This window comes from Anser brachyrhynchus, assembly GCF_964034855.1.
Source record: "Anser brachyrhynchus genome assembly, chromosome: W".
In the NCBI taxonomy this organism is placed as follows: Eukaryota; Metazoa; Chordata; class Aves; order Anseriformes; family Anatidae; genus Anser; species Anser brachyrhynchus.
This window is the reverse complement of record NC_137704.1, coordinates 6331282-6403370: the sequence shown is the minus strand read 5'-3', so window position 1 is coordinate 6403370 and position 72089 is coordinate 6331282.

The window sequence follows — 72089 nt, the reverse complement described above, 5'->3', positions numbered from 1 at the left end:
AACAGAAATTATGAAGGCGCGATTAACAGAAATTAAGAAAGCAAGAGTAACACAAATTAAGAAAGCACTATTAACACAAACTAAAATACAGAGAAAAACTGCCAGGCATACTAATTCCATCTTTAACAAACTTTGTAACCCCATCCCTGGGAGAGCCAGGCACTGAGAGCTGCCCAGCTGGGGGGCTCTGGCTGCCCCTCCAACTCCTGGAGTCCTTGTTTGTGGGTCCTGCCTATGCCAGCGAGACCCTCCAATACGCTGTTTTTTGTTTGTCCCTGTACTGATAGCATGTCCCTATTCATTCCTTTTTTGTTTTGTCCCTGTTCTGTTAGCCTGTCCCTGTTCCTGTTCTTCATGTCCCTGCTTAAGGTGTCTCCTGAATCACCCTTCTTTGTTCCCTCTCAAGGCTTTACTTTCCTGATGGTCTCTACTTTAAGAGTCCGATGTTATCACCAACCATGGGGCTTGTCGACCCCCATGGCCACACTCCCACATCTTCCCCTTCTTTATTAACATAAGAAAGCACAATTAACACAAATTAAGAAGGCAGGATGAACACAAACTAAAACACAGAGAAAAGCTGCCAGGCATACTAAGACTATCTTTAACAAACTTTGCAACCCCATCCCTGGGAGTGGCAGGCACTGAGTGCTGCCCAGCCGGGGGGCTCTGGCTGCCCCTCCAACTCCTGGAGTCCTTGTTTGTGGGTCCTGCATAAGCCAGCGTGACCCTCCCATAAGCTCTTTTTGTTCGTCCCTGTTCTGTTAGCAGTACCTATTCATTCCTTTTCTGTTTTTGTCCCTGTTCCGTTTGCCTGTCCCTATTCATTCCTTTTTTGTTTTTGTCCCTGTTCTGTTAGCCTGTCCCTGTTCCTGTTCTTCATGTCCCTGTTTGTTTTCTTCTCGTCCCTGTTCGTTTTCATGTCCCTGTTGGGGGGCGATTTGTGGCGTAAAGACCGCACGGACAACGGGGTTCTTTCAGGATCTTTAACTGCCACGTCTTTATTGACGACATATCCTGAACTCTCTCTTACTGAAGGCATAACTTCATCTCTCAGAGTGAGGGCACAACTTCATTCTATCCCTTATTCAGGAAAGGCTCCCTTCCTATAATTTCCGCCTCACAGCAGTACCTTTCCACTAACTAGTCATTGCTCAACAACTTTGCCCGGCAACACCAAACACACAGCAACTTCCATGCTTTAATGGCTGGAGAACTAGCCACCCCAGACAAGAAGGTGTCACCTGAATCACCCTTCTTTGTTCCCTCTCAACTCTTTAAATTCCTGATGGTCTCATCCTTAAGAGTCGGATGTTATTACCAACCATGGGGCTTGTCGACCCCCATGGCCACATTCCCACATCTCCTCCTTCTTTATTAACATAAGAAAGCGCGATTATCACAAATTAAGAAGGCAGGATCAACACAAACTAAAACACAGAGAAAAACTGCCAGGCATACTAAGTCTATCTTTAACAACCTTTGCAAAACCATCCCTGGGAGAGGCAGGCACTGAGTGCTGCCCAGCCGGGGGGCTCTGGCTGCCCCTCCAACTCCTGGAGTCCTTTTGTGAGGGTCCTGCGTATGCCAGCGAGACCCTCCCATACGCTGTTTTTTGTTTGTCCCTGTTCTGATAGCCTGTCCCTATTCATTCCCTCTTTGTTTTCCTCCCTGTTCTGTTAGACTATCCCTGTTCCTGTTCTTCATGTCCCTGCTTAAGGTGTCTCCTGAATCACCCTTCTTTGTTCCCTCTCAAGGTTTTACTTTCCTGATGGTCTCTACTTTAACAGTCGGATGTTATCACCAACCATGGGGCTTGTCGACCCCCATGGCCACACTCCCACATCTCCCCCTTCTTTAATAAAATAAGAAAGCACGATTAACACAAATTAAGAAGGCAGGATCAACACAAACTAAAACACAGAGAAAAACTGCCAGGCATACTAAGTCTATCTTTAACAATCTTTGTAAAACCATCCCTGTGAGAGGCAGGCACTGAGTGCTGCCCAGCCGGGGGGCTCTGGCTGCCCCTCCAACTCCTGGAGTCCTTGTTTGTGGGTCCAGCATACGCCAGTGGGACCCTCCCATATGCTGTTTTTTGTTTCTCCCTGCTCTGTGAGCCTGCCCCTGTTCCTGTTCTTCATGTCCCTGCTTAAGGTGTCTCCTGAATCACCCTTCTTTATTCCCTCTCAAGGCTTTACTTTCCTGATGGTCTCATCCTTAAGAGTCCGATGTTATCACCAACCATGGGACTTGTCGACCCCCATGGCCATGCTCCCAGAACTCCCCCTTCTTTATTAACATAAAAGAGCTCGATTAACACAAATTAAGAAAGCAGGTTTAACACAAATTAAGAAGGCGCGATTAACAGAAAATAAGAAAGGAAAATTAACACAAATTAAGAAAGAACTATTAACACAAACTAAAATACAGAGAAAAACGGCCAGGCATACTAATTCCATCTTTAACAAACTTTGTAACCCCATCCCTGGGAGAGGCAGGCACTGAGTACTGCCCAGCCGGGGGGCTCTGGCTGCCCTTCCAACTCCTGGAGTCCTTGTTTGGGGGTCCTGCCTATGCCAGCGAGACCTTCCCATACGCTGTTTTTTGTTTGTCGCTGTTCTGATAGCCTGTCCCTATTCATTCCTTTTTTGTTTTTGTCCCTGTTCTGTTAGACTATCCCTGTTCCTGTTCTTCATGTCCCTGCTTAAGGTGTCTCCTGAATCACCCTTCTTTGTTCCCTCTCAGCTCTTTAAATTCCTGATGGTCTCATCCTTAAGAGTCGGATGTTATCACCAACCATGGGGCTTGCCGACCCCCATGGCCACACTCCCACATCTTCCCCTTCTTCATTAACTTAAGAAAGCGCGATTAACACAAATTAAGAAGGCAGGATCAACACAAACTAAAACACAGAGAAAAACTGCCAGGCATACTAATTCCATCTTTTACAAACTTTGTAACCCCATCCCTGGGAGAGGCAGGCACTGAGTGCTGCCCAGCAGGGGGGCTCTGGCTGCCCCTCCAACTCCTGGAGTCCTTGTTTGTGGGTCCTGCCAATGCCAGCGAGACCCTCCCATACGCTGTTTTTTGTTTGCCCCTGTTCTGATAGCATGTCCCTATTCATTCCTTTTTTATTTTGTCCCTGTTCTGTTAGCCTGTCCCTGTTCCTGTTCTTCAGGTCCCTGCTTAAGGTGTCTCCTGAATCACCCTTCTTTGTTCCCTCGCAAGGCTTTACTTTCCTGGTGGTCTCTACTTTAAGAGTCCGATGTTATCACAAACCAAGGGGCTTGTCGACCCCCATGGCCACACTCCCACATCTTCCCCTTCTTTATTAACATATGAAAGCGCAATTAACACAAATTAAGAAGGCAGGATCAACACAAACTAAAACACAGAGAAAAACTGCCAGGCATACTAAGTCTATCTCTAACAATCTTTGTAAAACCAGCCGTGGGAGAGGCAGGCACTGAGTGCTGCCCAGCCGGGGTGCTCTGGCTGCCCCTCCAACTCCTGGAGTCCTTGTTTGTGGGTCCTGCCTATGCCAGCGAGACCCTCCCATACGCTGTTTTTTGTTTGTCCCTGTTCTGATAACCTGTCCCTATTCATTCCCTTTTTGTTTTCGTCCCTGTTCTGTTAGACTATCCCTGTTCCTGTTCTTCATGTCCCTGCTTAAGGTGTCACCTGAATCACCCTTCTTTGTTCCCTCTCAGCTCTTTAAATTCCTGATGGTCTCATCCTTAAGAGTCGGATGTTATCACCAACCATGGGGCTTGCCGACCCCCATGGCCACACTCCCACATCTTCCCCTTCTTCATTAACTTAAGAAAGCGCGAGTAACACAAATTAAGAAGGCAGGATCAACACAAACTAAAACACAGAGAAAAACTGCCAGGAATACTAAGTCTATCTTTAACAATCTTTGTAAAACCGTCCCTGGGAGAGGCAGGCACTGAGTGCTGCCCAGCCGGGGGGCTCTGACTGCCCCTCCAACTCCTGGAGTCCTTGTTTGTGGGTCCAGCATATGCCAACGAGACCCTCCCATATGCTCTTTTTTGTTTCTCCCTGCTCTGTTAGCCTGTCCCTGTTCCTGTTCTTCATGTCCCTGTTTAAGGTGTCTCCTGAATCACCCTTCTTTGCTACCTCTCAACTCTTTACTTTCCTGATGGCCTCATCTTTAAGAGTCGGATGTTATCACCAACCATGGGACTTGTCGACCCCCATGGCCATGCTCCCACAACTCCCCCTTCTTTATTAACATAAAAGAGCTCGATTAACACAAATTAAGAAAGCAGGTTTAACACAAATTATGAAGGCGCGATTAACAGAAATTAAGAAAGCAAGAGTAACACAAATTAAGAAAGCACTATTAACACAAAATAAAATACAGAGAAAAACTGTCAGGCATACTAATTCCATCTTTAACAAACTTTGTACCCCATCCCTGGGAGAGGCAGGCACTGAGTGCTTCCCAGCTGGGGGGCTCTGGCTGCCCCTCCAACTCCTGGAGTCCTTGTTTGTGGGTCCTGCCTATGCCAGCGAGACCCTCCCATACGCTGTTTTTTGTTTGCCCCTGTTCTGATAGCATGTCCCTATTCATTCCTTTTTTGTTTTGTCCCTGTTCTGTTAGCCTGTCCCAGTTCCTGTTCTTCATGTCCCTGCTTAAGGTGTCTCCTGAATCACCCTTCTTTGTTCCCTCGCAAGGCTTTACTTTCCTGGTGGTCTCTACTTTACGAGTCCGATGTTATCACAAACCAAGGGGCTTGTCGACCCCCATGGCCACACTCCCACATCTTCCCCTTCTTTATTAACATAAGAAAGCACAATTAACACAAATTAAGAAGGCAGGATCAACACAAACTAAAACACAGAGAAAAACTGCCAGGCATACTAAGTCTATCTTTAACAACCTTTGTAAAACCATCCCTGGGAGAGGCAGGCACTGAGTACTGCCCAGCCGGGGGGCTCTGGCTGCCCCTCCAACTCCTGGAGTCCTTGTTTGTGGGTCCAGCATATGCCAGTGGGACCCTCCCATATGCTCTTTTTTGTTTCTCCCTGCTCTGTTAGCCTGTCCCTGTTCCTGTTCTTCATGTCCCTGTTTGTTTTCTTCTCGTCCCTGTTCGTTTTCTTGTCCCTGTTGGGGGGCGATTTGTGGCGTAAAGACCGCACGGACAACGGGGTTCTTTCAGGATCTGTAACTGCTACCTCTTTATTGATGACATAACTTGAACTCTCTCTTACTGAGGGCATAACTTCATCTCTCAGAGTGAGGGCACAACTTCATTCTATCCCTTATTCAGGAAAGGCTCCCTTCCTATAACTTCCGCCTCACAGCAGTACCTTTCCACTAACTAGTCATTGGTCAACAACTTTGCCCGGCAACAGCAAACACCCAGCCACTTCCATGCATTAATGGCTGGAGAACTAGCCACCCCACACAAGAGGGTGTCACCTGAATCACCCTTCTTTGTTCCCTCTCAGCTCTTTAAATTCCTGATGGTCTCATCCTTAAGAGTCGGATGTTATCACCAACCATGGGGCTTGCCGACCCCCATGGCCACACTCCCACATCTTCCCCTTCTTCATTAACTTAAGAAAGCGCGAGTAACACAAATTAAGAAGGCAGGATCAACACAAACTAAAACACAGAGAAAAACTGCCAGGCATACTAATTCCATCTTTTACAAACTTTGTAACCCCAACCCTGGGAGAGGCAGGCACTGAGTGCTGCCCAGCCGGGGGGCTCTGGCTGCCCCTCCAACTCCTGGAGTCCTTGTTTGTGGGTCCTGCCTATGCCAGCGAGACCCTCCCATACGCTGTTTTTTGTTTGTCCCTGTTCTGATAGCCTTTCCCTATTCATTCCTTTTTTGTTTTTGTCCCTGTTCTGTTAGACTATCCCTGTTCCTGTTCTTCATGTCCCTGGTTAAGGTGTCTTTTGAATAACCCTTCTTTGTTCCCTCTCAAGGGTGTACTTTCCTGATGGTCTCTACTTTAATAGTCGGATGTTATCACCAACCATGGGGCTTGTCGACCCCCATGGCCACACTCCCACATCTTCCCCTTCTTCATTAACTTAAGAAAGCGCGATTAACACAAATTAAGAAGGCAGGATCAACACAAACTAAAACACAGAGAAAAACTGCCAGGCATACTAATTCCATCTTTTAAAAACTTTGTAACCCCATCCCTGGGAGAGGCAGGCACTGAGTGCTGCCCAGCCGGGGGGCTCTGGCTGCCCCTCCAACTCCTGGAGTCCTTGTTTGTGGGTCTAGCATATGCCAGTGGGACCCTCCCATATGCTGTTTTTTGTTTCTCCCTGCTCTGTTAGCCTGTCCCTGTTCTTCATGTCCCTGTTTAAGGTGTCTCCTGAATCACCCTTCTTTGTTCCCTCTCAACTCTTTACTTTCCTGATGGCCTCATCTTTAAGAGTCCGATGTTATCACCAACCATGGGACTTGTCGACCCCCATGGCCACACTCCTACAACTCCCCCTTCTTTATTAACATAAAAGAGCTCGATTAACACAAATTAAGAAAGCAGGTTTAACACAAATTATGAAGGCGCGATTAACAGAAATTAAGAAAGCAAGAGTAACACAAATTAAGAAAGCACTATTAACACAAACTAAAATACAGAGAAAAACTGCCAGGCATACTAATTCCATCTTTAACAAACTTTGTAACCCCGTCCCTGGGAGAGGCAGGCACTGAGTGCTGCCCAGCCGGGGAGCTCTGGCTGCCCCTCCAACTCCTGGAGTCCTTGTTTGTGGGTCCTGCCTATGCCAGCGAGACCCTCCCATATGCTGTTTTTTGTTTGTCCCTGTTCTGATAGCCTGTCCCTATTCATTCCTTTTTTGTTTTTGTCCCTGTTCTGTTAGACTATCCCTGTTCCTGTTCTTCATGTCCCTGTTTATGGTGTCTCCTGAATCACCCTTCTTTGTTCCCTCTCAACTCTTTACTTTCCTGATGGTCTCATCATTAAGAGTCCAATGTTATCACCAACCATGGGGCTTGTCGACCCCCATGGCCACACTCCCACATCTTCCCCTTCTTTATTAACATAAGAAAGCACAATTAACACAAATTTAGAAGGCAGGATCAACACAAACTAAAACACAGAGAAAAACTGCCAGGCATACTAAGTCTATCTTTAACAACCTTTGTAAAACCATCCCTGGGAGAGGCAGGAACTGAGTGCTGCCCAGACGGGGGGCTCTGGCTGCCCCTCCAACTCCTGGAGTCCTTGTTTGTGGGTCCTGCGTAAGCCAGCGTGACCCTCCCATAAGCTCTTTTTGTTCGTCCCTGTTCTGTTAGCCTGTACCTATTAATTCCTTTTTTTTTTTTCCTGTTCCGTTTGCCTGTCCCTATTCATTCCTTTTTTGTTTTTGTCCTTGTTCTGTTTGCCTGTCTCTGTTCCTGTTCTTCATTTCCCTGTTTGTTTTCTTCTCGTCCCTGTTCGTTTTCATGTCCCTGTTGGGGGGCGATTTGTGGCGTAAAGACCGCACGGACAACGGGGTCCTTTCAGGATCTGTAACTGCTACCTCTTTATTGATGACATAACTTGAACTCTCTCTTACTGAGGGCATAACTTCATCTCTCAGAGTGAGGGCACAACTTCATTCTATCCCTTATTCAGGAAAGGCTCCCTTCCTATAACTTCCGCCTCACAGCAGTACCTTTCCACTAAGTAGTCATTGGTCAACAACTTTGCCCGGCAACAGCAAACACCCAGCCACTTCCATGCATTAATGGCTGGACAACTAGCCACCCCACACAAGAGGGTGTCACCTGAATCACCCTTCTTTGTTCCCTCTCAGCTCTTTAAATTCCTGATGGTCTCATCCTTAAGAGTCGGATGTTATCACCAACCATGGGGCTTGCCGACCCCCATGGCCACACTCCCACATCTTCCCCTTCTTCATTAACTTAAGAAAGCGCGAGTAACACAAATTAAGAAGGCAGGATCAACACAAACTAAAACACAGAGAAAAACTCCCAGGAATACTAAGTCTATCTTTAACAATCTTTGTAAAACCGTCCCTGGGAGAGGCAGGCACTGAGTGCTGCCCAGCCGGGGGGCTCTGGCTGCCCCTCCAACTCCTGGAGTCCTTGTTTGTGGGTCCAGCATATGCCAACGAGACCCTCCCATATGCTGTTTTTTGTTTCTCCCTGCTCTGTTAGCCTGTCCCTGTTCCTGTTCTTCATGTCCCTGTTTAAGGTGTCTCCTGAATCACCCTTCTTTGCTCCCTCTCAACTCTTTACTTTCCTGATGGTCTCATCTTTAAGAGTCGGATGTTATCACCAACCATGGGACTTGTCGACCCCCATGGCCATGCTCCCACAACTCCCCCTTCTTTATTAACATAAAAGAGCTCGATTAACACAAATTAAGAAAGCAGGTTTAACACAAATTATGAAGGCGCGATTAACAGAAATTAAGAAAGCAAGAGTAACACAAATTAAGAAAGCACTATTAACACAAAATAAAATACAGAGAAAAACTGCCAGGCATACTAATTCCATCTTTAACAAACTTTGTACCCCATCCCTGGGAGAGGCAGGCACTGAGTGCTTCCCAGCTGGGGGGCTCTGGCTGCCCCTCCAACTCCTGGAGTCCTTGTTTGTGGGTCCTGCCTATGCCAGCGAGACCCTCCCATACGCTGTTTTTTGTTTGCCCCTGTTCTGATAGCATGTCCCTATTCATTCCTTTTTTGTTTTGTCCCTGTTCTGTTAGCCTGTCCCTGTTCCTGTTCTTCATGTCCCTGCTTAAGGTGTCTCCTGAATCACCCTTCTTTGTTCCCTCGCAAGGCTTTACTTTCCTGGTGGTCTCTACTTTACGAGTCCGATGTTATCACAAACCAAGGGGCTTGTCGACCCCCATGGCCACACTCCCACATCTTCCCCTTCTTTATTAACATAAGAAAGCACAATTAACACAAATTAAGAAGGCAGGATCAACACAAACTAAAACACAGAGAAAAACTGCCAGGCATACTAAGTCTATCTTTAACAACCTTTGTAAAACCATCCCTGGGAGAGGCAGGCAGTGAGTACTGCCCAGCCGGGGGGCTCTGGCTGCCCCTCCAACTCCTGGAGTCCTTGTTTGTGGGTCCAGCATATGCCAGTGGGACCCTCCCATATGCTCTTTTTTGTTTCTCCCTGCTCTGTTAGCCTGTCCCTGTTCCTGTTCTTCATGTCCCTGTTTGTTTTCTTCTCGTCCCTGTTCGTTTTCTTGTCCCTGTTGGGGGGCGATTTGTGGCGTAAAGACCGCACGGACAACGGGGTTCTTTCAGGATCTGTAACTGCTACCTCTTTATTGATGACATAACTTGAACTCTCTCTTACTGAGGGCATAACTTCATCTCTCAGAGTGAGGGCACAACTTCATTCTATCCCTTATTCAGGAAAGGTTCCCTTCCTATAACTTCCGCCTCACAGCAGTACCTTTCCACTAACTAGTCATTGGTCAACAACTTTGCCCGGCAACAGCAAACACCCAGCCACTTCCATGCATTAATGGCTGGAGAACTAGCCACACCACACAAGAGGGTGTCACCTGAATCACCCTTCTTTGTTCCCTCTCAGCTCTTTAAATTCCTGATGGTCTCATCCTTAAGAGTCGGATGTTATCACCAACCATGGGGCTTGCCGACCCCCATGGCCACACTCCCACATCTTCCCCTTCTTCATTAACTTAAGAAAGCGCGAGTAACACAAATTAAGAAGGCAGGATCAACACAAACTAAAACACAGAGAAAATCTGCCAGGCATACTAATTCCATCTTTTACAAACTTTGTAACCCCAACCCTGGGAGAGGCAGGCACTGAGTGCTGCCCAGCCGGGGGGCTCTGGCTGCCCCTCCAACTCCTGGAGTCCTTGTTTGTGGGTCCTGCCTATGCCAGCGAGACCCTCCCATACGCTGTTTTTTGTTTGTCCCTGTTCTGATAGCCTTTCCCTATTCATTCCTTTTTTGTTTTTGTCCCTGTTCTGTTAGACTATCCCTGTTCCTGTTCTTCATGTCCCTGGTTAAGGTGTCTTTTGAATAACCCTTCTTTGTTCCCTCTCAAGGGTGTACTTTCCTGATGGTCTCTACTTTAATAGTCGGATGTTATCACCAACCATGGGGCTTGTCGACCCCCATGGCCACACTCCCATATCTTCCCCTTCTTCATTAACTTAAGAAAGCGCGATTAACACAAATTAAGAAGGCAGGATCAACACAAACTAAAACACAGAGAAAAACTGCCAGGCATACTAATTCCATCTTTTAAAAACTTTGTAACCCCATCCCTGGGAGAGGCAGGCACTGAGTGCTGCCCAGCCGGGGGGCTCTGGCTGCCCCTCCAACTCCTGGAGTCCTTGTTTGTGGGTCTAGCATATGCCAGTGGGACCCTCCCATATGCTGTTTTTTGTTTCTCCCTGCTCTGTTAGCCTGTCCCTGTTCTTCATGTCCCTGTTTAAGGTGTCTCCTGAATCACCCTTCTTTGTTCCCTCTCAACTCTTTACTTTCCTGATGGCCTCATCTTTAAGAGTCCGATGTTATCACCAACCATGGGACTTGTCGACCCCCATGGCCACACTCCTACAACTCCCCCTTCTTTATTAACATAAAAGAGCTCGATTAACACAAATTAAGAAAGCAGGTTTAACACAAATTATGAAGGCGCGATTAACAGAAATTAAGAAAGCAAGAGTAACACAAATTAAGAAAGCACTATTAACACAAACTAAAATACAGAGAAAAACTGCCAGGCATACTAATTCCATCTTTAACAAACTTTGTAACCCCATCCCTGGGAGAGGCAGGCACTGAGTGCTGCCCAGCCGGGGAGCTTTGTCTGCCCCTCCAACTCCTGGAGTCCTTGTTTGTGGGTCCTGCCTATGCCAGCGAGACCCTCCCATATGCTGTTTTTTGTTTGTCCCTGTTCTGATAGCCTGTCCCTATTCATTCCTTTTTTGTTTTTGTCCCTGTTCTGTTAGACTATCCCTGTTCCTGTTCTTCATGTCCCTGTTTAAGGTGTCTCCTGAATCACCCTTCTTTGTTCCCTCTCAACTCTTTACTTTCCTGATGGCCTCATCTTTAAGAGTCCAATGTTATCACCAACCATGGGGCTTGTCGACCCCCATGGCCACACTCCCACATCTTCCCCTTCTTTATTAACATAAGAAAGCACAATTAACACAAATTTAGAAGGCAGGATCAACACAAACTAAAACACAGAGAAAAACTGCCAGGCATACTAAGTCTATCTTTAACAACCTTTGTAAAACCATCCCTGGGAGAGGCAGGCACTGAGTGCTGCCCAGCCGGGGGGCTCTGGCTGCCCCTCCAACTCCTGGAGTCCTTGTTTGGGGGTCCTGCGTAAGCCAGCGTGACCCTCCGATAAGCTCTTTTTGTTCGTCCCTGTTCTGTTAGCCTGTACCGATTCATTCCTTTTTTTTTTTTTTCCTGTTCCGTTTGCCTGTCCCTATTCATTCCTTTTTTGTTTTTATCCCTGTTCTGTTAGCCTGTCCCTGTTCCTGTTCTTCATGTCCCTGTTTGTTTTCTTCTCGTCCCTGTTCGTTTTCTTGTCCCTGTTGGGGGGCGATTTGTGGCGTAAAGACCGCACGGACAACGGGGTTCTTTCAGGATCTGTAACTGCTACCTCTTTATTGATGACATAACTTGAACTCTCTCTTACTGAGGGCATAACTTCATCTCTCAGAGTGAGCGCACAACTTCATTCTATCCCTTATTCAGGAAAGGCTCCCTTCCTATAACTTCCGCCTCACAGCAGTACCTTTCCACTAACTAGTCATTGGTCAACAACTTTGCCCGGCAACAGCAAACACCCAGCCACTTCCATGCATTAATGGCTGGAGAACTAGCCACCCCAGACAAGAAGGTGTCACCTGAATCACCCTTCTTTGTTCCCTCTCAACTCTTTAAATTCCTGATGGTCTCATCCTTAAGAGTCCGATGTTATCACCAACCATGGGGCTTGTCGACCCCCATGGCCAAACTCCCACATCTTCCCCTTCTTTATTAACATAAGAAAGCGCAATTAACACAAATTAAGAAGGCAGGATCAACACAAACTAAAACACAGAGAAAAACTGCCAGGCATACTAAGTCTATCTTTAACAATCTTTGTAAAACCATCCCTGGGAGAGGCAGGCACTGAGTGCTGCCCAGCCGGGGGGCTCTGGCTGCCCCTCCAACTCCTGGAGTCCTTGTTTGTGGGTCCAGCATATGCCAGTGGGACCCTCCCATATGCTGTTTTTTGTTTCTCCCTGCTCTGTTAGCCTGTCCCTGTTCCTGTTCTTCATGTCCCTGCTTAAGGTGTCTCCTGAATCACCCTTCTTTGTTCCCTGTCAAGGCTTTACTTTCCTGGTGGTCTCTACTTTAAGAGTCCGATGTTATCACAAACCAAGGGGCTTGTCGACCCCCATGGCCACACTCCCACATCTTCCCCTTCTTTATTAACATAAGAAAGCGCGATTAACACAAATTAAGAAGGCAGGATCAACACAAACTAAAACACAGAGAGAAACTGCCAGGCATACTAATTTCATCTTTAACAAACTTTGTAACCCCGTCCCTGGGAGAGGCAGGACCTGAGTGCTGCCCAGCTGGGGGGCTCTGGCTGCCCCTCCAACTCCTGGAGTCCTTGTTTGTGGGTTCAGCATATGCCAGTGGGACTCTCCCATATGCTGTTTTTTGTTTCTCCCTGCTCCGTTAGCCTGTCCCTGTTCCTGTTCTTCATGTCCCTGTTTAAGGTGTCTCCTGAATCACCCTTCTTTGTTCCCTCTCAACTCTTTACTTTCCTGATGGCCTCATCTTTAAGAGTTGGATGTTATCACCAACCATGGGACTTGTGGACCCCCATGGCCATGCTCCCACATCTCCCCCTGCTTTATTAACATAAAAGAGCTCGATTAACACAAATTAAGAAAGCAGGTTTAACACAAATTAAGAAGGCGCGATTAACAGAAATTATGAAAGCAAGAGTAACACAAATTAAGAAAGCACTATTAACACAAACTAAAACACAGAGAAAAACTGCCAGGCATACTAATTCCATCTTTTACAAACTTTGTAACCCCATCCCTGGGAGAGGCAGGCACTGAGTGCTGCCCAGCTGGGGGGCTCTGGCTGCCCCTCCAACTCCTGGAGTCCTTGTTTGGGGGTCCTGCGTAAGCCAGCGTGACCCTCCCTTACCCTCTTTTTTTCGTCCCTGTTCTGTTAGCCTGTACCTATTCATTCCTTTTCTGTTTTTGTCCCTGTTCCGTTTGCCTGTCCCTATTCATTTTTTTTTGTTTTTGTCCTTGTTCTGTTAGCCTGTCCCTCTTCCTGTTCTTCATGCCCCTGTTTGTTTTCTTCTCGTCCCTGTTCGTTTTCTTGTCCCTGTTGGGGGGCGATTTGTGGCGTAAAGACCGCACGGACAACGGGGTTCTTTCAGGATCTGTAACTGCTACCTCTTTATTGATGACATAACTTGAACTCTCTCTTACTGAGGGCATAACTTCATCTCTCAGAGTGAGGGCACAACTTCATTCTATCCCTTATTCAGGAAAGGCTCCCTTCCTATAACTTCCGCCTCACAGCAGTACCTTTCCACTAACTAGTCATTGGTCAACAACGTTGCCCGGCAACAGCAAACACCCAGCCACTTCCATGCATTAATGGCTGGAGAACTAGCCACCCCAGACAAGAAGGTGTCACCTGAATCACCCTTCTTTGTTCCCTCTCAACTCTTTAAATTCCTGATGGTCTCATCCTTAAGAGTCCGATGTTATCACCAACCATGGGGCTTGTCTACCCCCATTGCCACACTCCCACATCTTCCCCTTCTTTATTAACATAAGAAAGCGCAATTAACACAAATTAAGAAGGCAGGATCAAAACAAACTAAAACACAGAGAAAACCTGCCAGGCATACTAAGTCTATCTGTAACAATCTTTGTAAAACCATCCCTGGGAGAGGCAGGCACTGAGTGCTGCCCAGCCGGGGGGCTCTGGCTGCCCCTCCAACTCCTGGAGTCCTTGTTTTTGGGTCCAGCATATGCCAGTGAGACCCTCCCCTATGCTGTTTTTTGTTTCTCCCTGCTCCGTTAGCCTGTCCCTGTTCCTGTTCTTCATGTCCTTTTTTAAGGTGTCTCCTGAATCACCCTTCTTTGTTCCCTCTCAACTCTTTACTTTCCTGATGGTCTCATCATTAAGAGTCTGATGTTACCACCAACCATGGGGCTTGTCGACCCCCATGGCCACACTCCCACATCTTCACCTTCTTTATTAACATAAGAAAGCGCGATTAACACAAATTAAGAAGGCAGGATCAACACAAACTAAAACACAGAGAAAAACTGCCAGGCATACTAATTCCATCTTTAACAAACTTTGTAACCCCATCCCTGGGAGAGGCAGGCACTGAGTGCTGCCCAGCTGGGGGGCTCTGGCTGCCCCTCCAACTCCTGGAGTCCTTGTTTGTGGGTCCTGCCTATGCCAGCGAGACCCTCCCATACGCTGTTTTTTGTTTGTCCCTGTTCTGATAGCCTGTCCCTATTCATTCCTTTTTTGTTTTCGTCCCTGTTCTGTTAGACTATCCCTGTTCCTGTTCTTCATGTCCCTGTTTAAGGTGTCTCCTGAATCACCCTTCTTTGTTCCCTCGCAAGGCTTTACTTTCCTGGTGGTCTCTACTTTATTAGTCAGATCTTATCACCAACCATGGGGCTTGTCTAACCCCATGGCCACACTCCCACATCTTCCCCTTCTTTATTAACATAAGAAAGCACAATTAAAACAAATTAAGAAGGCAGGATCAACACAAACTAAAACACAGAGAAAAACTGCCAGGCATACTAAGTCTATCTTTAACAACCTTTGTAAAACCATCCCTGGGAGAGGCAGGCACTGAGTACTGCCCAGCCGGGGGGCTCTGGCTGCCCCTCCAACTCCTGGAGTCCTTGTTTGTGGGTCCAGCATATGCCAGTGGGACCCTCCCATATGCTCTTTTTTGTTTCTCCCTGCTCTGTTAGCCTGTCCCTGTTCCTGTTCTTCATGTCCCTGTTTGTTTTCTTCTCGTCCCTGTTCGTTTTCTTGTCCCTGTTGGGGGGCGATTTGTGGCGTAAAGACCGCACGGACAACGGGGTTCTTTCAGGATCTGTAACTGCTACCTCTTTATTGATGACATAACTTGAACTCTCTCTTACTGAGGGCATAAGTTCATCTCTCAGAGTGAGGGCACAACTTCATTCTATCCCTTATTCAGGAAAGGTTCCCTTCCTATAACTTCCGCCTCACAGCAGTACCTTTCCACTAACTAGTCATTGGTCAACAACTTTGCCCGGCAACAGCAAACACCCAGCCACTTCCATGCATTAATGGCTGGAGAACTAGCCACCCCACACAAGAGGGTGTCACCTGAATCACCCTTCTTTGTTCCCTCTCAGCTCTTTAAATTCCTGATGGTCTCATCCTTAAGAGTCGGATGTTATCACCAACCATGGGGCTTGCCGACCCCCATGGCCACACTCCCACATCTTCCCCTTCTTCATTAACTTAAGAAAGCGCGAGTAACACAAATTAAGAAGGCAGGATCAACACAAACTAAAACACAGAGAAAAACTGCCAGGCATACTAATTCCATCTTTTACAAACTTTGTAACCCCAACCCTGGGAGAGGCAGGCACTGAGTGCTGCCCAGCCGGGGGGCTCTGGCTGCCCCTCCAACTCCTGGAGTCCTTGTTTGTGGGTCCTGCCTATGCCAGCGAGACCCTCCCATACGCTGTTTTTTGTTTGTCCCTGTTCTGATAGCATGTCCCTATTCATTCCTTTTTTGTTTTTGTCCCTGTTCTGTTAGACTATCCCTGTTCCTGTTCTTCATGTCCCTGGTTAAGGTGTCTTTTGAATAACCCTTCTTTGTTCCCTCTCAAGGGTGTACTTTCCTGATGGTCTCTACTTTAATAGTCGGATGTTATCACCAACCATGGGGCTTGTCGACCCCCATGGCCACACTCCCACATCTTCCCCTTCTTCATTAACTTAAGAAAGCGCGATTAACACAAATTAAGAAGGCAGGATCAACACAAACTAAAACACAGAGAAAAACTGCCAGGCATACTAATTCCATCTTTTAAAAACTTTGTAACCCCATCCCTGGGAGAGGCAGGCACTGAGTGCTGCCCAGCCGGGGGGCTCTGGCTGCCCCTCCAAATCCTGGAGTCCTTGTTTGTGGGTCTAGCATATGCCAGTGGGACCCTCCCATATGCTGTTTTTTGTTTCTCCCTGCTCTGTTAGCCTGTCCCTGTTCTTCATGTCCCTGTTTAAGGTGTCTCCTGAATCACCCTTCTTTGTTCCCTCTCAACTCTTTACTTTCCTGATGGCCTCATCTTTAAGAGTCAGATGTTATCACCAACCATGGGACTTGTCGACCCCCATGGCCACACTCCTACAACTCCCCCTTCTTTATTAACATAAAAGAGCTCGATTAACACAAATTAAGAAAGCAGGTTTAACACAAATTATGAAGGCGCGATTAACACAAATTAAGAAAGCAAGAGTAACACAAATTAAGAAAGCACTATTAACACAAACTAAAATACAGAGAAAAACTGCCAGGCATACTAATTCCATCTTTAACAAACTTTGTAACCCCGTCCCTGGGAGAGGCAGGCACTGAGTGCTGCCCAGCCGGGGAGCTCTGGCTGCCCCTCCAACTCCTGGAGTCCTTGTTTGTGGGTCCTGCCTATGCCAGCGAGACCCTCCCATATGCTGTTTTTTGTTTGTCCCTGTTCTGATAGCCTGTCCCTATTCATTCCTTTTTTGTTTTTGTCCCTGTTCTGTTAGACTATCCCTGTTCCTGTTCTTCATGTCCCTGTTTATGGTGTCTCCTGAATCACCCTTCTTTGTTCCCTCTCAACTCTTTACTTTCCTGATGGTCTCATCATTAAGAGTCCAACGTTATCACCAACCATGGGGCTTGTCGACCCCCATGGCCACACTCCCACATCTTCCCCTTCTTTATTAACATAAGAAAGCACAATTAACACAAATTAAGAAGGCAGGATCAGCACAAACTAAAACACAGAGAAAAACTGCCAGGCATACTAAGTCTATCTTTAACAACCTTTGTAAAACCATCCCTGGGAGAGGCAGGCACTGAGTGCTGCCCAGCCGGGGGGCTCTGGCTGCCCCTCCAACTCCTGGAGTCCTTGTTTGGGGGTCCTGCGTAAGCCAGCGTGACCCTCCCATAAGCTCTTTTTGTTCGTCCCTGTTCTGTTAGCCTGTACCGATTCATTCCTTTTTTTTTTTTTTCCTGTTCCGTTTGCCTGTCCCTATTCATTCCTTTTTTGTTTTTATCCCTGTTCTGTTAGCCTGTCCCTGTTCCTGTTCTTCATGTCCCTGTTTGTTTTCTTCTCGTCCCTGTTCGTTTTCTTGTCCCTGTTGGGGGGCGATTTGTGGCGTAAAGACCGCACGGACAACGGGGTTCTTTCAGGATCTGTAACTGCTACCTCTTTATTGATGACATAACTTGAACTCTCTCTTACTGAGGGCATAACTTCATCTCTCAGAGTGAGCGCACAACTTCATTCTATCCCTTATTCAGGAAAGGCTCCCTTCCTATAACTTCCGCCTCACAGCAGTACCTTTCCACTAACTAGTCATTGGTCAACAACTTTGCCCGGCAACAGCAAACACCCAGCCACTTCCATGCATTAATGGCTGGAGAACTAGCCACCCCAGACAAGAAGGTGTCACCTGAATCACCCTTCTTTGTTCCCTCTCAACTCTTTAAATTCCTGATGGTCTCATCCTTAAGAGTCCGATGTTATCACCAACCATGGGGCTTGTCGACCCCCATGGCCAAACTCCCACATCTTCCCCTTCTTTATTAACATAAGAAAGTGCAATTAACACAAATTAAGAAAGCACTATTAACACAAACTAAAATACAGAGAAAAACTGCCAGGCATACTAATTCCATCTTTTACAAACTTTGTAACCCCATCCCTGGGAGAGGCAGGCACTGAGTGCTGCCCAGCTGGAAGGCTCTGGCTGCCCCTCCAACTCCTGGAGTCCTTGTTTGGGGGTCCTGCGTAAGCCAACGTGACCCTCCCTTACCCTCTTTTTGTTCGTCCCTGTTCTGTTAGCCTGTACCTATTCATTCCTTTTCTGTTTTTGTCCCTGTTCCGTTTGCCTGTCCCTATTCATTCCTTTTTTGTTTTTGTCCTTGTTCTGTTTGCCTGTCTCTGTTCCTGTTCTTCATTCCCCTGTTTGTTTTCTTCTCGTCCCTGTTCGTTTTCATGTCCCTGTTGGGGGGCGATTTGTGGCGTAAAGACCGCACGGACAACGGGGTTCTTTCAGGATCTGTAACTGCTACCTCTTTATTGATGACATATCTTGAACTCTCTCTTACTGAAGGCATAACTTCATCTCTCAGAGTGAGGGCACAACTTCATTCTATCCCTTATTCAGGAAAGGCTCCCTTCCTATAACTTCCGCCTCACAGCAGTAACTTTCCACTAACTAGTCATGGGTCAACAACTTTGCCCGACAACACCAAAGACCCAGCAACTTCCATGCTTTAATGGCTGGAGAACAAGCCACCCCAGACAACAAGGTGTCACCTGAATCACCCTTCTTTGTTCCCTCTCAACTCTTTAAATTCCTGATGGTCTCATCCTTAAGAGTCCTATGTTATTACCAACCATGGGGCTTGACGACCCCCATGGCCACACTCCCACATCTCCTCCTTTTTTATTAACATAAGAAAGCGCGATTAACACAAATTAAGAAGGCAGGATCAACACAAACTAAAAAACAGAGAAAAACTGCCAGGCATACTAAGTCTATCTTTAACAATCTTTGTAAAACTGTCCCTGGGAGAGGCAGGCACTGAGTGCTGCCCAGCCGGGGGGCTCTGGCTGCCCCTCCAACTCCTGGAGTCCTTGTTTGTGGGTCCTGCCTATGTCAGCGAGACCCTCCCATACGCTGTTTTTTGTTTGTCGCTGTTCTGATAGCATGTCCCTATTCATTCCTTTTTTGTTTTGTCCCTGTTCTGTTAGGCTGTCCCTGTTCCTGTTCTTCATGTCCCTGCTTAAGGTGTCTCCTGAATCACCCTTCTTTGTTCCCTCTCAAGGCTTTACTTTCCTGATGGTCTCTACTTTAAGAGTCCGATGTTATCACCAACCATGGGACTTGTCGACCCCCATGGCCACACTCCTACAACTCCCCCTTCTTTATTAACATAAAAGAGCTCGATTAACACAAATTAAGAAAGCATGTTTAACACAAATTATGAAGGCGCGATTAACAGAAATTAAGAAAGCAAGAGTAACACAAATTAAGAAAGCACTATTAACACAAACTAAAATACAGAGAAAAACTGCCAGGCATACTAATTCCATCTTTTACAAACTTTGTAACCCCATCCCTGGGAGAGGCAGGCACTGAGTGCTGCCCAGCCGGGGAGCTCTGGCTGCCCCTCCAACTCCTGGAGTCCTTGTTTGTGGGTCCTGCCTATGCCAGTGGGACCCTCCCATATGCTGATTTTTGTTTCTCCCTGCTCTGTTAGCCTGTCCCTGTTCTTCATGTCCCTGTTTAAGGTGTCTCCTGAATCACCCTTCTTTGTTCCCTCTCAACTCTTTACTTTCCTGATGGCCTCATCTTTAAGAGTCGGTTGTTATCACCAACCATGGGACTTGTCGACCCCCATGGCCATGCTCCCACATCTCCCCCTTCTTTATTAACATAAAAGAGCTCGATTAACACAAATTAAGAAAGCAGGTTTAACACAAATTAAGAAGGCGCGATTAACAGAAATTAAGAAAGCAAGAGTAACACAAATTAAGAAAGCACTATTAACACAAACTAAAATACAGAGAAAAACTGCCAGGCATACTAATTCCATCTTTAACAAACTTTGTAACCCCATTCCTGGGAGAGGCAGGCACTGAGTGCTGCCCAGCTGGGGGGCTCTGGCTGCCCCTCCAACTCCTGGAGTCCTTGTTTGTGGGTCCAGCATATGCCAGTGGGACCCTCCCATATGCTGTTTTTTGTTTCTCCCTGCTCTGTTAGCCTGTCCCTGTTCCTGTTCTTCATGTCCCTTTTTAAGGTGTCTCCTGAATCACCCTTCTTTGTTCCCTCTCAAGGCTTTACTTTCCTGATGGTCTCATCCTTAAGAGTCGGATATTATTACCAACCATGGGGCTTGTCGACCCCCATGGCCACACTCCCACATCTTCCCCTTCTTTATTAACTTAAGAAAGCGCGATTAACACAAATTAAGAAGGCAGGATCAACACAAACTAAAACACAGAGAAAAACTGCCAGGCATACTAAGTCTATCTTTAACAACCTTTGTAAAACCATCCCTGGGAGAGGCAGGCACTGAGTACTGCCCAGCCGGGGGGCTCTGGCTGCCCCTCCAACTCCTGGAGTCCTTGTTTGTGGGTCCTGCCTATGCCAGTGGGACCCTCCCATATGCTCTTTTTTGTTTCTCCCTGCTCTGTTAGCCTGTCCCTGTTCCTGTTCTTCATGTCCCTGTTTAAGGTGTCTCCTGAATCACCCTTCTTTGTTCCCTCTCAACTCTTTAAATTCCTGATGGTCTCATCCTTAAGAGTCGGATATTATTACCAACCATGGGGCTTGTCGACCCCCATGGCCACACTCCCACATCTTCCCCTTCTTTATTAACATAAGAAAGCGCGATTAACACAAATTAAGAAGGCAGGATCAACAGAAACTAAAACACAGAGAAAAACTGCCAGGCATACTAAGTCTATCTTTAACAACCTTTGTAAAACCATCCCTGGGAGAGGCAGGCACTGAGTGCTGCCCAGCCGGGGGGCTCTGGCTGCCCCTCCAACTCCTGGAGTCCTTGTTTGTGGGTCCAGCATATGCCAGTGGGACCCTCCCATATGCTGTTTTTTGTTTCTCCCTGCTCCGTTAGCTTGTCCCTGTTCCTGTTCTTCATGTCCCTGTTTAAGGTGTCTCCTGAATCACCCTTCTTTGTTCCCTCTCAAGGCTTTCCTTTCCTGATGGTCTCATCTTTAAGAGTCGGATGTTATCACCAACCATGGGACTTGTCGACCCCCATGGCCACGCTCCCACATCTCCCCCTTCTTTATTAACATAAAAGAGCTCGATTAACACAAATTAAGAAAGCATGTTTAACACAAATTATGAAGGCGCGATTAACAGAAATTAAGAAAGCAAGAGTAACACAAATTAAGAAAGCACTATTAACACAAACTAAAATACAGAGAAAAACTGCCAGGCATACTAATTCCATCTTTTACAAACTTTGTAACCCCATCCCTGGGAGAGGCAGGCACTGAGTGCTGCCCAGCCGGGGAGCTCTGGCTGCCCCTCCAACTCCTGGAGTCCTTGTTTGTGGGTCCTGCCTATGCCAGTGGGACCCTCCCATATGCTGATTTTTGTTTCTCCCTGCTCTGTTAGCCTGTCCCTGTTCCTGTTCTTCATGTCCCTGTTTAAGGTGTCTCCTGAATCACCCTTCTTTGTTCCCTCTCAACTCTTTACTTTCCTGATGGCCTCATCTTTAAGAGTCGGTTGTTATCACCAACCATGGGACTTGTCGACCCCCATGGCCATGCTCCCACATCTCCCCCTTCTTTATTAACATAAAAGAGCTCGATTAACACAAATTAAGAAAGCAGGTTTAACACAAATTAAGAAGGCGCGATTAACAGAAATTAAGAAAGCAAGAGTAACACAAATTAAGAAAGCACTATTAACACAAACTAAAATACAGAGAAAAACTGCCAGGCATACTAATTCCATCTTTAACAAACTTTGTAACCCCATCCCTGGGAGAGGCAGGCACTGAGTGCTGCCCAGCTGGGGGGCTCTGGCTGCCCCTCCAACTCCTGGAGTCCTTGTTTTTGGGTCCAGCATATGCCAGTGGGACCCTCCCATATGCTGTTTTTTGTTTCTCCCTGCTCTGTTAGCCTGTCCCTGTTCCTGTTCTTCATGTCCCTTTTTAAGGTGTCTCCTGAATCACCCTTCTTTGTTCCCTCTCAAGGCTTTACTTTCCTGATGGTCTCATCCTTAAGAGTCGGATATTATTACCAACCATGGGGCTTGTCGACCCCCATGGCCACACTCCCACATCTTCCCCTTCTTTATTAACTTAAGAAAGCGCGATTAACACAAATTAAGAAGGCAGGATCAACACAAACTAAAACACAGAGAAAAACTGCCAGGCATACTAAGTCTATCTTTAACAACCTTTGTAAAACCATCCCTGGGAGAGGCAGGCACTGAGTGCTGCCCAGCCGGGGGGCTCTGGCTGCCCCTCCAACTCCTGGAGTCCTTGTTTGTGGGTCCAGCATATGCCAGTGGGACCCTCCCATATGCTGTTTTTTGTTTCTCCCTGCTCCGTTAGCTTGTCCCTGTTCCTGTTCTTCATGTCCCTGTTTAAGGTGTCTCCTGAATCACCCTTCTTTGTTCCCTCTCAAGGCTTTCCTTTCCTGATGGTCTCATCTTTAAGAGTCGGATGTTATCACCAACCATGGGACTTGTCGACCCCCATGGCCATGCTCCCACTTCTCCCCCTTCTTTATTAACATAAAAGAGCTCGATTAACACAAATTAAGAAAGCATGTTTAACACAAATTATGAAGGCGCGATTAACAGAAATTAAGAAAGCAAGAGTAACACAAATTAAGAAAGCACTATTAACACAAACTAAAATACAGAGAAAAACTGCCAGGCATACTAATTCCATCTTTTACAAACTTTGTAACCCCATCCCTGGGAGAGGCAGGCACTGAGTGCTGCCCAGCCGGGGAGCTCTGGCTGCCCCTCCAACTCCTGGAGTCCTTGTTTGTGGGTCCTGCCTATGCCAGCGAGACCCTCCCATACGCTTTTTTTTGTTTGTCCCTGTTCTGATAGCCTGTCCCTATTCATTCCTTTTTTGTTTTTGTCCCTGTTCTGTTAGACTATCCCTGTTCCTGTTCTTCATGTCCCTGTTTATGGTGTCTCCTGAATCACCCTTCTTTGTTCCCTCTCAAGGCTTTACTTTCCTGATGGTCTCTACTTTAATAGTCGGATGTGATCACCAACCGTGGGGCTTGTCGACCCCCATGGCCACACTCCCACATCTTCCCCTTCTTTATTAAAATAAGAAAGCGCAATTAACACAAATTAAGAAGGCAGGATCAGCACAAACTAAAACACAGAGAAAAGCTGCCAGGCATACTAAGTCTATCTTTAACAACCTTTGTAAAACCATCCCTGGGAGAGGCAGGCACTGAGTACTGCCCAGCCGGGGGGCTCTGGCTGCCCCTCCGACTACTGGAGTCCTTGTTTGTGGGTCCTGCATAAGCCAGCGTGACCCTCCCATAAGCTCTTTTTGTTCGTCCCTGTTCTGTTACCCTGTACCTATTCATTCTTTTTTTTTTTTTTTCCCTGTTCCGTTTGCCTGTCCCTATTCATTCCTTTTTTGTTTTTGTCCCTGTTCTGTTAGCCTGTCCCTGTTCCTGTTCTTCATGTCCCTCTTTGTTTTCTTCTCGTCCCTGTTCGTTTTCATGTCCCTGTTGGGGGGCGATTTGTGGCGTAAAGACCGCACGGACAACGGGGTTCTTTCAGGATCTGTAACTGCTACCTCTTTATTGATGACATAACTGGAACTCTCTCTTACTGAGGGCATAACTTCATCTCTCAGAGTGAGGGCACAACTTCATTCTATCCCTTATTCAGGAAAGGCTCCCTTCCTATAACTTCCGCCTCACAGCAGTAACTTTCCACTAACTAGTCATTGGTCAACAACTTTGCCCGGCAACAGCAAACACCCAGCCACTTCCATGCATTAATGGCTGGAGAACTAGCCACCCCAGACAAGAAGGTGTCACCTGAATCACCCTTCTTTTTTCCCTCTCAACTCTTTAAATTCCTGATGGTCTCATCCTTAAGAGTCCGATGTTATCACCAACCATGGGGCTTGTCTACCCCCATTGCCACACTCCCACATCTTCCCCTTCTTTATTAACATAAGAAAGCGCGATTAACACAAATTAAGAAGGCAGGATCAACACAAACTAAAACACAGAGAAAACCTGCCAGGCATACTAAGTCTATCTTTAACAATCTTTGTAAAACCATCCCTGGGAGAGGCAGGCAGTGAGTACTGCCCAGCCGGGGGGCTCTGGCTGCCCCTCCAACTCCTGGAGTCCTTGTTTTTGGGTCCAGCATATGCCAGTGAGACCCTCCCCTATGCTGTTTTTTGTTTCTCCCTGCTCTGTTAGCCTGTCCCTGTTCCTGTTCTTCATGTCCCTTTTTAAGGTGTCTCCTGAATCACCCTTCTTTGTTCCCTCTCAACTCTTTACTTTCCTGATGGTCTCATCATTAAGAGTCTGATGTTACCACCAACCATGGGGCTTGTCGACCACCATGGCCACACTCCCACATCTTCCCCTTCTTTATTAACATAAGAAAGCGCGATTAACACAAATTAAGAAGGCAGGATCAACACAAACTAAAACACAGAGAAAAACTGCCAGGCATACTAATTCCATCTTTAACAAACTTTGTAACCCCATCCCTGGGAGAGGCAGGCACTGAGTGCTGCCCAGCTGGGGGGCTCTGGCTGCCCCTCCAACTCCTGGAGTCCTTGTTTGTGGGTCCTGCCTATGCCAGCGAGACCCTCCCATACGCTGTTTTTTGTTTGTCCCTGTTCTGATAGCCTGTCCCTATTCATTACTTTTTTGTTTTCGTCCCTGTTCTGTTAGACTATCCCTGTTCCTGTTCTTCATGTCCCTGTTTAAGGTGTCTCCTGAATCACCCTTCTTTGTTCCCTCTCAAGGCTTTACTTTCCTGATGGTCTCTACTTTATTAGTCAGATCTTATCACCAACCATGGGGCTTGTCTAACCCCATGGCCAGGCTCCCACATCTCCCCCTCCTTTACTAACATAAAAGAGCTCGATTAACACAAATTAAGAAAGCAGGTTTAACACAAATTAAGAAGGCGCGATTAACAGAAATTAAGAAAGCAAGAGTAACACAAATTAAGAAAGCACTATTAACACAAACTAAAATACAGAGAAAAACTGCCAGGCATACTAATTCCATCTTTAACAAACTTTGTAACCCCGTCCCTGGGAGAGGCAGGCACTGAGTGCTGCCCAGCTGGGGGGCTCTGGCTGCCCCTCCAACTCCTGGAGTCCTTGTTTGTGGGTCCTGCCTATGCCAGTGGGACCCTCCCATATGCTGATTTTTGTTTCTCCCTGCTCTGTTAGCCTGTCCCTGTTCCTGTTCTTCATGTCCCTGTTTAAGGTGTCTCCTGAATCACCCTTCTTTGTTCCCTCTCAACTCTTTACTTTCCTGATGGCCTCATCTTTAAGAGTCGGTTGTTATCACCAACCATGGGACTTGTCGACCCCCATGGCCATGCTCCCACATCTCCCCCTTCTTTATTAACATAAAAGAGCTCGATTAACACAAATTAAGAAAGCAGGTTTAACACAAATTAAGAAGGCGCAATTAACAGAAATTAAGAAAGCAAGAGTAACACAAATTAAGAAAGCACTATTAACACAAACTAAAATACAGAGAAAAACTGCCAGGCATACTAATTCCATCTTTAACAAACTTTGTAACCCCATCCCTGGGAGAGGCAGGCACTGAGTGCTGCCCAGCCGGGGGCTCTGGCTGCCCCTCCAAATCCTGGAGTCCTTGTTTTTGGGTCCAGCATATGCCAGTGGGACCCTCCCATATGCTGTTTTTTGTTTCTCCCTGCTCCGTTAGCCTGTCCCTGTTCCTGTTCTTCATGTCCCTTTTTAAGGTGTCTCCTGAATCACCCTTCTTTGTTCCCTCTCAAGGCTTTACTTTCCTGATGGTCTCGTTATTAAGAGTCTGATGTTATCACCAACCATGGGGCTTGTCGACCCCCATGGCCACACTCCCACATCTTCCCCTTCTTTATTAACATAAGAAAGCGCGATTAACACAAATTAAGAAGGCAGGATCAGCACAAACTAAAACACAGAGAAAAACTGCCAGGCATACTAAGTCTATCTTTAACAACCTTTGTAAACCCATCCCTGGGAGAGGCAGGCACTGAGTGCTGCCCAGCTGGGGGGCTTAGGCTGCCCCTCCAACTCCTGGAGTCCTTGTTTGGGGGTCCTGCGTAAACCATCGTGACCCTCCCATATGCTCTTTTTGGTCATCCCTGTTCTGTTAGCCTGTACCTGATCATTCCTTTTCTGTTTTTGTCCCTGTTCCGTTTGCCTGTCCCTATTCATTCCTTTTTTGTTTTTGCCCCTGTTCTGTTTGCCTGTCCCTGTTCCTCTTCTTCATGTCCCTGTTTGTTTTCTTCTGGTCCCTGTTAGTTTTCATGTCCCTGTTGGGGGGCGATTTGTGGCGTAAAGACCGCACGGACAACGCGGTTCTTTCAGGATCTGTTACTGCTACCTCATTATTGATGACATAACTTGAACTCTCTCTTACTGAGGGCATAACTTCATCTCTCAGAGTGAGGGCACAACTTCATTCTATCCCTTATTCAGGAAAGGCTCCCTTCCTATAACTTCTGCCTCACAGCAGTACCTTTCCACTAACTAGTCATTGGTCAACAACTTTGCCCGGCAACAGCAAACACCCAGCAACTTCCATGCTTTAATGGCTGGAGAACAAGCCACCCCAGACAACAAGGTGTCACCTGAATCACCCTTCTTTGTTCCCTCTCAACTCTTTAAATTCCTGATGGTCTCATCCTTAAGAGTCGGATATTATTACCAACCATGGGGCTTGTCGACCCCCATGGCCACACTCCCACATCTTCCCCTTCTTTATTAACTTAAGAAAGCGCGATTAACACAAATTAAGAAGGCAGGATCAACACAAACTAAAACACAGAGAAAAACTGCCAGGCATACTAAGTCTATCTTTAACAACCTTTGTAAAACCATCCCTGGGAGAGGCAGGCACTGAGTACTGCCCAGCCGGGGGGCTCTGGCTGCCCCTCCAACTCCTGGAGTCCTTGTTTGTGGGTCCTGCCTATGCCAGTGGGACCCTCCCATATGCTGTTTTTTGTTTCTCCCTGCTCTGTTAGCCTGTCCCTGTTCCTGTTCTTCATGTCCCTGTTTAAGGTGTCTCCTGAATCACCCTTCTTTGTTCCCTCGCAAGGCTTTACTTTCCTGGTGGTCTCTACTTTACGAGTCCGATGTTATCACAAACCAAGGGGCTTGTCGACCCCCATGGCCACACTCCCACATCTTCCCCTTCTTTATTAACATAAGAAAGCGCGATTAACACAAATTAAGAAGGCAGGATCAACAGAAACTAAAACACAGAGAAAAACTGCCAGGCATACTAAGTCTATCTTTAACAACCTTTGTAAAACCATCCCTGGGAGAGGCAGGCACTGAGTGCTGCCCAGCCGGGGGGCTCTGGCTGCCCCTCCAACTCCTGGAGTCCTTGTTTGTGGGTCCTGCCTATGCCAGCGAGACCCTCCCATACGCTGTTTTTTGTTTGTCCCTGTTCTGATAGCCTGTCCCTATTCATTCCCTTTTTGTTTTCGTCCCTGTTCTGTTAGACTATCCCTGTTCCTGTTCTTCATGTCCCTGCTTAAGGTGTCTCCTGAATCACCCTTCTTTGTTCCCTCTCAAGGCTTTCCTTTCCTGATGGCCTCATCTTTAAGAGTCGGATGTTATCACCAACCATGGGGCTTTTCGACCCCCATGGCCACACTCCCACATCTCCCCCTTCTTTATTAAAATAAGAAAGCACGATTAACACAAATTTAGAAGGCAGGATCAACACAAACTAAAACACAGAGAAAAACTGCCAGGCATACTAAGTCTATCTTTAACAACCTTTGTAAAACCATCCCTGGGAGAGGCAGGAACTGAGTGCTGCCCAGACGGGGGGCTCTGGCTGCCCCTCCAACTCCTGGAGTCCTTGTTTGTGGGTCCTGCGTAAGCCAGCGTGACCCTCCCATAAGCTCTTTTTGTTCGTCCGTGTTCTGTTAGCCTGTACCTATTAATTCCTTTTTTTTTTTTTCCTGTTCCGTTTGCCTGTCCCTATTCATTCCTTTTTTGTTTTTGTCCTTGTTCTGTTTGCCTGTCTCTGTTCCTGTTCTTCATTTCCCTGTTTGTTTTCTTCTCGTCCCTGTTCGTTTTCATGTCCCTGTTGGGGGGCGATTTGTGGCGTAAAGACCGCACGGACAACGGGGTTCTTTCAGGATCTGTAACTGCTACCTCTTTATTGATGACATAACTTGAACTCTCTCTTACTGAGGGCATAACTTCATCTCTCAGAGTGAGGGCACAACTTCATTCTATCCCTTATTCAGGAAAGGCTCCCTTCCTATAACTTCCGCCTCACAGCAGTACCTTTCCACTAAGTAGTCATTGGTCAACAACTTTGCCCGGCAACAGCAAACACCCAGCCACTTCCATGCATTAATGGCTGGAGAACTAGCCACCCCAGACAAGAGGGTGTCACCTGAATCACCCTTCTTTGTTCCCTCTCAGCTCTTTAAATTCCTGATGGTCTCATCCTTAAGAGTCGGATGTTATCACCAACCATGGGGCTTGCCGACCCCCATGGCCACACTCCCACATCTTCCCCTTCTTCATTAACTTAAGAAAGCGCGAGTAACACAAATTAAGAAGGCAGGATCAACACAAACTAAAACACAGAGAAAAACTCCCAGGAATACTAAGTCTATCTTTAACAATCTTTGTAAAACCGTCCCTGGGAGAGGCAGGCACTGAGTGCTGCCCAGCCGGGGGGCTCTGGCTGCCCCTCCAACTCCTGGAGTCCTTGTTTGTGGGTCCAGCATATGCCAACGAGACCCTCCCATATGCTGTTTTTTGTTTCTCCCTGCTCTGTTAGCCTGTCCCTGTTCCTGTTCTTCATGTCCCTGTTTAAGGTGTCTCCTGAATCACCCTTCTTTGTTCCCTCTCAACTCTTTACTTTCCTGATGGTCTCTACTTTAACAGTCGGATGTTATCACCAAACATGGGACTTGTCGACCCCCATGGCCATGCTCCCACAACTCCCCCTTCTTTATTAACATAAAAGAGCTCGATTAACACAAATTAAGAAAGCAGGTTTAACACAAATTATGAAGGCGCGATTAACAGAAATTAAGAAAGCAAGAGTAACACAAATTAAGAAAGCACTATTAACACAAAATAAAATACAGAGAAAAACTGCCAGGCATACTAATTCCATCTTTAACAAACTTTGAAACCCCATCCCTGGGAGAGGCAGGCACTGAGTGCTTCCCAGCTGGGGGGCTCTGGCTGCCCCTCCAACTCCTGGAGTCCTTGTTTGGGGGTCCTGCCTATGCCAGCGAGACCCTCCCATACGCTGTTTTTTGTTTGTCCCTGTTCTGATAGCATGTCCCTATTCATTCCTTTTTTGTTTTGTCCCTGTTCTGTTAGCCTGTCCCTGTTCCTGTTCTTCATGTCCCTGCTTAAGGTGTCTCCTGAATCACCCTTCTTTGTTCCCTGTCAAGGCTTTACTTTCCTGGTGGTCTCTACTTTAAGAGTCCGATGTTATCACAAACCAAGGGGCTTGTCGACCCCCATGGCCACACTCCCACATCTTCCCCTTCTTTATTAACATAAGAAAGCGCGATTAACACAAATTAAGAAGGCAGGATCAACACAAACTAAAACACAGAGAGAAACTGCCAGGCATACTAATTTCATCTTTAACAAACTTTGTAACCCCGTCCCTGGGAGAGGCAGGACCTGAGTGCTGCCCAGCTGGGGGGCTCTGGCTGCCCCTCCAACTCCTGGAGTCCTTGTTTGTGGGTTCAGCATATGCCAGTGGGACTCTCCCATATGCTGTTTTTTGTTTCTCCCTGCTCTGTTAGCCTGTCCCTGTTCCTGTTCTTCATGTCCCTGCTTAAGGTGTCTCCTGAATCACCCTTCTTTGTTCCCTGTCAATGCTTTACTTTCCTGGTGGTCTCTACTTTAAGAGTCCGATGTTATCACAAACCAAGGGGCTTGTCGACCCCCATGGCCACACTCCCACAACTCCCCCTTCTTTATTAACATAAAAGAGCTCGATTAACACAAATTAAGAAAGCAGGTTTAACACAAATTATGAAGGCGCGATTAACAGAAATTAAGAAAGCAAGAGTAACACAAATTAAAAAAGCACTATTAACACAAAATAAAATACAGAGAAAAACTGCCAGGCATACTAATTCCATCTTTAACAAACTTTGTAACCCCATCCCTGGGAGAGGCAGGCACTGAGTGCTTCCCAGCTGGGGGGCTCTGGCTGCCCCTCCAACTCCTGGAGTCCTTGTTTGGGGGTCCTGCCTATGCCAGCGAGACCCTCCCATACGCTGTTTTTTGTTTGCCCCTGTTCTGATAGCATGTCCCTATTCATTCCTTTTTTGTTTTGTCCCTGTTCTGTTAGCCTGTCCCTGTTCCTGTTCTTCATGTCCCTGCTTAAGGTGTCTCCTGAATCACCCTTCTTTGTTCCCTGTCAAGGCTTTACTTTCCTGGTGGTCTCTACTTTAAGAGTCCGATGTTATCACAAACCAAGGGGCTTGTCGACCCCCATGGCCACACTCCCACATCTTCCCCTTCTTTATTAACATAAGAAAGCGCGATTAACACAAATTAAGAAGGCAGGATCAACACAAACTAAAACACAGAGAGAAACTGCCAGGCATACTAATTTCATCTTTAACAAACTTTGTAACCCCGTCCCTGGGAGAGGCAGGCACTGAGTGCTGCCCAGCTGGGGGGCTCTGGCTGCCCCTCCAACTCCTGGAGTCCTTGTTTGTGGGTTCAGCATATGCCAGTGGGACTCTCCCATATGCTGTTTTTTGTTTCTCCCTGCTCTGTTAGCCTGTCCCTGTTCCTGTTCTTCATGTCCCTGCTTAAGGTGTCTCCTGAATCACCCTTCTGTGTTCCCTGTCAATGCTTTACTTTCCTGGTGGTCTCTACTTTAAGAGTCCGATGTTATCACAAACCAAGGGGCTTGTCGACCCCCATGGCCACACTCCCACAACTCCCCCTTCTTTATTAACATAAAAGAGCTCGATTAACACAAATTAAGAAAGCAGGTTTAACACAAATTATGAAGGCGCGATTAACAGAAATTAAGAAAGCAAGAGTAACACAAATTAAGAAAGCACTATTAACACAAAATAAAATACAGAGAAAAACTGCCAGGCATACTAATTCCATCTTTAACAAACTTTGTAACCCCATCCCTGGGAGAGGCAGGCACTGAGTGCTTCCCAGCTGGGGGGCTCTGGCTGCCCCTCCAACTCCTGGAGTCCTTGTTTGGGGGTCCTGCCTATGCCAGCGAGACCCTCCCATACGCTGTTTTTTGTTTGCCCCTGTTCTGATAGCATGTCCCTATTCATTCCTTTTTTGTTTTGTCCCTGTTCTGTTAGCCTGTCCCTGTTCCTGTTCTTCATGTCGCTGCTTAAGGTGTCTCCTGAATCACCCTTCTTTGTTCCCTGTCAAGGCTTTACTTTCCTGGTGGTCTCTACTTCAAGAGTCCGATGTTATCACAAACCAAGGGGCTTGTCGACCCCCATGGCCACACTCCCACATCTTCCCCTTCTTTATTAACATAAGAAAGCGCGATTAACACAAATTAAGAAGGCAGGATCAACACAAACTAAAACACAGGGAGAAACTGCCAGGCATACTAATTTCATCTTTAACAAACTTTGTAACCCCGTCCCTGGGAGAGGCAGGACCTGAGTACTGCCCAGCCGGGGGGCTCTGGCTGCCCCTCCAACTCTAGGAGTCCTTGTTTGTGGGTCCTGCCTATGCCAGTGGGACCCTCCCATATGCTGTTTTTTGTTTCTCCCTGCTCTGTTAGCCTGTCCCTGTTCCTGTTCTTCATGTCCCTGTTTAAGGTGTCTCCTGAATCACCCTTCTTTGTTCCCTCTCAACTCTTTAAATTCCTGATGGTCTCATCCTTAAGAGTCGGATATTATTACCAACCATGGGGCTTGTCGACCCCCATGGCCACACTCCCACATCTTCCCCTTCTTTATTAACATAAGAAAGCGCGATTAACACAAATTAAGAAGGCAGGATCAACAGAAACTAAAACACAGAGAAAAACTGCCAGGCATACTAAGTCTATCTTTAACAACCTTTGTAAAACCATCCCTGGGAGAGGCAGGCACTGAGTGCTGCCCAGCCGGGGGGCTCTGGCTGCCCCTCCAACTCCTGGAGTCCTTGTTTGTGGGTCCTGCCTATGCCAGCGAGACCCTCCCATAGGCTGTTTTTTGTTTGTCCCTGTTCTGATAGCCTGTCCCTATTCATTACTTTTTTGTTTTCGTCCCTGTTCTATTAGACTATCCCTGTTCCTGTCCTTCATGTCCCTGTTTAAGGTGTCTCCTGAATCACCCTTCTTTGTTCCCTCTCAAGGCTTTACTTTCCTGATGGTCTCTACTTTAATAGTCGGATGTGATCACCAACCATGGGGCTTGTCGACCCCCATGGCCACACTCCCACATCTTCCCCTTCTTTATTAACTTAAGAAAGCGCGATTAACACAAATTAAGAAGGCAGGATCAACAGAAACTAAAACACAGAGAAAAACTGCCAGGCATACTAAGTCTACCTTTAACAACCTTTGTAAAACCATCCCTGGGAGAGGCAGGCACTGAGTACTGCCCAGCCGGGGGGCTCTGGCTGCCCCTCCAACTCCTGGAGTCCTTGTTTGTGGGTCCTGCCTATGCCAGTGGGACCCTCCCATATACTGTTTTTTGTTTCTCCCTGCTCTGTTAGCCTGTCCCTGTTCCTGTTCTTCATGTCCCTGTTTAAGGTGTCTCCTGAATCACCCTTCTTTGTTCCCTCTCAACTCTTTAAATTCCTGATGGTCTCATCCTTAAGAGTCGGATATTATTACCAACCATGGGGCTTGTCGACCCCCATGGCCACACTCCCACATCTTCCCCTTCTTTATTAACATAAGAAAGCGCGATTAACACAAATTAAGAAGGCAGGATCAACAGAAACTAAAACACAGAGAAAAATTGCCAGGCATACTAAGTCTATCTTTAACAACCTTTGTAAAACCATCCCTGGGAGAGGCAGGCACTGAGTGCTGCCCAGCCGGGGGGCTCTGGCTGCCCCTCCAACTCCTGGAGTCCTTGTTTGTGGGTCCTGCCTATGCCAGCGAGACCCTCCCATAGGCTGTTTTTTGTTTGTCCCTGTTCTGATAGCATGTCCCTATTCATTACTTTTTTGTTTTCGTCCCTGTTCTGTTAGACTATCCCTGTTCCTGTTCTTCATGTCCCTGTTTAAGGTGTCTCCTGAATCACCCTTCTTTGTTCCCTCTCAAGGCTTTACTTTCCTGATGGTCTCTACTTTAATAGTCGGATGTGATCACCAACCATGGGGCTTGTCGACCCCCATGGCCACACTCCCACATCTTCCCCTTCTTTATTAACTTAAGAAAGCGCGATTAACACAAATTAAGAAGGCAGGATCAGCACAAACTAAAACACAGAGAAAAGCTGCCAGGCATACTAAGTCTATCTTTAACAAACTTTGTAACCCCAACCCTGGGAGAGGCAGGCACTGAGTGCTGCCCAGTCGGGGGGCTCTGGCTGCCCCTCCAACTCCTGGAGTCCTTGTTTGGGGGTCCTGCGTAAGCCAGCGTGACCCTCCCATAAGCTCTTTTTGTTCGTCCCTGTTCTGTTAGCCTGTACGTATTCATTCCTTTTCTGTTTTTGTCCCTGTTCCGTTTGCCTGTCCCTATTCATTCCTTTTTTGTTTTTGTGCCTGTTCTGTTAGCCTGTCCCTGTTCCTGTTCTTCATTCCCCTGTTTGTTTTCTTCTCGTCCCTGTTCGTTTCATGTCCCTGTTGGGGGGCGATTTGTGGCGTAAAGACCGCACGGACAACGGGGTTCTTTCAGGATCTGTAACTGCTACCTCTTTATTGATGACATAACTTGAACTCTCTCTTACTGAGGGCATAAGTTCATCTCTCAGAGTGAGGGCACAACTTCATTCTATCCCTTATTCAGGAAAGGCTCCCTTCCTATAATTTCCGCCTCACAGCAGTACCTTTCCACTAACTAGTCATTGGTCAACAACTTTGCCCGGCAACACCAAACACCCAGCCACTTCCATGCATTAATGGCTGGAGAACAAGCCAGCCCAGACAAGAAGGTGTCACCTGAATCACCCTTCTTTGTTCCCTCTCAACTCTTTAAATTCCTGATGGTCTCATCCTTAAGAGTCGGATATTATTACCAACCATGGGGCTTGTCGACCCCCATGGCCACACTCCCACATCTTCCCCTTCTTTATTAACATAAGAAAGCGCGATTAACACAAATTAAGAAGGCAGGATCAACAGAAACTAAAACACAGAGAAAAACTGCCAGGCATACTAATTCCATCTTTAACATACTTTGTAACCCCATCCCTGGGAGAGTCAGGCACTGAGTGCTGCCCAGCTGGGGGGCTCTGGCTGCCCCTCCAACTCCTGGAGTCCTTGTTTGTGGGTCCTGCCTATGCCAGCGAGACCCTCCCATACGCTGTTTTTTGTTTGTCCCTGTTCTGATAGCCTGTCCCTATTCATTACTTTTTTGTTTTCGTCCCTGTTCTGTTAGACTATCCCTGTTCCTGTTCTTCATGTCCCTGTTTAAGGTGTCTCCTGAATCACCCTTCATTGTTCCCTCTCAAGGCTTTACTTTCCTGATGGTCTCTACTTTATTAGTCAGATCTTATCACCAACCATGGGGCTTGTCTAACCCCATGGCCAGGCTCCCACATCTCCCCCTCCTTTACTAACATAAAAGAGCTCGATTAACACAAATTAAGAAAGCAGGTTTAACACAAATTAAGAAGGCGCGATTAACAGAAATTAAGAAAGCAAGAGTAACACAAATTAAGAAGGCAGGATCAACACAAACTAAAATACAGAGAAAAACTGCCAGGCGTACTAATTCCATCTTTAACAAACTTTGTAACCCCGTCCCTGGGAGAGGCAGGCACTGAGTGCTGCCCAGCTGGGGGGCTCTGGCTGCCCCTCCAACTCCTGGAGTCCTTGTTTGTGGGTCCTGCCTATGCCAGTGGGACCCTCCCATATGCTGATTTTTGTTTCTCCCTGCTCTGTTAGCCTGTCCCTGTTCCTGTTCTTCATGTCCCTGTTTAAGGTGTCTCCTGAATCACCCTTCTTTGTTCCCTCTCAACTCTTTACTTTCCTGATGGCCTCATCTTTAAGAGTCGGTTGTTATCACCAACCATGGGACTTGTCGACCCCCATGGCCATGCTCCCACATCTCCCCCTTCTTTATTAACATAAAAGAGCTCGATTAACACAAATTAAGAAAGCAGGTTTAACACAAATTAAGAAGGCGCGATTAACAGAAATTAAGAAAGCAAGAGTAACACAAATTAAGAAAGCACTATTAACACAAACTAAAATACAGAGAAAAACTGCCAGGCATACTAATTCCATCTTTAACAAACTTTGTAACCCCATTCCTGGGAGAGGCAGGCACTGAGTGCTGCCCAGCCGGGGGCTCTGGCTGCCCCTCCAAATCCTGGAGTCCTTGTTTTTGGGTCCAGCATATGCCAGTGGGACCCTCCCATATGCTGTTTTTTGTTTCTCCCTGCTCTGTTAGCCTGTCCCTGTTCCTGTTCTTCATGTCCCTTTTTAAGGTGTCTCCTGATTCACCCTTCTTTGTTCCCTCTCAAGGCTTTACTTTCCTGATGGTCTCATCATTAAGAGTCTGATGTTATCACCAACCATGGATCTTGTCGACCCCCATGGCTACACTCCCACATCTTCCCCTTCTTTATTAACATAAGAAAGCGCGATTAACACAAATTAAGAAGGCAGGATCAGCACAAACTAAAACACAGAGAAAAACTGCCAGGCATACTAAGTCTATCTTTAACAACCTTTGTAAACCCATCCCTGGGAGAGGCAGGCACTGAGTGCTGCCCAGCCGGGGGGCTCTGGCTGCCCCTCCAACTCCTGGAGTCCTTGTTTGTGGGTCCTGCCTATGCCAGTGGGACCCTCCCATATGCTGTTTTTTGTTTCTCCCTGCTCCGTTAGCCTGTCCCTGTTCCTGTTCTTCATGTCCCTGTTTAAGGTGTCTCCTGAATCACCCTTCTTTGTTCCCTCTCAAGGCTTTCCTTTCCTGATGGTCTCATCTTTAAGAGTCGGATGTTATCACCAACCATGGGACTTGTCGACCCCCATGGCCATGCTCCCACATCTCCCCCTTCTTTATTAACATAAAAGAGCTCGATTAACACAAATTAAGAAAGCAGGTTTAACACAAATTAAGAAGGCACGATTAACAGAAATTAAGAAAGGAAGAGTAACACAAATTAAGAAAGCACTATTAACACTAAGTAAAATACAGAGAAAAACTGCCAGGCATACTAATTCCATCTTTAACAAACTTTGTAACCTCATCCCTGGGAGAGGCAGGCACTGAGTGCTGCCCAGCCGGGGGGCTCTGGCTGCCCCTCCAACTCCTGGAGTCCTTGTTTGGGGGTCCTGCCTCTGCCAGCGAGACCCTCCCATAGGCTGTTTTTTGTTTGTCCCTGTTCTGATAGCCTGTCCCTATTCATTACTTTTTTGTTTTCGTCCCTGTTCTGTTAGACTATCCCTGTTCCTGTTCTTCATGTCCCTGTTTAAGGTGTCTCCTGAATCACCCTTCTTTGTTCCCTCTCAAGGCTTTACTTTCCTGATGGTCTCATCTTTAATAGTCGGATGTGATCACCAACCATGGGGCTTGTCGACCCCCATGGCCACACTCCCACATCTTCCCCTTCTTTATTAACTTAAGGAAGCGCGATTAACACAAATTAAGAAGGCAGGATCAGCACAAACTAAAACACAGAGAAAAGCTGCCAGGCATACTAAGTCTATCTTTAACAACCTTTGTAAAACCATCCCTGGGAGAGGCAGGCACTGAGTACTGCCCAGCCGGGGGGCTCTGGCTGCCCCTCCGACTACTGGAGTCCTTGTTTGTGGGTCCTGCGTATGCCAGCGTGACCCTCCCATAAGCTCTTTTTGTTCGTCCCTGTTCTGTTACCCTGTACCTATTCATTCTTTTTTTTTTTTTTCCCTGTTCCCTTTGCCTGTCCCTATTCATTCCTTTTTTGTTTTTGTCCCTGTTCTGTTAGCCTGTCCCTGTTCCTGTTCTTCATGTCCCTCTTTGTTTTCTTCTCGTCCCTGTTCGTTTTCATGTCCCTGTTGGGGGGCGATTTGTGGCGTAAAGACCGCACGGACAACGGTGTTCTTTCAGGATCTGTAACTGCTACCTCTTTATTGATGACATAACTGGAACTCTCTCTTACTGAGGGCATAACTTCATCTCTCAGAGTGAGGGCACAACTTCATTCTATCCCTTATTCAGGAAAGTCTCCCTTCCTATAACTTCCGCCTCACGGCAGTAACTTTCCACTAACTAGTCATTGGTCAACAACTTTGCCCGGCAACAGCAAACACCCAGCCACTTCCATGCATTAATGGCTGGAGAACTAGCCACCCCAGACAAGAAGGTGTCACCTGAATCACCCTTCTTTGTTCCCTCGCAAGGCTTTACTTTCCTCATGGTCTCATCTTTAAGAGTCGGATGTGATCACCAACCGTGGGGCTTGTCGACCCCCATTGCCACACTCCCACATCTTCCCCTTCTTTATTAACATAAGAAAGCGCGATTAACACAAATTAAGAAGGCAGGATCAACACAAACTAAAACACAGAGAAAAACTGCCAGGCATACTAAGTCTATCTTTAACAATCTTTGTAAAACCATCCCTGGGAGAGGCAGGCACTGAGTGGTGCCCAGCCGGGGGGCTCTGGCTGCCCCTCCGACTACTGGAGTCCTTGTTTGTGGGTCCAGCATATGCCAGTGGGACCCTCCCATATGCTGTTTTTTGTTTCTCCCTGCTCTGTTAGCCCGTCCCTGTTCCTGTTCTTCATGTCCCTGCTTAAGGTGTCTCCTGAATCACCCTTCTTTGTTCCCTCTCAACTCTTTACTTTCCTGATGGCCTCATCTTTAAGAGTCGGATGTTATCACCAACCATGGGACTTGTCGACCCCCATGGCCATGCTCCCACAACTCCCCCTTCTTTATTAACATAAAAGAGCTCGATTAACACAAATTAAGAAAGCAGGTTTAACACAAATTATGAAGGCGTGATTAACAGAAATTAAGAAAGCAAGAGTAACACAAATTAAGAAAGCACTATTAACACAAACTAAAATACAGAGAAAAACTGCCAGGCATACTAATTCCATCTTTAACAAACTTTGTAACCCCATCCCTGGGAGAGGCAGGCACTGAGTGCTGCCCAGCTGGGGGGCTCTGGCTGCCCCTCCAACTCCTGGAGTCCTTGTTTGTGGGTCCTGCCTATGCCAGCGAGACCCTCCCATACGCTGTTTTTTGTTTGTCGCTGTTCTGATAGCCTGTCCCTATTCATTACTTTTTTGTTTTTGTCCCTGTTCTGTTAGCCTGTCCCTGTTCCTGTTCTTCATGTCCCTGGTTAAGGTGTCTCCTGAATCACCCTTCTTTGTTCCCTCTCAAGGCTTTACTTTCCTGATGGTCTCATCTTTAAGAGTCGGATGTGATCACCAACCATGGGGCTTGTCGACCCCCATGGCCACACTCCCACATCTCCTCCTTCTTTATTAACATAAGAAAGCACAATTAACACAAATTAAGAAGGCAGGATCAACACAAACTAAAACACAGAGAAAAACTGCCAGGCATACTAAGACTATCTTTAACAAACTTTGCAACCCCATCCCTGGGAGTGGCAGGCACTGAGTGCTGCCCAGCCGGGGGGGCTCTAGCTGCCTCTCCAACTCCTGGAGTCCTTGTTTGTGGGTCCTGCCTATGCCAGCGAGACCCTCCCATAGGCTGTTTTTTGTTTCTCCCTGTTCTGATAGCCTGTCCCTATTCATTCCTTTTTTGTTTTTGTCCCTGTTCTGTTAGACTATCCCTGTTCCTGTTCTTCATGTCCCTGTTTAAGGTGTCTCCTGAATCACCCTTCTTTGTTCCCTCTCAAGGCTTTACTTTCCTCATGGCCTCATCTTTAAGAGTCGGATGTGATCACCAACCATGGGGCTTGTCGACCCCCATGGCCACACTCCCACATCTCCTCCTTCTTTATTAACTTAAGAAAGCGCGAGTAACACAAATTAAGAAGGCAGGATCAACACAAACTAAAACACAGAGAAAAACTGCCAGGCATACTAAGTCTATCTTTAACAACCTTTGTAAAACCATCCCTGGGAGAGGCAGGCACTGAGTGCTGCCCAGCCGGGGGGCTCTGGCTGCCCCTCCAACTCCTGGAGTCCTTGTTTGTGGGTCCTGCGTAAGCCAGCGTGACCCTCCCATAAGCTCTTTTTGTTCGTCCCTGTTCTGTTAGCCTGTACCTATTCATTCCTTTTCTGTTTTTGTCCCTGTTCCGTTTGCCTGTCCCTATTCATTCCTTTTTTGTTTTTGTCCCTGTTCTGTTAGCCTGTCCCTGTTCCTGTTCTTCATGTCCCTGTTTGTTTTCTTCTCGTCCCTGTTCGTTTTCATGTCCCTGTTGGGGGGCGATTTGTGGCGTAAAGACCGCACGGACAACGGGGTTCTTTCAGGATCTGTAACTGCTACCTCTTTATTGATGACATAACTTGAACTCTCTCTTACTGAGGGCATAACTTCATCTCTCAGAGTGAGGGCACAACTTCATTCTATCCCTTATTCAGGAAAGGCTCCCTTCCTATAACTTCCGCCTCACAGCAGTAACTTTCCACTAACTAGTCATTGGTCAACAACTTTGCCCGGCAACAGCAAACACCCAGCCACTTCCATGCATTAATGGCTGGAGAACTAGCCACCCCAGACAAGAAGGTGTCACCTGAATCACCCTTCTTTGTTCCCTCTCAACTCTTTAAATTCCTGATGGTCTCATCCTTAAGAGTCCGATGTTATCACCAACCATGGGGCTTGTCTACCCCCATGGCCACACTCCCACATCTCCCCCTTCTTTATTAACATAAGAAAGCGCGATTAACACAAAATAAGAAGGCAGGATCAACACAAACTAAAACACAGAGAATAACTGCCAGGCATACTAAGTCTATGTTTAACAACCTTTGTAAAACCATCCCTGGGAGAGGCAGGCACTGAGTGGTGCCCAGCCGGGGGGCTCTGGCTGCCCCTCCAACTCCTGGAGTCCTTGTTTGTGGGTCCTGCCTATGCCAGCGAGACCCTCCCATACGCTGTTTTTTGTTTGTCCCTGTTCTGATAGCCTGTCCCTATTCATTCCTTTTTTGTTTTTGTCCCTGTTCTGTTAGACTATCCCTGTTCCTGTTCTTCATGTCCCTGTTTAAGGTGTCTCCTGAATCACCCTTCTTTGTTCCCTCTCAAGGCTTTACTTTCCTGATGGTCTCTACTTCAACAGTTGGATGTTATCAACAACCATGGGGCTTGTCGACCCCCATGGCCACACTCCCACATCTCCCCCTTCTTTATTAACATAAAAGAGCTGGATTAACACAAATTAAGAAAGCAGGTTTAACACAAATTAAGAAGGCGCGATTAACAGAAATTAAGAAAGCAAGAGTAACACAAATTAAGAAAGCACTATTAACACAAATTAAAATACAGAGAAAAACTGCCAGGCATACTAATTCCATCTTTAACAAACTTTGTAACCACAACCCTGGGAGAGGCAGGCACTGAGTGCTGCCCATCCGGGGGGCTCTGGCTGCCCCTCCAACTCCTGGAGTCCTTGTTTTGGGGGTCCTGCCTATGCCAGCGAGACCCTCCCATACGCTGTTTTTTGTTTGTCCCTCTTCTGATAGCCTGTCCCTATTCATTCCTTTTTTGTTTTTGTCCCTGTTCTGTTAGACTATCCCTGTTCCTGTTCTTCATGTCCCTGCTTAAGGTGTCTCCTGAATCACCCTTCTTTGTTCCCTGTCAAGGCTTTACTTTCCTGATGGACTCATCTTTAAGAGTCGGATGTGATCACCAACCATGGGGCTTGTCGACCCCCATGGCCACACTCCCACATCTTCCCCTTCTTTATTAACTTAAGAAAGCGCGATTAACACAAATTAAGAAGGCAGGATCAACACAAACTAAAACACAGGGAAAAACTGCCAGGCATACTAAGACTATCTTCAACAAACTTTGCAACCCCATCCCTGGGAGAGGCAGGCACTGAGTGCTGCCCAGCTGGGGGGCTCTGGCTGCCCCTCCAACTCCTGGAGTCCTTGTTTGTGGGTCCTGCGTAAACCATCGTGACCCTCCCATATGCTCTTTTTGGTCATCCCTGTTCTGTTAGCCTGTACCTGATCATTTCTTTTCTGTTTTTGTCCCTGTTTCGTTTTCCTGTCCCTATTCATTCCTTTTTTGTTTTTGTCCCTGTTCTGTTAGACTATCCCTGTTCCTGCTCTTCATGTCCCTGCTTAAGGTGTCTCCTGAATCACCCTTCTTTGTTCCCTCTCAAGGCTTTACTTTCCTCATGGTCTCTACTTTATTAGTCAGATCTTATCACCAACCATGGGGCTTGTCTAACACCATGGCCAGGCTCCCACATCTCCCCCTCCTTTATTAACATAAAAGAGATCGATTAACACAAATTAAGAAAGCAGGTTTAACACAAATTAAGAAGGCGCGATTAACAGAAATTAAGAAAGCAAGAGTAACACAAATTAAGAAAGCACTATTAACACAAACTAAAATACAGAGAAAAACTGCCAGGCATACTAATTCCATCTTTAACAAACTTTGTAACCCCGTCCCTGGGAGAGGCAGGCACTGAGTGCTGCCCAGTCGGGGGGCTCTGGCTGCCCCTCCAACTCCTGGAGTCCTTGTTTGGGGGTCCTGCCTATGCCAGCGTGACCCTCCCATAAGCTCTTTTTGTTCGTCCCTGTTCTGTTAGCCTGTACGTATTCATTCCTTTTCTGTTTTTGTCCCTGTTCCGTTTGCCTGTCCCTATTCATTCCTTTTTTGTTTTTGTCCCTGTTCTGTTAGCCTGTCCCTGTTCCTGTTCTTCATTCCCCTGTTTGTTTTCTTCTCGTCCCTGTTCGTTTCATGTTTCTGTTGGGGGGCGATTTGTGGCGTAAAGACCGCACGGACAACGGGGTTCTTTCAGGATCTGTAACTGCTACCTCTTTATTGATGACATAACTTGAACTCTCTCTTACTGAGGGCATAAGTTCATCTCTCAGAGTGAGGGCACAACTTCATTCTATCCCTTATTCAGGAAAGGCTCCCTTCCTATAATTTCCGCCTCACAGCAGTACCTTTCCACTAACTAGTCATTGGTCAACAACTTTGCCCGGCAACACCAAACACCCAGCCACTTCCATGCATTAATTGCTGGAGAACAAGCCACCCCAGAAAACAAGGTGTCACCTGAATCACCCTTCTTTGTTCCCTCTCAACTCTTTAAATTCCTGATGGTCTCATCCTTAAGAGTCCTATGTTATCACCAACCATGGGGCATTTCGACCCCCATGGCCACACTCCCACATCTCCCCCTTCTTTATTAACTTAAGAAAGCACGATTAACACAAATTAAGAAGGCAGGATCAACACAAACTAAAACACAGAGAAAAACTGCCAGGCATACTAAGTCTATCTTTTAACAACCTTTGTAAAAACATCCCTGGGAGAGGCAGGCACTGAGTGCTGCCCAGCCAGGGGGCTCTGGCTGCCCCTCCAACTCCTGGAGTCCTTGTTTGTGGGTCCTGCCTATGCCAGTGGGACCCTCCCATATGCTCTTTTTTGTTTCTCCCTGCTCTGTTAGCCTGTCCCTGTTCCTGTTCTTCATGTCCCTTTTTAAGGTGTCTCCTGAATCACCCTTCTTTGTTCCCTCTCAAGGGTTTCCATTCCTGATGGCCTCATCATTAAGAGTCTGATGTTATCACCAACCATGGATCTTGTCGACCCCCATGGCCACACTCCCACATCTTCCCCTTCTTTATTAACATAAGAAAGCGCGATTAACACAAATTAAGAAGGCAGGAACAGCACAAACTAAAACACAGAGAAAAACTGCCAGGCATACTAAGTCTATCTTTAACAACCTTTGTAAACCCATCCCTGGGAGAGGCAGGCACTGAGTGCTGCCCAGCCGGGGGGCTCTGGCTGCCCCTCCAACTCCTGGAGTCCTTGTTTGGGGGTCCTGCCTATGCCAGCGAGACCCTCCCATACGCTGTTTTTTGTTTGTCCCTGTTCTGATAGCCTGTCCCTATTCATTACTTTTTTGTTTTTGTCCCTGTTCTGTTAGACTATCCCTGTTCCTGTTCTTCATGTCCCTGTTTAAGGTGTCTCCTGAATCACCCTTCTTTGTTCCCTCTCAAGGCTTTACTTTCCTGATGGTCTCATCATTAAGAGTCTGATGTTATCACCAACCATGGGGCTTGTCGACCCCCATGGCAACACTCCCACATCTTCCCCTTCTTTATTAACATAAGAAAGCGGAATTAACACAAATTAAGAAGGCTCGATTAACAGAAATTAAGAAAGCAAGAGTAACACAAATTAAGAAAGCACTATTAACACAAACTAAAATACAGACAAAAACTGCCAAGCATACTAATTCCATCTTTAACAAACTTTGTAACCCCATCCCTGAGAGAGGCAGGCACTGAGTGCTGCCCAGCCGGGGAGCTCTGGCTGCCCCTCCAACTCCTGGAGTCCTTGTTTGGGGGTCCTGCCTATGCCAGCGAGACCCTCCCATATGCTGTTTTTTGTTTGTCCCTGTTCTGATAGCCTGTCCCTATTCATTCCTTTTTTGTTTTTGTCCCTGTTCTGTTAGACTATCCCTGTTCCTGTTCTTCATGTCCCTGTTTAAGGTGTCTCCTGAATCACCCTTCTTTGCTCCCTCTCAAGGCTTTACTTTCCTGATGGTCTCTACTTTAATAGTCGGATGTTATCACCAACCATGGGGCTTGTCGACCCCCATGGCCACACTCCCACATCTTCCCCTTCTTTATTAACATAAGAAAGCGCGATTAACACAAATTAAGAAGGCAGGATCAACACAAACTAAAACACAGAGAAACACTGCCAGGCATACTAAGTCTAACTTTAACAAACTTTGTAACCCCATCCCTGGGAGAGGCAGGCACTGAGTGCTGCCCAGCCGGGGGGCTCTGGCTGCCCCTCCAACTCCTGGAGTCCTTTTTTGTGGGTCCTGGCTATGCCAGTGGGACCCTCCCATATGCTGTTTTTTGTTTCTCCCTGCTCCGTTAGCCTGTCCCTGTTCCTGTTCTTCATGTCCCTGTTTAAGGTGTCTCCTGAATCACCCTTCTTTGTTCCCTCTCAAGGCTTTACTTTCCTCATGGCCTCATCTTTAAGAGTCGGATGTGATCACCAACCATGGGGCTTGTCGACCCCCATGGCCACACTCCCACATGTCCTCCTTCTTTATTAACATAAGAAAGCGCAATTAACACAAATTAAGAAGGCAGGATCAACACAAACTAAAACACAGAGAAAAACTGCCAGGCATACTAAGACTATCTTTAACAAACTTTGCAACCCCATCCCTGGGAGAGGCAGGCACTGAGTGCTGCCCAGCCGGGGGGCTCTGGCTGCCCCTCCAACTCCTGGAGTCCTTGTTTGTGGGTCCTGCGTAAGCCAGCGTGACCCTCCCATAAGCTCTTTTTGTTCGTCCCTGTTCTGTTAGCCTGTACCTATTCATTCCTTTTTTTTTCTTTTTCCTGTTCCGTTTGCCTGTCCCTATTCATTCCTTTTTTGTTTTTGTCCCTGTTCTGTTAGCCTGTCCCTGTTCCTGTTCTTCATGTCCCTGTTTGTTTTCTTCTCGTCCCTGTTCGTTTTCTTGTCCCTGTTGGGGGGCGATTTGTGGCGTAAAGACCGCACGGACAACGGGGTTCTTTCAGGATCTGTAACTGCTACCTCTTTATTGATGACATAACTTGAACTCTCTCTTACTGAGGGCATAACTTCATCTCTCAGAGTGAGGGCACAACTTCATTCTATCCCTTATTCAGGAAAGGCTCCCTTCCTATAACTTCCGCCTCACAGCAGTACCTTTCCACTAACTAGTCATTGGTCAACAACTTTGCCCGGCAACAGCAAACACCCAGCCACTTCCATGCATTAATGGCTGGAGAACTAGCCACCCCAGACAAGAAGGTGTCACCTGAATCACCCTTCTTTGTTCCCTCTCAACTCTTTAAATTCCTGATGGTCTCATCCTTAAGAGTCCGATGTTATCACCAACCATGGGGCTTGTCTACCCCCATTGCCACACTCCCACATCTTCCCCTTCTTTATTAACATAAGAAAGCGCAATTAACACAAATTAAGAAGGCAGGATCAAAACAAACTAAAACACAGAGAAAAACTGCCAGGCATACTAAGTCTATCTTTAACAATCTTTGTAAAACCATCCCTGGGAGAGGCAGGCACTGAGTGCTGCCCAGCCGGGGGGCTCTGGCTGCCCCTCCAACTCCTGGAGTCCTTGTTTTTGGGTCCTGCCTATGCCAGTGGGACCCTCCCATATGCTGATTTATGTTTCTCCCTGTTCTGTTAGACTATCCCTGTTCCTGTTCTTCATGTCCCTGTTTAAGGTGTCTCCTGAATCACCCTTCTTTGTTCCCTCTCAAGGCTTTACTTTCCTGATGGTCTCTACTTTATTAGTCAGATCTTATCACCAACCATGGGGCTTGTCTAACCCCATGGCCAGGCTCCCACATCTCCCCCTCCTTTATTAACATAAAAGAGCTCGATTAACACAAATTAAGAAAGCAGGTTTAACACAAATTAAGAAGGCGCGATTAACAGAAATTAAGAAAGCAAGAGTAACACAAATTAAGAAAGCACTATTAACACAAACTAAAATACAGAGAAAAACTGCCAGGCATACTAATTCCATCTTTAACAAACTTTGTAACCCCGTCCCTGGGAGAGGCAGGCACTGAGTGCTGCCCAGCTGGGGGGCTCTGGCTGCCCCTCCAACTCCTGGAGTCCTTGTTTGTGGGTCCTGCCTATGCCAGTGGGACCCTCCCATATGCTGATTTATGTTTCTCCCTGCTCTGTTAGCCTGTCCCTGTTCCTGTTCTTCATGTCCCTGTTTAAGGTGTCTCCTGAATCACCCTTCTTTGTTCCCTCTCAACTCGTTACTTTCCTGATGGCCTCATCTTTAAGAGTCGGTTGTTATCACCAACCATGGGACTTGTCGGCCCCCATGGCCATGCTCCCACATCTCCCCCTTCTTTATTAACACAAAAGAGCTCGATTAACACAAATTAAGAAAGCAGGTTTAACACAAATTAAGAAGGCGCGATTAACAGAAATTAAGAAAGCAAGAGTAACACAAATTAAGAAAGCACTATTAACACAAACTAAAATACAGAGAAAAACTGCCAGGCATACTAATTCCATCTTTAAAAAACTTTGTAACCCCATTCCTGGGAGAGGCAGGCACTGAGTGCTGCCCAGCTGGGGGGCTCTGGCTGCCCCTCCAACTCCTGGAGTCCTTGTTTGTGGGTCTAGCATATGCCAGTGGGACCCTCCCATATGCTGTTTTTTGTTTCTCCCTGCTCTGTTTGCCTGTCCCTGTTCCTGTTCTTCATGTCCCTGTTTAAGGTGTCTCCTGAATCACCCTTCTTTGTTCCCTCTCAAGGCTTTACTTTCCTGATGCCCTCATCTTTAAGAGTCAGATGTTATCACCAACCATGGGACTTGTCGTCCCCCATGGCCATGCTCCCACAACTCCCCCTTCTTTATTAACATAAAAGAGCTCGATTAACACAAATTAAGAAAGCAGGTTTAACCCAAATTAAGAAGGCGCGATTAACAGAAATTAAGAAAGCAAGAGTAACACAAATTAAGAAAGCACTATTAACACAAACTAAAATACAGAGAAAAACTGCCAGGCATACTAATTCCATCTTTAACAAACTTTGTAACCCCATCCCTGGGAGAGGCAGGCACTGAGTGCTTCCCAGCTGGGGGGCTCTGGCTGCCCCTCCAACTCCTGGAGTCCTTGTTTGTGGGTCCTGCCTATGCCAGCGAGACCCTCCCATACGCTGCTTTTTGTTTGTCGCTTTTCTGATAGCTTGTCCCTATTCATTCCTTTTTTGTTTTGTCCCTGTTCTGTTAGCCTGTCCCTGTTCCTGTTCTTCATGTCCCTGGTTAAGGTGTCTCCTGAATCACCCTTCTTTGTTCCCTCTCAAGGCTTTACTTTCCTGATGGTCTCTACTTTAAGAGTCAGTTGTTATCACCAACCATGGGGCTTGTCGACCCCCATGGCCACACTCCCACATCTCCCCCTTCTTTATTAAAATAAGAAAGCACGATTAACACAAATTTAGAAGGCAGGATCAACACAAACTAAAACACAGAGAAAAGCTGCCAGGCATACTAAGACTATCTTTAACAAACTTTGCAACCCCATCCCTGGGAGTGGCAGGCACTGAGTGCTGCCCAGCCGGGGGGCTCTGGCTTCCCCTCCAACTCCTGGAGTCCTTGTTTGGGGGTCCTGCGTAAGCCAGCGTGACCCTCCCATAAGCTCTTTTTGTTCGTCCCATTTCTGTTAGCCTGTACCTATTCATTCCTTTTCTGTTTTTGTCCCTGTTCCGTTTGCCTGTCCCTATTCATTCCTTTTTTGTTTTTGTCCCTGTTCTGTTAGCCTGTCCCTGTTCCTGTTCTTCATGTCCCTGTTTGTTTTCTTCTCGTCCCTGTTCGTTTTCATGTCCCTGTTGGGGGGCGATTTGTGGCGTAAAGACCGCACGGACAACGGGGTTCTTTCAGGATCTGTAACTGCTACCTCTTTATTGACGACATATCTTGAACTCTCTCTTACTGAAGGCATAACTTCATCTCTAAGAGTGAGGGCACAACTTCATTCTATCCCTTATTCTGGAAAGGCTCCCTTCCTATAATTTCCGCCTCAGAGCAGTACCTTTCCACTAACTAGTCATTGGTCAACAACTTTGCCCGGCAACAGCAAACACCCAGCAACTTCCATGCTTTAATGGCTGGAGAACTAGCCACCCCAGACAAGAAGGTGTCACCTGAATAACCCTTCTTTGTTCCCTCTCAACTCTTTAAATTCCTGATGGTCTCATCCTTAAGAGTCGGATGTTATTACCAACCATGGGGCTTGTCGACCCCCATGGCCACATTCCCACATCTCCTCCTTCTTTATTAACATAAGAAAGCGCGATTATCACAAATTAAGAAGGCAGGATCAACACAAACTAAAACACAGAGAACAACTGCCAGGCATACTAAGTCTATCTTTAACAACCTTTGCAAAACCATCCCTGGGAGAGGCAGGCACTGAGTGCTGCCCAGCCAGGGGGCTCTGGCTGCCCCTCCAACTCCTGGAGTCCTTGTCTGTGGGTCCAGCATACGCCAGTGGGACCCTCCCATATGCTGTTTTTTGTTTCTCCTTGCTCTGTGAGTCTGCCCCTGTTCCTGTTCTTCATGTCCCTGCTTAAGGTGTCTCCTGAATCACCCTTCTTTGTTCCCTCTCAACTCTTTACTTTCCTGATGGCCTCATCTTTAAGAGTCGGATGTTATCACCAACCATGGGACTTGTCGACCCCCATGGCCATGCTCCCACAACTCCCCCTTCTTTATTAACATAAAAGAGCTCGATTAACACAAATTAAGAAAGCAGGTTTAACACAAATTAAGAAGGCGCGATTAACAGAAAATAAGAAAGGAAAAGTAACACAAATTAAGAAAGAACTATTAACACAAACTAAAATACAGAGAAAAACGGCCAGGCATACTAATTCCATCTTTAACAAACTTTGTAACCCCGTCCCTGGGAGAGGCAGGCACTGAGTGCTGCCCAGCTGGGGGGCTCTGGCTGCCCCTCCAACTCCTGGAGTCCTTGTTTGGGGGTCCTGCCTATGCCAGCGAGACCTTCCCATACGCTGTTTTTTGTTTGTCGCTGTTCTGATAGCCTGTCCCTATTCATTCCTTTTTTGTTTTTGTCCCTGTTCTGTTAGACTATCCCTGTTCCTGTTCTTCATGTCCCTGCTTAAGGTGTCACCTGAATCACCCTTCTTTGTTCCCTCTCAGCTCTTTAAATTCCTGATGGTCTCATCCTTAAGAGTCGGATGTTATCACCAACCATGGGGCTTGCCGACCCCCATGGCCACACTCCCACATCTTCCCCTTCTTCATTAACTTAAGAAAGCGCGATTAACACAAATTAAGAAGGCAGGATCAACACAAACTAAAACACAGAGAAAAACTGCCAGGCATACTAATTCCATCTTTTACAAACTTTGTAACCCCATCCCTGGGAGAGGCAGGCACTGAGTGCTGCCCAGCAGGGGGGCTCTGGCTGCCCCTCCAACTCCTGGAGTCCTTGTTTGTGGGTCCTGCCTATGCCAGCGTGACCCTCCCATACGCTGTTTTTTGTTTGTCCCTGTTCTGATAGGCTTTCCCTATTCATTCCTTTTTTTTTTTTTCCTGTTCCGTTTGCCTGTCCCTATTAATTCCTTTTTTGTTTTTGTCCCTGTTCTGTTAGCCTGTCCCTGTTCCTGTTCTTCATGTCCCTGTTTGTTTTCTTCTCGTCCCTGTTCGTTTCATGTCCCTGTTGGGGGGCGATTTGTGGCGTAAAGACCGCACGGACAACGGGGTCCTTTCAGGATCTGTAACTGCTACCTCTTTATTGATGACATAACTTGAACTCTCTCTTACTGAGGGCATAAGTTCATCTCTCAGAGTGAGGGCACAACTTCATTCTATCCCTTATTCAGGAAAGGCTCCCTTCCTATAATTTCCGCCTCACAGCAGTACCTTTCCACTAACTAGTCATTGGTCAACAACTTTGCCCGGCAACAGCAAACACCCAGCCACTTCCATGCATTAATGGCTGGAGAACTAGCCACCCCAGACAAGAAGGTTTCACCTGAATCACCCTTCTTTGTTCCCTCTCAACTCTTTAAATTCCTGATGGTCTCATCCTTAAGAGTCCGATGTTATCACCAACCATGGGGCTTGTTGACCCCCATTGCCACACTCCCACAACTTCCCCTTCATTATTAACATAAGAAAGCGCAATTAACACAAATTAAGAAGGCAGGATCAACACAAACTAAAACACAGAGAAAAACTGCCGGGCATACTAAGTCTATCTTTAACAATCTTTGTAAAACCATCCCTGGGAGAGGCAGGCACTGAGTGCTGCCCAGCCGGGGGGCTCTGGCTGCCCCTCCAACTCCTGGAGTCCTTGTTTTTGGGTCCAGCATATGCCAATGAGACCCTCCCCTATGCTGTTTTTTGTTTCTCCCTGCTCTGTTAGCCTGTCCCTGTTCCTGTTCTTCATGTCCCTTTTTAAGGTGTCACCTGAATCACCCTTCTTTGTTCCCTCTCAGCTCTTTAAATTCCTGATGGTCTCATCCTTAAGAGTCGGATGTTATCACCAACCATGGGGCTTGCCGACCCCCATGGCCACACTCCCACATCTTCCCCTTCTTCATTAACTTAAGAAAGCGCGAGTAACACAAATTAAGAAGGCAGGATCAACACAAACTAAAACACAGAGAAAAACTGCCAGGCATACTAAGACTATCTTTAACAAACTTTGCAACCCCATCCCTGGGAGAGGCAGGCACTGAGTGCTGCCCAGCCGGGGGGCTCTGGCTGCCCCTCCAACTCCTGGAGTCCTTGTTTGTGGGTCCTGCGTAAGCCAGCGTGACCCTCCCATAAGCTCTTTTTGTTCGTCCCTGTTCTGTTAGCCTGTACCTATTCATTCCTTTTATGTTTTTGTCCCTGTTCTGTTAGCCTGTCCCTGTTCCTGTTCTTCATGTCCCTGTTTAAGGTGTCTCCTGAATCACCCTTCTTTGTTCCCTCTCAAGGCTTTACTTTCCTGATGGTCTCTACTTTATTAGTCAGATCTTATCACCAACCATGGGGCTTGTCTAACCCCATGGCCAGGCTCCCACATCTCCCCCTCCTTTATTAACATAAAAGAGCTCGATTAACACAAATTAAGAAAGCAGGTTTAACACAAATTAAGAAGGCACGATTAACAGAAATTAAGAAAGCAAGAGAAACACAAATTAAGAAAGCACTATTAACACAAATTAAAATACAGAGAAAAAGTGCCAGGCATAGTAATTCCATCTTTAACAAACTTTTTAACCCCATCCCTGGGAGAGGCAGGCACTGAGTGCTTCCCAGCTGGGGGGCTCTGGCTGCCCCTCCAACTCCTGGAGTCCTTGTTTGGGGGTCCTGCGTAAGCCAGCGTGACCCTCCCATAAGCTCTTTTTGTTCGTCCCTGTTCTGTTAGCCTGTACCTATTCATTCCTTTTTTTTTCTTTTTCCTGTTCCGTTTGCCTGTCCCTATTCATTCCTTTTTTGTTTTTGTCCCTGTTCTGTTAGCCTGTCCCTGTTCCTGTTCTTCATGTCCCTGTTTGTTTTCTTCTCGTCCCTGTTCGTTTTCTTGTCCCTGTTGGGGGGCGATTTGTGGCGTAAAGACCGCACGGACAACGGGGTTCTTTCAGGATCTGTAACTGCTACCTCTTTATTGATGACATAACTTCAACTCTCTCTTACTGAGGGCATAACTTCATCTCTCAGAGTGAGGGCACAACTTCATTCTATCCCTTATTCAGGAAAGGCTCCCTTCCTATAACTTCCGCCTCACAGCAGTACCTTTCCACTAACTAGTCATTGGTCAACAACTTTGCCCGGCAACAGCAAACACCCAGCCACTTCCATGCATTAATGGCTGGAGAAATAGCCACCCCAGACAAGAAGGTGTCACCTGAATCACCCTTCTTTGTTCCCTCTCAACTCTTTAAATTCCTGATGGTCTCATCCTTAAGAGTTGGATGTTATCACCAACCATGGGACTTGTCGACCCCCATGGCCACGCTCCCACATCTCCTCCTAATTTATTAACATAAAAGAGCTCGATTAACACAAATTAAGAAAGCAGGTTTAACACAAATTAAGAAGGCGCGATTAACAGAAATTAAGAAAGCAAGAGAAACACAAATTAAGAAAGCACTATTAACACAAACTAAAATACAGAGAAAAACTGCCAGGCATACTAATTCCATCTTTAACAAACTTTGTAACCCCATCCCTGGGAGAGGCAGGCACTGAGTGCTGCCCAGCCGGGGGGCTCTGGCTGCCCCTCCAACTCCTGGAGTCCTTGTTTCTGGGTCCTGCCTATGCCAGCGAGACCCTCCCATACGCTGTTTTTTGTTTGTCCCTGTTCTGTTAGCCTGTCCCTGTTCCTGTTCTTCATGTCCCTATTTAAGGTGTCTCCTGAATCACCCTTTGTTCCCTCTCAGGGCTTTACTTTCCTGATGGTCTCATCTTTAAGAGTCTGATGTTATCACCAACCATGGGGCTTGTCGACCCCCATGGCCACACTCCCACATCTTCCCCTTCTTTATTAACTTAAGAAAGCGCGATTAACACAAATTAAGAAGGCAGGATCAGCACAAACTAAAACACAGATAAAAACTGCCAGGCATACTAATTCCATCTTTAACAAACTTTGTAAAACCAACCCTGGGAGAGGCAGGCACTGAGTGCTGCCCAGCCGGGGGGCTCTGGCTGCCCCTCCAACTCCTGGAGTCCTTGTTTGTGGGTCCAGTATATGCCAGTGGGACCCTCCCATATGCTGTTTTTTGTTTCTCCCTGCTCTGTTAGCCTGTCCCTGTTCCTGTTCTTCATGTCCCTGCTTAAGGTGTCTCCTGAATCACCCTTCTTTGTTCCCTGTCAATGCTTTACTTTCCTGGTGGTGTCTACTTTAAGAGTCCGATGTTATCACAAACCAAGGGGCTTGTCGACACCCATGGCCACACTCCCACAACTCCCCCTTCTTTATTAACATAAAAGAGCTCGATTAACACAAATTAAGAAAGCAGGTTTAACACAAATTATGAAGGCGCGATTAACAGAAATTAAGAAAGCAAGAGTAACACAAATTAAGAAAGCACTATTAACACAAAATAAAATACAGAGAAAAACTGCCAGGCATACTAATTCCATCTTTAACAAACTTTGTAACCCCATCCCTGGGAGAGGCAGGCACTGAGTGCTTCCCAGCTGGGGGGCTCTGGCTGCCCCTCCAACTCCTGGAGTCCTTGTTTGGGGGTCCTGCCTATGCCAGCGAGACCCTCCCATACGCTGTTTTTTGTTTGCCCCTGTTCTGATAGCCTGTCCCTATTCATTCCTTTTTTGTTTTGTCCCTGTTCTGTTAGCCTGTCCCTGTTCCTGTTCTTCATGTCCCTGCTTAAGGTGTCTCCTGAATCACCCTTCTTTGTTCCCTGTCAAGGCTTTACTTTCCTGGTGGTCTCTACTTTAAGAGTCCGATGTTATCACAAACCAAGGGGCTTGTCGACCCCCATGGCCACACTCCCACATCTTCCCCTTCTTTATTAACATAAGAAAGCGCGATTAACACAAATTAAGAAGGCAGGATCAACACAAACTAAAACACAGAGAGAAACTGCCAGGCATACTAATTTCATCTTTAACAAACTTTGTAACCCCGTCCCTGGGAGAGGCAGGACCTGAGTGCTGCCCAGCCGGGGGGCTCTGGCTGCCCCTCCAACTCCTGGAGTCCTTGTTTGTGGGTCCTGCCTATGCCAGCGAGACCCTCCCATACGCTGTTTTTTGTTTGTCCCTGTTCTGATAGCCTGTCCCTATTAATTCCTTTTTTGTTTTTGTCCCTGTTCTGTTAGACTATCCCTGTTCCTGTTCTTCATGTCCCTGTTTAAGGTGTCTCCTGAATCACCCTTCTTTGTTCCCTCTCAAGGCTTTACTTTCCTGATGGTCTCATCATTAAGAGTCTGATGTTATCACCAACCATGGGGCTTGTCGACCCCCATGGCCACACTCCCACATCTCCCCCTTCTTTATTAACTTAAGAAAGCGCGATTACCACAAATTAAGAAGGCAGGATCAACACAAACTAAAACACAGAGAAAAGCTGCCAGGCATACTAATTCCATCTTTAACAAACTTTGCAACCCCATCCCTGGGAGTGGCAGGCACTGAGTGCTGCCCAGCCGGGGGGCTCTAGCTGCCTCTCCAACTCCTGGAGTCCTTGTTTGTGGGTCCTGCCTATGCCAGCGAGACCCTCCCATACGCTGTTTTTTGTTTGTCCCTGTTCTGATAGCCTGTCCCTATTCATTCCTTTTTTGTATTTGTCCCTGTTCTGTTAGCCTGTCCCTGTTCCTGTTCTTCATGTCCCTGTTTAAGGTGTCTCCTGAATCACCCTTCTTTGTTCCCTCTCAAGGCTTTACTTTCCTCATGGCCTCATATTTAAGAGTCGGATGTGATCACCAACCATGGGGCTTGTCGACCCCCATGGCCACACTCCCACATCTCCTCCTTCTTTATTAACATAAGAAAGCGCGATTAACACAAATTAAGAAGGCAGGATCAACACAAACTAAAACACAGAGAAAAACTGCCAGGCATACTAAGACTATCTTTAACAAACTTTGTAAAACCATCCCTGGGAGAGGCAGGCACTGAGTGCTGCCCAGCCGGGGGGCTCTGGCTGCCCCTCCAACTCCTGGAGTCCTTGTTTGTGGGTCCTGCGTAACCCAGCGTGACCCTCCCATAAGCTCTTTTTGTTCGTCCCTGTTCTGTTAGCCTGTACCTATTCATTCCTTTTTTTTTTTTTCCCTGTTCCCTTTGCCTGTCCCTATTCATTCCTTTTTTGTTTTTGTCCCTGTGCTGTTAGCCTGTCCCTGTTCCTGTTCTTCATGTCCCTGTTTGTTTTCTTCTCGTCCCTGTTCGTTTCATGTCCCTGTTGGGGGGCGATTTGTGGCGTAAAGACCGCACGGACAACGGGGTCCTTTCAGGATCTGTAACTGCTACCTCTTTATTGATGACATAACTTGAACTCTCTCTTACTGAGGGCATAACTTCATCTCTCAGAGTGAGGGCACAACTTCATTCTATCCCTTATTCCTGAAAGGCTCCCTTCCTATAATTTCGGCCTCACAGCAGTACCTTTCCACTAACTAGTCATTGGTCAACAACTTTGCCCGGCAACAGCAAACACCCAGCCACTTCCATGCATTAATGGCTGGAGAACTAGCCACCCCAGACAAGAAGGTGTCACCTGAATCACCCTTCTTTGTTCCCTCTCAGCTCTTTAAATTCCTGATGGTCTCATCCTTAAGAGTCGGATGTTATCACCAACCATGGGGCTTGCCGACCCCCATGGCCACACTCCCACATCTTCCCCTTCTTTATTAACTTAAGAAAGCGCGATTAACACAAATTAAGAAAGCAGGTTTAACACAAATTATGAAGGCGCGATTAACAGAAATTAAGAAAGCAAGAGTAACACAAATTAAGAAAGCACTATTAACACAAACTAAAACACAGAGAAAAACTGCCAGGCATACTAATTCCATCTTTAACAAACTTTGTAACCCCATCCCTGGGAGAGGCAGGCACTGAGTGCTGCCCAGCCGGGGGGCTCTGGCTGCCTCTCCAACTCCTGGAGTCCTTGTTTGTGGGTCCTGCCTATGCCAGCGAGACCCTCCCATAGGCTGTTTTTTGTTTGTCCCTGTTCTGATAGCCTGTCCCTATTCATTCCTTTTTTGTATTTGTCCCTGTTCTGTTAGACTATCCCTGTTCCTGTTCTTCATGTCCCTGTTTAAGGTGTCTCCTGAATCACCCTTCTTTGTTCCCTCTCAAGGCTTTACTTTCCTCATGGCCTCATCTTTAAGAGTCGGATGTTATCACCAACCATGGGACTTGTCGACCCCCATGGCCACACTCCTACAACTCCCCCTTCTTTATTAACATAAAAGAGCTCGATTAACACAAATTAAGAAAGCAGGTTTAACACAAATTATGAAGGCGCGATTAACAGAAATTAAGAAAGCAAGAGTAACACAAATTAAGAAAGCACTATTAACACAAACTAAAACACAGAGAAAAACTGCCAGGCATACTAATTCCATCTTTAACAAACTTTGTAACCCCATCCCTGGGAGAGGCAGGCACTGAGTGCTGCCCAGCCGGGGAGCTCTGGCTGCCTCTCCAACTCCTGGAGTCCTTGTTTGTGGGTCCTGCCTATGCCAGCGAGACCCTCCCATAGGCTGTTTTTTGTTTGTCCCTGTTCTGATAGCCTGTCCCTATTCATTCCTTTTTTGTATTTGTCCCTGTTCTGTTAGACTATCCCTGTTCCTGTTCTTCATGTCCCTGTTTAAGGTGTCTCCTGAATCACCCTTCTTTGTTCCCTCTCAAGGCTTTACTTTCCTCATGGCCTCATCTTTAAGAGTCCGATGTTATCACCAACCATGGGACTTGTCAACCCGCATGGCCACACTCCTACAACTCCCCCTTCTTTATTAACATAAAAGAGCTCGATTAACACAAATTAAGAAAGCAGGTTTAACACAAATTATGAAGGCGCGATTAACAGAAATTAAGAAAGCAAGAGTAACACAAATTAAGAAAGCACTATTAACACAAACTAAAACACAGAGAAAAACTGCCAGGCATATTAATTCCATCTTTAACAAACTTTGTAACCCCATCCCTGGGAGAGGCAGGCACTGAGTGCTGCCCAGCCGGGGAGCTCTGGCTGCCTCTCCAACTCCTGGAGTCCTTGTTTGTGGGTCCTGCCTATGCCAGCGAGACCCTCCCATAGGCTGTTTTTTGTTTGTCCCTGTTCTGATAGCCTGTCCCTATTCATTCCTTTTTTGTATTTGTCCCTGTTCTGTTAGACTATCCCTGTTCCTGTTCTTCATGTCCCTGTTTAAGGTGTCTCCTGAATCACCCTTCTTTGATCCCTCTCAAGGCTTTACTTTCCTCATGGCCTCATCTTTAAGAGTCGGATGTTATCACCAACCATGGGGCTTGCCGACCCCCATGGCCACACTCCCACATCTTCCCCTTCTTTATTAACATAAAAGAGCTCGATTAACACAAATTAAGAAAGCAGGTTTAACACAAATTATGAAGGCGCGATTAACAGAAATTAAGAAAGCAAGAGTAACACAAATTAAGAAAGCACTATTAACACAAACTAAATCACAGAGAAAAACTGCCAGGCATACTAATTCCATCTTTAACAAACTTTGTAACCCCATCCCTGGGAGAGGCAGGCACTGAGTGCTGCCCAGCCGGGGAGCTCTGGCTGCCCCTCCAACTCCTGGAGTCCTTGTTTGTGGGTCCTGCCTATGCCAGCGAGACCCTCCCATAGGCTGTTTTTTGTTTGTCCCTGTTCTGATAGCCTGTCCCTATTCATTCCTTTTTTGTATTTGTCCCTGTTCTTTTAGACTATCCCTGTTCCTGTTCTTCATGTCCCTGTTTAAGGTGTCTCCTGAATCACCCTTCTTTGTTCCCTCTCAAGGCTTTACTTTCCTCATGGCCTCATCTTTAAGAGTCGGATGTTATCACCAACCATGGGGCTTGCCGACCCCCATGGCCACACTCCCACATCTTCCCCTTCTTTATTAACATAAGAAAGCGCGATTAACACAAATTAAGAAGGCAGGATCAACACAAACTAAAACACAGAGAAAAACTGCCAGGCATACTAATTCCATCTTTAACAAACTTTGTAACCCCGTCCCTGGGAGAGGCAGGCACTGAGTGCTGCCCAGCCGGGGAGCTCTGGCTGCCCCTCCAACTCCTGGAGTCCTTGTTTGGGGGTCCTGCCTATGCCAGCGAGACCCTCCCACACGCTGTTTTTTGTTTGTCCCTGTTCTGATAGCCTGTCCCTATTCATTCCTTTTTTGTTTTTGTCCCTGTTCTGTTAGACTATCCCTGTTCCTGTTCTTCATGTCCCTGTTTATGGTGTCTCCTTAATCACCCTTCTTTGTTCCCTCTCAACTCTTTACTTTCCTGATGGTCTCATCATTAAGAGTCTGATGTTATCACCAACCATGGGGCTTGTCGACCCCCATGGCCACACTCCCACATCTTCCCCTTCTTCATTAACTTAAGAAAGCGCGATTAACACGTATTAAGAAGGCAGGATCAACACAAACTAAAACACAGAGAAAAACTGCCAGGCATACTAAGTCTATCTTTAACAATCTTTGTAAAACCCTCCCTGGGAGTGGCAGGCACTGAGTGCTGCCCAGCTGGGGGGCTCTGGCTGCCCCTCCAACTCCTGGAGTCCTTGTTTGTGGGTCCTGTCCCTGTTCCTGTTCTTCATGTCCCTGTTCCTGTTCCTGTTCTTCATGTCCCTGTTTGTTTTCTTCTTGTCCCTGTTCGTTTTCATGTCCCTTTTGGGGGGCGATTTGTGGCGTAAAGACCGTACGGACAACGGGGTTCTTTCAGGATCTGTAACTGCTACCTCTTTATTGATGGCATAACTTGAACTCTCTCTTACTGAAGGCATAACTTCATCTCTCAGAGTGAGGGCACAACTTCATTCTATCCCTTATTCAGGAAAGGCTCCCTTCCTATAACTTCCGCCTCACAGCAGTACCTTTCCACTAACTAGTCATTGGTCAACAACGTTGCCCGGCAACAGCAAACACCCAGCAACTTCCATGCTTTAATGGCTGGAGAACAAGCCACCCCAGACAACAAGGTGTCACCTGAATCACCCTTCTTTGTTCCCTCTCAACTCTTTAAATTCCTGATGGTCTCATCCTTAAGAGTCCGATGTTATCACCAACCATGGGGCTTGTCGACCCCCATGGCCACACTCCCACATCTTCCCCTTCTTTATTAACATAAGAAAGCGCGATTAACACATATTAAGAAGGCAGGATCAACACAAACTAAAACACAGAGAAAAACTGCCAGGCATACTAAGTCTATCTTTAACAATCTTTGTAAAACCATCCCTGGGAGAGGCAGGCACTGAGTGCTGCCCAGCCGGGGGGCTCTGGCTGCCCCTCCAACTCCTGGAGTCCTTGTTTGGGGGTCCTGCCTATGCCAGCGAGACCCTCCCATACGCTGTTTTTTGTTTGTCCCTGTTCTGATAGCCTGTCCCTATTCATTCCTTTTTTTGTTTTCGTCCCTGTTCTGTTAGACTATCCCTGTTCCTGTTCTTCATGTCCCTGCTTAAGGTGTCTCCTGAATCACCCTTCTTTGTTCCCTTTCAACTCTTTACTTTCCTGAATGTCTCTACTTTAATAGTCGGATGTTATCACCAACCATGGGACTTGTTGACCCCCATGGCCATGCTCCCACATCTCCCCCTTCTTTATTAACATAAAAGAGCTTGATTAACACAAATTAAGAAAGCAGGTTTAACACAAATTAAGAAGGCGCGATTAACAGAAATTAAGAAAGGAGGAGTAACACAAATTAAGAAAGCACTATTAACACAAACTAAAATACAGAGAAAAACTGCCAGGCATACTAATTCCATCTTTAACAAACTTTGTAACCCCATCCCTGGGAGAGGCAGGCACTGAGTGCTGCCCAGCCGGGGGGCTCTGGCTGCCCCTCCAACTCCTGGAGTCCTTGTTTGTGGGTCCTGCCTATGCCAGCGAGACCCTCCCATAAGCTCTTTTTTTCGTCCCTGTTCTGTTAGCCTGTACGTATTCATTCCTTTTCTGTTTTTGTCCCTGTTCTGTTAGACTATCCCTTTTCCTGTTCTTCATGTCCCTGTTTAAGGTGTCTCCTGAATCACCCTTCTTTGTTCCCTCTCAACTCTTTACTTTCCTGATGGCCTCATCTTTAAGAGTCGGATGTTATCACCAACCATGGGACTTGTCGACCCCCATGGCCATGCTCCCACATCTCCCCCTTCTTTACTAACATAAAAGAGCTTGATTAACACAAATTAAGAAGGCGCGATTAACAGAAATTATGAAGGCAAGAGTAACACAAATTAAGAAAGCACTATTAACACAAACTAAAACACAGAGAAAAACTGCCAGGCATACTAATTCCATCTTTTACAAACTTTGTAACCCCATCCCTGGGAGAGGCAGGCACTGAGTGCTGCCTAGCTGGGGGGCTCTGGCTGCCCCTCCAACTCCTGGAGTCCTTGTTTGGGGGTCCTGCGTAAGCCAGCGTGACCCTCCCTTACCCTCTTTTTGTTCGTCCCTGTTCTGTTAGCCTGTACCTATTCATTCCTTTTCTGTTTTTGTCCCTGTTCCGTTTGCCTGTCCCTATTCATTCCTTTTTTGTTTTTGTCCTTGTTCTGTTTGCCTGTCTCTGTTCCTGTTCTTCATTCCCCTGTTTCTTTTCTTCTCGTCCCTGTTCGTTTTCATGTCCCTGTTGGGGGGCGATTTGTGGCGTAAAGACCGCACGGACAACGGGGTTCTTTCAGGATCTGTAACTGCTACCTCTTTATTGATGACATATCTTGAACTCTCTCTTACTGAAGGCATAACTTCATCTCTCAGAGTGAGGGCACAACTTCATTCTATCCCTTATTCAGGAAAGGCTCCCTTCCTATAATTTCCGCCTCACAGCAGTACCTTTCCACTAACTAGTCATTGGTCAACAACTTTGCCCGGCAACACCAAACACCCAGCAACTTCCATGCTTTAATGGCTGGAGAACAAGCCACCCCAGACAACAAGGTGTCACCTGAATCACCCTTCTTTGTTCCCTCCCAGCTCTTTAAATTCCTGATGGTCTCATCCTTAAGAGTCCTATGTTATTACCAACCATGGGGCTTGACAACCCCCATGGCCACACTCCCACATCTCCACTGAGTGCTGCCCAGCCGGGGGGCTCTGGCTGCCCCTCCAACTCCTGGAGTCCTTGTTTGTGGGTCCAGCATACGCCAGTGGGACCCTCCCATATGCTGTTTTTTGTTTCTCCCTGCTCTGTTAGCCTGTCCCTGTTCCTGTTCTTCATGTCCCTGTTTAAGGTGTCTCCTGAATCACCCTTCTTTGTTCCCTCTCAAGGCTTTACTTTCCTGATGCCCTCATATTTAAGAGTCAGATGTTATCACCAACCATGGGACTTGTTGACCCCCATGGCCATGCTCCCACAACTCCCCCTTCTTTATTAACATAAAAGAGCTCGATTAACACAAATTAAGAAAGCATGTTTAACACAAATTATGAAGGCGCGATTAACAGAAATTAAGAAAGCAAGAGTAACACAAATTAAGAAAGCACTATTAACACAAACTAAAATACAGAGAAAAACTGCCAGGCATACTAATTCCATCTTTAACAAACTTTGTAACCCCATCCCTGGGAGAGGCAGGCACTGAGTGCTTCCCAGCTGGGGGGCTCTGGCTGCCCCTCCAACTCCTGGAGTCCTTGTTTGTGGGTCCTGCCTATGCCAGCGAGACCCTCCCATACGCTGTTTTTTGTTTGTCGCTGTTCTGATAGCATGTCCCTATTCATTCCTTTTTTGTTTTGTCCCTGTTCTGTTAGCCTCTCCCTGTTCCTGTTCTTCATGTCCCTGCTTAAGGTGTCTCCTGAATCACCCTTCTTTGTTCCCTCTCAAGGCTTTCCTTTCCTGATGGTCTCTACTTTAAGAGTCCGATGTTATCACCAACCATGGGGCTTGTCGACCCCCATGGCCACACTCCCACATCTTCCCCTTCTTCATTAACTTAAGAAAGCGCGATTAACACAAATTAAGAAGGCAGGATCAACACAAACTAAAACACAGAGAAAAACTGCCAGGCATACTAATTCCATCTTTTACAGACTTTGTAACCCCATCCCTGGGAGAGGCAGGCACTGAGTGCTGCCCAGAAGGGGGGCTCTGGCTATGCCTTGTTTGTGGGTCCTGCCTATGCCAGCGAGACCCTCCCATACGCTGTTTTTTGTTTGTCCCTGTTCTGATAGCCTGTCCCTATTCATTCCTTTTTTGTTTTCCTCCCTGTTCTGTTAGACTATCCCTGTTCCTGTTCTTCATGTCCCTGGTTAAGGTGTCTTTTGAATAACCCTTCTTTGTTCCCTCTCAAGGGTTTACTTTCCTGATGGTCTCTACTTTAATAGTCGGATGTTATCACCAACCATGGGACTTGTCCACCCCCATGGCCACGCTCCCACATCTCCCCCTTCTTTATTAACATAGAAGAGCTTGATTAACACAAATTAAGAAAGCAGGTTTAACACAAATTAAGAAGGCGCGATTAACAGAAATTAAGAAAGGAAAGGTAACACAAATTAAGAAAGAACTATGTTGTGGTTTAACCCGGCTGGCAGCTAAACACCACACAGCCGTTCGCTCACCCTCCCCCCTCCCTCTCTGGGATGGGGGGAGAGAAACGGGAAAGTGAAGCCTGTGAGTTGAGATAAAGACAGTTTATTAAGACAGGAAAATAATAATAACAATAATAATAATAATAGTGATAATGGTAATAGTATTAACAATAATAATGTGTAAGAAAACAAGTGATGCACAATGCAATTGCTCACCACCCGCTGACCGATGCCCAGTCTATTCCCGAGCAGCCGGCCCCCCCACCCCGGCCAGCCACCCCTATATATTGTTTAGCATGACGTCAGATGGTATGGAATACCCCTTTGGCCAGTTTGGGTCAGCTGTCCTGGGTCTGTCCCCTCCCAGCTCCTGCTGCACGCCCAGCCTGCTCGCTGGCAGGACAGAGCGAGAAGCCGAAAAGTCCTTGGCCTGGTGTAAACACTGCTCTGCAACAATTAAAACATCAGCATGTTATCAGCGCTCTTCTCATCCTAATCCAAAACATAGCACCCTACCAGCTACTATGAGGGAACATTAACTCTGTCCTAACTGGAACCAGGACAAACTATTAACACAAACTAAAATACAGAGAAAAACTGCCAGGCATACTAATTCCATCTTTAACAAACTTTGTAACCCCATCCCTGGAAGAGGCAGGCACTGAGTGCTGCCCAGCCGGGGGGCTCTGGCTGCCCCTCCAACTCCTGGAGTCCTTGTTTTTGGGTCCAGCATATGCCAGTGGGACCCTCCCATATGCTGTTTTGTGTTTCTCCCTGCTCTGTTAGCCTGTCCCTGTTCCTGTTCTTCATGTCCCTTTTTAAGGTGTCTCCTGAATCACCCTTCTTTGTTCTCTCTCAACTCTTTACTTTCCTGATGGTCTCATCATTAAGAGTCTGATGTTACCACCAACCATGGGGCTTGTCGACCCCCATGGCCACACTCCCACATCTTCCCCTTCTTTATTAACATAAGAAAGCGCGATTAACACAAATTAAGAAGGCAGGATCAACACAAACTAAAACACAGAGAAAAACTGCCAGGCATACTAATTCCATCTTTAACAAACTTTGTAACCCCATCCGTGGGAGAGGCAGGCACTGAGTGCTTCCCAGCTGGGGGGCTCTGGCTGCCCCTCCAACTCCTGGAGTCCTTGTTTGTGGGTCCTGCCTATGCCAGCGAGACCCTCCCATAGGCTATTTTTTGTTTGTCCCTGTTCTGATAGCCTGTCCCTATTCATTCCTTTTTTGTTTTTCTCCCTGTTCTGTTAGACTATCCCTGTTCCTGTTCTTCATGTCCCTGTTTAAGGTGTCTCCTGAATCACCCTTCTTTGTTCCCTCTCAAGGCTTTACTTTCCTGATGGTCTCATCATTAAGAGTCTGATGTTATCACCAACCATGAGGCTTGTCGACCCCCATGGCCACACTCCCACATCTCCCCCTTCTTTATTAACTTAAGAAAGCGCGATTAACACATATTAAGAAGGCAGGATCAACACAAACTAAAACACAGAGAAAAACTGCCAGGCATACTAAGTCTATCTTTAACAACCTTTGTAAAACCATCCCTGGGAGAGGCAGGCACTGAGTGCTGCCCAGCCGGGGGGCTCTGGCTGCCCCTCCAACTCCTGGAGTCCTTGTTTGTGGGTTCAGCATATGCCAGTGGGACTCTCCCATATGCTGTTTTTTGTTTCTCCCTGCTCCGTCAGCCTGTCCCTGTTCCTGTTCTTCATGTCCCTGTTTAAGGTGTCTCCTGAATCACCCTTCTTTGTTCCCTCTCAACTCTTTACTTTCCTGATGGCCTCATCTTTAAGAGTTGGATGTTATCACCAACCATGGGACTTGTGGACCCCCATGGCCATGCTCCCACATCTCCCCCTGCCTTATTAACATAAAAGAGCTCGATTAACACAAATTAAGAAAGCAGGTTTAACACAAATTAAGAAGGCGCGATTAACAGAAATTAAGAAAGCAAGAGTAACACAAATTAAGAAAGCACTATTAACACAAACTAAAACACAGAGAAAAACTGCCAGGCATACTAATTCCATCTTTTACAAACTTTGTAACCCCATCCCTGGGAGAGGCAGGCACTGAGTGCTGCCCAGCTGGGGGGCTCTGGCTGCCCCTCCAACTCCTGGAGTCCTTGTTTGGGGGTCCTGCGTAAGCCAGCGTGACCCTCCCTTACCCTCTTTTTGTTCGTCCCTGTTCTGTTAGCCTGTACCTATTCATTCCTTTTCTGTTTTTGTCCCTGTTCCGTTTGCCTGTCCCTATTCATTCCTTTTTTGTTTTTGTCCTTGTTCTGTTTGCCTGTCTCTGTTCCTGTTCTTCATTCCCCTGTTTGTTTTCTTCTCGTCCCTGTTCGTTTTCATGTCCCTGTTGGGGGGCGATTTGTGGCGTAAAGACCGCACGGACAACGGGGTTCTTTCAGGATCTGTAACTGCTACCTCTTTATTGATGACATATCTTGAACTCTCTCTTACTGAGGGCATAACTTCATCTCTCAGAGTGAGGGCACAACTTCATTCTATCCCTTATTCAGGAAAGGCTCCCTTCATATAACTTCCGCCTCACAGCAGTAACTTTCCACTAACTAGTCATTGGTCAACAACTTTGCCCGACAACACCAAACACCCAGCAACTTCCATGCTTTAATGGCTGGAGAACTAGCCACCCCAGACAAGAAGGTGTCACCTGAATCACCCTTCTTTGTTCCCTCCCAGCTCTTTAAATTCCTGATGGTCTCATCCTTAAGAGTCCTATGTTATTACCAACCATGGGGCTTGACGACCCCCATGGCCACACTCCCACATCTCCTCCTTTTTTATTAACATAAGAAAGCGCGATTAACACAAATTAAGAAGGCAGGAACAACACAAACTAAAAAACAGAGAAAAACTGCCAGGCATACTAAGTCTATCTTTAACAATCTTTGTAAAACTGTCCCTGGGAGAGGCAGGCACTGAGTGCTGCCCAGCCGGGGGGCTCTGGCTGCCCCTCCAACTCCTGGAGTCCTTGTTTGTGGGTCCTGCCTATGTCAGCGAGACCCTCCCATACGCTGTTTTTTGTTTGTCCCTGTTCTGATAGCCTGTCCCTATTCATTCCTTTTTTGTTTTTGGCCCTGTTCTGTTAGGCTGTCCGTGTTCCTGTTCTTCATGTCCCTGCTTAAGGTGTCTCCTGAATCACCCTTCTTTGTTCCCTCTCAAGGCTTTACTTTCCTGATGGTCTCTACTTTAAGAGTCCGATGTTATCACCAACCATGGGACTTGTCGACCCCCATGGCCACACTCCTACAACTCCCCCTTCTTTATTAACATAAAAGAGCTCGATTAACACAAATTAAGAAAGCATGTTTAACACAAATTATGAAGGCGCGATTAACAGAAATTAAGAAAGCAAGAGTAACACAAATTAAGAAAGCACTATTAACACAAACTAAAATACAGAGAAAAACTGCCAGGCATACTAATTCCATCTTTAACAAACTTTGTAACCCCATCCCTGGGAGAGGCAGGCACTGAGTGCTGCCCAGCCGGGGAGCTCTGGCTGCCCCTCCAACTCCTGGAGTCCTTGTTTGTGGGTCCTGCCTATGTCAGCGAGACCCTCCCATACGCTGTTTTTTGTTTGTCCCTGTTCTGATAGCATGTCCCTATTCATTCCTTTTTTGTTTTGTCCCTGTTCTGTTAGGCTGTCCGTGTTCCTGTTCTTCATGTCCCTGCTTAAGGTGTCTCCTGAATCACCCTTCTTTGTTCCCTCTCAAGGCTTTACTTTCCTGATGGTCTCTACTTTAAGAGTCCGATGTTATCACCAACCATGGGACTTGTCGACCCCCATGGCCACACTCCTACAACTCCCCCTTCTTTATTAACATAAAAGAGCTCGATTAACACAAATTAAGAAAGCATGTTTAACACAAATTATGAAGGCGCGATTAACAGAAATTAAGAAAGCAAGAGTAACACAAATTAAGAAAGCACTATTAACACAAACTAAAATACAGAGAAAAACTGCCAGGCATACTAATTCCATCTTTAACAAACTTTGTAACCCCATCCCTGGGAGAGGCAGGCACTGAGTGCTGCCCAGCCGGGGAGCTCTGGCTGCCCCTCCAACTCCTGGAGTCCTTGTTTGTGGGTCTAGCATATGCCAGTGGGACCCTCCCATATGCTGTTTTTTGTTTCTCCCTGCTCTGTTAGCCTGCCCCTGTTCTTCATGTCCCTGTTTAAGGTGTCTCCTGAATCACCCTTCTTTGTTCCCTCTCAACTCTTTACTTTCCTGATGGTCTCTACTTTAATAGTCGGATGTTATCACCAACCATGGGGCTTGTCGACCCCCATGGCCACACTCCCACATCTTCCCCTTCTTCATTAACTTAAGAAAGCGCGATTAACACAAATTAAGAAGGCAGGATCAACACAAACTAAAACACAGAGAAAAAATGCCAGGCATACTAATTCCATCTTTTACAAACTTTGTAACCCCATCCCTGGGAGAGGCAGGCACTGAGTGCTGCCCAGCAGGGGGGCTCTGGCTGCCCCTTTAACTCCTGGAGTCTTTCTTTGTGGGTCCTGCCTATGCCAGCGAGACCCTCCCATACGCTGTTTTTTGTTTGTGCCTGTTCTGATAGCCTGTCCCTATTCCTTCCTTTTTTGTTTTCCTCCCTGTTCTGTTAGACTATCCCTGTTCCTGTTCTTCATGTCCCTGGTTAAGGTGTCTCCTGAATCACCCTTCTTTGTTCTCTCTCAACTCTTTACTTTCCTGATGGTCTCATCATTAAGAGTCTGATGTTACCACCAACCATGGGGCTTGTCGGCCCCCATGGCCACACTCCCACATCTTCCCCTTCTTTATTAACATAAGAAAGCACGATTAACACAAATTAAGAAGGCAGGATCAACACAAAATAAAACACAGAGAAAAACTGCCAGGCATACTAATTCCATCTTTAACAAACTTCTAACCCCGTCCCTGGGAGAGGCAGGCACTGAGTGCTGCCCAGCTGGGGGGCTCTGGCTGCCCCTCCAACTCCTGGAGTCCTTGTTTGTGGGTCCTGCCTATGCCAGCGAGACCCTCCCATACGCTGTTTTTTGTTTGTCCCTGTTCTGATAGCCTGTCCCTATTCATTACTTTTTTGTTTTTGTCCCTGTTCTGTTAGACTATCCCTGTTCCTGTTCTTCATGTCCCTGTTTAAGGTGTCTCCTGAATCACCCTTCTTTGTTCCCTCTCAAGGCTTTACTTTCCTGATGGTCTCATCATTAAGAGTCTGATGTTATCACCAACCATGGGGCTTGTCGACCCCCATGGCCACAGTCCCACATCTCCCCCTTCTTTATTAACTTAAGAAAGCGCGATTAACACAAATTAAGAAAGCAGGTTTAACACAAATTAAGAAGGCGCGATTAACAGAAATTAAGAAAGCAAGAGTAACACAAATTAAGAAAGCACTATTAACACAAACTAAAACACAGAGAAAAACTGCCAGGCATACTAATTCCATCTTTTACAAACTTTGTAACCCCATCCCTGGGAGAGGCAGGCACTGAGTGCTGCCCAGCTGGGGGGCTCTGGCTGCCCCTCCAACTCCTGGAGTCCTTGTTTGGGGGTCCTGCCTATGCCAGCGAGACCCTCCCATACGCTGTTTTTTGTTTCTCCCTGTTCTGATAGCCTGTCCCTATTAATTCCTTTTTTGTTTTCCTCCCTGTTCTCTTAGACTATCCCTGTTCCTGTTCTTCATGTCCCTGTTTAAGGTGTCTCCTGAATCACCCTTCTTTGTTCCCTCTCAACTCTTTACTTTCCTGATGGCCTCATCTTTAAGAGTTGGATGTTATCACCAACCATGGGACTTGCCGACCCCCATGGCCATGCTCCCACATCTCCCCCTTCTTTATTAACATAAAAGAGCTCGATTAACACAAATTAAGAAGGCAGGATCAACACAAACTAAAACACAGAGAAAAGCTGCCAGGCATACTAATTCCATCTTTAACAAACTTTGCAACCCTATCCCTGGGAGTGGCAGGCACTGAGTGCTGCCCAGCCGGGGGGCTCTGGCTGCCCCTCCAACTCCTGGAGTCCTTGTTTGTGGGTCCTGCGTAAGCCAGCGTGACCCTCCCATAAGCTCTTTTTGTTCGTCCCTGTTCTGTTAGCCTGTCCCTATTCATTCCTTTTTTGTTTTTGTCCCTGTTCTGTTAGCCTGTCCCTGTTCCTGTTCTTCATGTCCCTGTTTGTTTTCTTCTTGTCCGTGTTCGTTTTCATGTCCCTTTTGGGGGGGCGATTTGTGGCGTAAAGACCGCACGGACAACGGGGTTCTTTCAGGATCTGTAACTGCTACCTCTTTATTGATGGCATAACTTGAACTCTCTCTTACTGAAGGCATAACTTCATCTCTCAGAGTGAGGGCACAACTTCATTCTATCCCTTATTCAGGAAAGGCTCCCTTCCTATAACTTCCGCCTCACAGCAGTACCTTTCCACTAACTAGTCATTGGTCAACAACGTTGCCCGGCAACAGCAAACACCCAGCAACTTCCATGCTTTAATGGCTGGAGAACTAGCCACCCCAGACAAGAAGGTGTCACCTGAATCACCCTTCTTTGTTCCCTCTCAACTCTTTAAATTCCTGATGGTCTCATCCTTAAGAGTCCGATGTTATCACCAACCATGGGGCTTGTGGACCCCCATTGCCACACTCCCACATCTTCCCCTTCTTTATTAACATAAGAAAGCGCGATTAACACAAATTAAGAAGGCAGGATCAACACAAACTAAAACACAGAGAAAAACTGCCAGGCATACTAATTCCATCTTTAACAAACTTTGTAACCCCGTCCCTGGGAGAGGCAGGCACTGAGTGCTGCCCAGCCGGGGGGCTCTGGCTGCCCCTCCAACTCCTGGAGTCCTTGTTTGGGGGTCCTGCCTATGCCAGCGAGACCCTCCCATACGCTGTTTTTTGTTTGTCCCTGTTCTGATAGCCTGTCCCTATTCATTCCTTTTTTTGTTTTTGTCCCTGTTCTGTTAGACTATCCCTGTTCCTGTTCTTCATGTCCCTGCTTAAGGTGTCTCCTGAATCACCCTTCTTTGTTCCCTTTCAACTCTTTACTTTCCTGAATGTCTCTACTTTAATAGTCGGATGTTATCACCAACCATGGGACTTGTCCACCCCCATGGTCATGCTCCCACATCTCCCCCTTCTTTATTAACATAAAAGAGCTTGATTAACACAAATTAAGAAAGCAGGTTTAACACAAATTAAGAAGGCGCGATTAACAGAAATTAAGAAAGGAGGAGTAACACAAATTAAGAAAGCACTATTAACACAAACTAAAATACAGAGAAAAACTGCCAGGCATACTAATTCCATCTTTAACAAACTTTGTAACCCCATCCCTGGGAGAGGCAGGCACTGAGTGCTGCCCAGCCGGGGGGCTCTGGCTGCCCCTCCAACTCCTGGAGTCCTTGTTTTTGGGTCCAGCATATGCCAGTGGGACCCTCCCATATGCTGTTTTGTGTTTCTCCCTGCTCTGTTAGCCTGTCCCTGTTCCTGTTCTTCATGTCCCTTTTTAAGGTGTCTCCTGAATCACCCTTCTTTGTTCTCTCTCAACTCTTTACTTTCCTGATGGTCTCATCATTAAGAGTCTGATGTTACCACCAACCATGGGGCTTGTCGGCCCCCATGGCCACACTCCCACATCTTCCCCTTCTTTATTAACATAAGAAAGCACGATTAACACAAATTAAGAAGGCAGGATCAACACAAAATAAAACACAGAGAAAAACTGCCAGGCATACTAATTCCATCTTTAACAAACTTGTAACCCCGTCCCTGGGAGAGGCAGGCACTGAGTGCTGCCCAGCTGGGGGGCTCTGGCTGCCCCTCCAACTCCTGGAGTCCTTGTTTGTGGGTCCTGCCTATGCCAGCGAGACCCTCCCATACGCTGTTTTTTGTTTGTCCCTGTTCTGATAGCCTGTCCCTATTCATTACTTTTTTGTTTTTGTCCCTGTTCTGTTAGACTATCCCTGTTCCTGTTCTTCATGTCCCTGTTTAAGGTGTCTCCTGAATCACCCTTCTTTGTTCCCTCTCAAGGCTTTACTTTCCTGATGGTCTCATCATTAAGAGTCTGATGTTATCACCAACCATGGGGCTTGTCGACCCCCATGGCCACACTCCCACATCTCCCCCTTCTTTATTAACTTAAGAAAGCGCGATTAACACAAATTAAGAAAGCAGGTTTAACACAAATTAAGAAGGCGCGATTAACAGAAATTAAGAAAGCAAGAGTAACACAAATTAAGAAAGCACTATTAACACAAACTAAAACACAGAGAAAAACTGCCAGGCATACTAATTCCATCTTTTACAAACTTTGTAACCCCATCCCTGGGAGAGGCAGGCACTGAGTGCTGCCCAGCTGGGGGGCTCTGGCTGCCCCTCCAACTCCTGGAGTCCTTGTTTGTGGGTCCTGCCTATGCCAGCGAGACCCTCCCATACGCTGTTTTTTGTTTGCCGCTGTTCTGATAGCATGTCCCTATTCATTCCTTTTTTGTTTTGTCCCTGTTCTGTTAGCCTGTCCCTGTTCCTGTTCTTCATGTCCCTGCTTAAGGTGTCTCCTGAATCACCCTTCTTTGTTCCCTCGCAAGGCTTTACTTTCCTGGTGGTCTCTACTTTAAGAGTCCGATGTTATCACAAACCAAGGGGCTTGTCGACCCCCATGGCCACACTCCCACATCTTCCCCTTCTTTATTAACATAAGAAAGCACAATTAACACAAATTAAGAAGGCAGGATCAACACAAACTAAAACACAGAGAAAAACTGCCAGGCATACTAAGTCTATCTTTAACAACCTTTGTAAAACCATCCCTGGGAGAGGCAGGCACTGAGTACTGCCCAGCCGGGGGGCTCTGGCTGCCCCTCCAACTCCTGGAGTCCTTGTTTGTGGGTCCAGCATATGCCAGTGGGACCCTCCCATATGCTCTTTTTTGTTTCTCCCTGCTCTGTTAGCCTGTCCCTGTTCCTGTTCTTCATGTCCCTGTTTGTTTTCTTCTCGTCCCTGTTCGTTTTCTTGTCCCTGTTGGGGGGCGATTTGTGGCGTAAAGACCGCACGGACAACGGGGTTCTTTCAGGATCTGTAACTGCTACCTCTTTATTGATGACATAACTTGAACTCTCTCTTACTGAGGGCATAACTTCATCTCTCAGAGGGAGGGCACAACTTCATTCTATCCCTTATTCAGGAAAGGTTCCCTTCCTATAACTTCCGCCTCACAGCAGTACCTTTCCACTAACTAGTCATTGGTCAACAACTTTGCCCGGCAACAGCAAACACCCAGCCACTTCCATGCATTAATGGCTGGAGAACTAGCCACCCCACACAAGAGGGTGTCACCTGAATCACCCTTCTTTGTTCCCTCTCAGCTCTTTAAATTCCTGATGGTCTCATCCTTAAGAGTCGGATGTTATCACCAACCATGGGGCTTGCCGACCCCCATGGCCACACTCCCACATCTTCCCCTTCTTCATTAACTTAAGAAAGCGCGAGTAACACAAATTAAGAAGGCAGGATCAACACAAACTAAAACACAGAGAAAAACTGCCAGGCATACTAAGACTATCTTTAACAAACTTTGCAACCCCATCCCTGGGAGAGGCAGGCACTGAGTGCTGCCCAGCCGGGGGGCTCTGGCTGCCCCTCCAACTCCTGGAGTCCTTGTTTGTGGGTCCTGCGTAAGCCAGCGTGACCCTCCCATAAGCTCTTTTTGTTCGTCCCTGTTCTGTTAGCCTGTACCTATTCATTCCTTTTTTTTTCTTTTTCCTGTTCCGTTTGCCTGTCCCTATTCATTCCTTTTTTGTTTTTGTCCCTGTTCTGTTAGCCTGTCCCTGTTCCTGTTCTTCATGTCCCTGTTTGTTTTCTTCTCGTCCCTGTTCGTTTTCTTGTCCCTGTTGGGGGGCGATTTGTGGCGTAAAGACCGCACGGACAACGGGGTTCTTTCAGGATCTGTAACTGCTACCTCTTTATTGATGACATAACTTGAACTCTCTCTTACTGAGGGCATAACTTCATCTCTCAGAGTGAGGGCACAA